The sequence below is a fragment of the Conger conger genome, chromosome 13 (assembly GCF_963514075.1).
Source record: "Conger conger chromosome 13, fConCon1.1, whole genome shotgun sequence".
Lineage (NCBI taxonomy): Eukaryota > Metazoa > Chordata > Actinopteri > Anguilliformes > Congridae > Conger > Conger conger.
Window position 1 is genome coordinate 23,592,191 of NC_083772.1, and position 52,759 is coordinate 23,644,949.

The 52,759-nt window shown below is 43.1% G+C and overlaps 2 protein-coding genes and 1 long non-coding RNA gene across 8 annotated transcripts; 1 reads left to right on the forward strand and 2 right to left on the reverse strand.

The window, feature by feature from the left end:
- Positions 1 to 14,828: 14,828 nt before the first annotated feature.
- On the reverse strand, positions 14,829 to 34,412 carry LOC133108458 (uncharacterized). 2 transcript variants are annotated; one of them, XR_009704658.1, is made up of 3 exons: positions 34,269 to 34,412; positions 32,561 to 32,637; positions 14,829 to 16,563 (listed from the first exon to the last, which is right to left on the reverse strand). It is a non-coding gene; the product is annotated as an uncharacterized LOC133108458 (long non-coding RNA). The 2 variants fall into 2 exon arrangements; XR_009704657.1 differs by lacking the exon at positions 14,829 to 16,563 and having other exon boundaries at positions 32,387 to 32,637.
- med17 (mediator complex subunit 17) lies at positions 34,054 to 42,222 on the forward strand. 3 transcript variants are annotated; one of them, XM_061217995.1, is made up of 13 exons: positions 34,054 to 34,512; positions 34,966 to 35,220; positions 35,575 to 35,738; positions 35,957 to 36,176; positions 36,283 to 36,419; positions 36,512 to 36,593; positions 36,744 to 36,896; positions 37,012 to 37,145; positions 37,389 to 37,573; positions 39,849 to 39,986; positions 40,316 to 40,433; positions 40,869 to 41,028; positions 41,607 to 42,222. In XM_061217995.1, the coding sequence occupies exons 2-13, from the start codon at positions 34,986 to 34,988 to the stop codon at positions 41,813 to 41,815; spliced, it is 1,935 nt and encodes a 644-aa protein (XP_061073979.1). In that variant the 5' UTR covers positions 34,054 to 34,512; positions 34,966 to 34,985; the 3' UTR covers positions 41,816 to 42,222. The 3 variants fall into 3 exon arrangements, with proteins under 3 accessions (XP_061073979.1, XP_061073980.1, XP_061073982.1); XM_061217996.1 differs by lacking the exon at positions 34,054 to 34,512 and adding an exon at positions 34,515 to 34,642; XM_061217998.1 differs by lacking the exon at positions 34,054 to 34,512 and adding an exon at positions 34,714 to 34,823.
- A 2-nt stretch (positions 42,223 to 42,224) lies between these two features.
- Positions 42,225 to 46,936, reverse strand: LOC133108457 (V-set and transmembrane domain-containing protein 5). 3 transcript variants are annotated; one of them, XR_009704656.1, is made up of 5 exons: positions 46,700 to 46,936; positions 44,230 to 44,556; positions 43,863 to 44,006; positions 43,472 to 43,602; positions 42,225 to 43,309 (listed from the first exon to the last, which is right to left on the reverse strand). XR_009704656.1 is itself a non-coding variant. In XM_061217999.1 (4 exons), exons 1-4 carry the CDS (start codon positions 46,776 to 46,778, stop codon positions 43,571 to 43,573), a joined length of 582 nt encoding a protein of 193 aa, XP_061073983.1. In that variant the 5' UTR covers positions 46,779 to 46,936; the 3' UTR covers positions 42,225 to 43,570. The 3 variants fall into 3 exon arrangements, 1 of the variants encoding a protein (XP_061073983.1); XR_009704655.1 differs by having other exon boundaries at positions 42,225 to 43,353; positions 46,700 to 46,935; XM_061217999.1 differs by having other exon boundaries at positions 42,225 to 43,602.
- Positions 46,937 to 52,759: the final 5,823 nt, after the last annotated feature.

A 52,759-nucleotide genomic window follows, 5' to 3' on the forward strand; every position in this document is an offset into this window, starting at 1 on the left:
TCTGGCTCATAGTGCTGTAAGGTTATGTCTCTGAAATATTTTTTGTACTTCTCGTTCATCCCCAATAATTCACCAAAATGATTACCTTTAGTTTTAAATAAGAAAATGTTCAGCCTCACTAAATATTCACATTAAAATAACCTTAGTTTACAAAAATAATTATAGCAGCATGCAACAATTTTCCATAATTTCAGACACTCAGTTCAGTTTAGCTCACAAGAAAAAAACGTATAATTACCAGATGTTAAGAATGATAAATTGTCTTCTAATGACTTTGTTTGAGCTGTGTGATTCCAAGTCATCTCACTTTGCATCTTGGAAACAGCATGACAGCCTGTCTCTGAAGCTCTGAAGTAACGTCACCTTTGAACAATCTCTATTTTGGGCATTTGAATGATTAATAAGCGGCTCATTAGGAAAAATCAAAATGAGGCCATTTGCATTTTCAGCAGGCCGTTCTGCAGGTGCATGCTGGGAAAGTGTGTGTTTGGTGACCTTTTCTGCTCGTACATAACCAAGTACACGGTTCAGGTGAAATAGAGTTATAATCAGGTGAAATTGTAATCAGCCTTTGCCATACTTTCCAACGTTATTTTCTGTCTGATTTTCGTTACGACCTGTTTTGTTTTCGACCATCGCCTTTTGGATTACCCTCTTGTTCTGTTTTGACCCGCTGTATTTGGACCCCCCTTTGGCTACACGGATTTTGATTTTAGATTCTGTTTCTGTCTGGACTGTGCTCCTCCCCTGTAGGAGCAAGCCCACACTTCTCAACCAAGAATGTTATTATATTTATTTCTTTGAAAGCCAGACTCCCTGGGTCACCAATTACCCGTTCGGCATGTTGAGTCTCCTCCAAGGTCATACTAGAACACATTCTACCCATGGCCTCAGTCAGACCTTTAGCCTTGCTCTCTTGTACTCTAAATCTAAGTCCTCTGACTTCAGACTCCTCAGTGTCCATAAACGGTCGTACATTTATCTTGAACCACACTGGCGTGTGCGAGGGGTTAACAATGCATTCCTGCCTAACCCATCTTCTGTCAATCTCTCATCAGGCGAGCCCAAGGCCGGGTCCTCGACAACTGCCGGTGTGTTTTGGACCCTTTGCCTGTATTATCGATTACTCTCTGGATTATCCTGGTTGTACTTGTCTGCCCGTGTACCGAACCATTGTCTGGACTTTCGTTTTCAAACTGGCTGATCTTTGTCATTACTGTTTGCAGGAAATCGACTCCTGCCTGCATAAAAACGAATGAAGACTATTATTTGGATTTCGTCACTTATTACTTGGTCTTGCTATTGGGTTCAGTGTTCTGGTGCCTGACAATCAGGTAAAATAGAGTTATAATCAGGTGAAGTAGGGTTATAATCAGGCAAAATAGTTATAATGAGGTGAAGTGGAGTTACCCACCAAACGGGAGCAAACATAGCTCAAAGCCTGTTGCACACCATTGGGAGGAAACCCATCGTTAACCTGGAAACCACAGCCAAACGTAGCAAAATGCCCCCTGTGAAACGTGAGACTACAGACAGCCCTGAACAGTGAGACTGAGCCTATCTGAGTCAGTCACATGACCTTGCGATGAAACACACACCCAGCTCAGTGTCCTGAGAAGCCCCGGGTGATGAGCGCTGTTAGATATAAATCACAGAGATAACGACACTGACCGGGGCAGTAGGGTATCGCTGAGCGCTGACAGCATTACGCCAGGCGCTGATAAGAGGAATAAATCGTGATGATAAAAATTAGTTGTTAAGAAGGTCTGAGTGTAGTGCTGGTCCCTTCCCGAACTGACGCCCACAGAGAATAACAGTGTAGCAAATGGGGTTATCCAGGGTAACTACTCTATTGGGCAGTTATTCTACAGGTTGATTTTATTTTCTGAATAAGTTTGTATAAGTTCGGCCTGATTTCTGCCTTTCTGAAGGCCCCCACTGCAGTACAGTTTCTCATTCTGCTGTGACCTTGCTCAAGGTCAGTGATGCATTGTGGGTATCTGCTGTGACCATGCTCGGGGTCTGTGGTGCATTGTGGGTATCTGCTATGACCATGCTCGGGGTCACTGGTGCATTGTGGGTATCTGCTGTGACCATGCTCGGGAGCTGTGGTGCATTGTGGGTATCTGCTGTGACCATGCTCAAGGTCTGTGGTGCATTGTGGGTATCTGCTGTGACCATGCTCGGGGTCAGTGATGCATCTCCCTCTACTCTCTGGAAATGCGGTCTGAGACATGGTCTGAGACATGGTCTGAGACATGGGCTTGGGTTACAGGTTGGGTTTTAACACAGCTCTTTAAGGGCAGAAACCTGGTTTGAAGGAAAGCAGCTCTTTTAGCCTTTTGAAATGGAGCGCACTGTCAGGAATGAAAGCTGAAGACAGGGGCCTATCGTGCCCTTGAAGTCTGGGAGCTCCCTCCCTGTGAGTGACAGACACGGCTTTAGGGGCACACACAAAGAGAACAAATTACTTACATGTCACAGAGCAGAACGGCAGTGAGGATGAGAGAAATATCAACTAGATGAATCAATCTGGGGTTCAGGCTTGTGAATTCAGTGTGTTGATAATTTTGAAAGCATTCCGTCATTTTCATCATCACCATCATCATCATGTTTGTTGGCAACAGCAGCAATGGTCTGTTACAGTGACGGTAATGGGGGTAATTATGAGAGTGGGGCTGTTACAGTGATGCTAATGAGGGTAATTATGAGAGTGGGGCTGTTACAGTGATGGTAATGGGGGTAATTATGGGAGTGGGGCTGTTACAGTGACGGTAATGGGGGTAATTATGAGAGTGGGGCTACTACACGCACAGACAAATTTACTGGACCTGAAGGTTTTTTAAACAGGAAAGTGGATCTTTGCTGCGCAAATGTAAAAATGATTCAAGATGATGCCAAAACATTAGATTATTGAAGTCGACCAGAAGACCAAATATGACGGCAATATTGTAAAAAACACACACATTTTACAAGGCATACAAGGCACACAATTGTTTGTTATGTATTGGTAATTTGAATTTCAAATTCAACTGCCAGGTAAAAAACCAATGCCCAATGTATGCTTGGATAGGCTCCAGTCCCCCTGCGACCCTGTTCAGGATAAGCAGGTTAGGATAATGAATGAATGAATGAATGAATGAAGGTAAAAAATCCAACCAAACTGAAGTAGTCCGTGATGTACTTCAAGCTACAACCACCTGTTTCAAAACATAGCTTGAGCTGGTCAAACCATGTTGAGTATGGAGCTGGTCTAACTGGTCAACCTGCTACCTTTCACTAGGGGTATGGAGTGTGTGTGGAGATGCTACAGGGAATATGAGAATATTCATCTCTTTATGTACATTGGGGCAGCAGGTTTGTCAAGACCAGTATATTTGAGAAAAAAGGGTAAAATGGATTGGGGCTGGTTTGTTGCTTTAACAGTATTATTGCGCTGGTGACACATGATGAAAAGTGGTGCGTGTTAAAACTAGGGAGTTTGTATTTAAAATGGCCAACCCCGTCGAGCGTAACCACGGTGATTAAAACACTGCAGTCATGCCACAGGTTTATGCTACACTGTGGACCTGCCCGTCACGCTTTCATCGCCATGGCAACACGTGTCACCTGGGCTGGGGTTTTGCGCTAATCCCACGGTTCATTATGTAAGGGGGGGGGGGGGGGGGGACAATTAATCTTGGCTTTTTTTATGAGGAGGTGCCTCAATTATTCACATAAAATGAGCTTGGTCTGGTCTCCTTCCTTTGGTGAATTCCCATCAACTTCAGTGAAAAACAAGTTGAAAATAATAATTGCGATTTCACAGCTCCTCGGTAGATCCGATTACATGCAGAGGTCAGCGGGCGCCATCCAGCCTTTATTGTGTGATCATTAAAGTGATAGAGACACAAGCAGCTGCCCCAGCTGGGTACAAATACCAGTGCCTTCTTCTCAGTGCAGAAACAAAATGGCTGCTCTGCATCACTGGCGACATGCGCAGTGATGTCATTCTCACCAGCAGGGAGGCAAAAGCAGATGTGCGCTCAAGATGGCAAACGTTAGCTGACATTAGCTAACATTTTCAAATTTTTATCTGTTTACCACAAACAGTTTTGGTTGTTATAATACACTTTAATCCGTGTAATATTTTTTTTCTTACCTTTAAAAAGAAATCACAGCTAAGCTACGAATCATCTAGCTGGCATTGTTAGAACTAAGTTCATGTTCATTTAAAATGGTTCAACAGTTACTGTCTACTGCAAACAGAGTTCACCATAAATGTTTGCTGTCTTTTACACACCTCTGGTCTGTTGTGAGCAGCAGTGGAATATTAAAACAGGAAGTGGAGAAGCAGGCCAATGCTGAAACAGGAGATGTAACCTAGGGAGAATCTTGAGGCAGGAAGTGGAGGACAGTGAGAACCTACAGTCTATGATAAGAACTGGAGACGGCTTCCGCTTATCAGTCCCATGGATTCCAATGGGAACTGCTCAGTGGTGCATAAAGCCAGTTCATGGAGGCGGCCATGTTGGACTGTGGGGCTTTTTGGCACCAGAGCATGCAAAGGGGGTAACAAAACTTGAAGTGATGAATAGGAATGAAATTTTTTTTGTTTTATCTTCTGTGCCGCTCAGAAGAAATTGGCACTCTGGAGAGTAATTAGTTTAGTGTGAAGAAATTTTAGAATTTAAAAGTACTGTCCAAATCGGTATAATTTTCCCAGGGCACATTCATCATTCTGAATTGGGGAAATTTGCAGGTAACCACTGGTGTTTGGGAGCTTCTTGGGGGCTGTCCATCTCTGGTCCTGTGGTGGAGCATCAGGAGAATGCTGAAAGAGTAAGTAGCACTGCCACAGAGCCAGGAAATGTTAGCTCACACACAGACCAGTCCGTGCCCTGCGCAGACTGTGTAACCGGGGTGGAATACGATATCAGAGGAGACAGGTGGTCTCTCATACTCCTGCAAACAGATTGTTTTATATAAATCTAATTTTCAGCCGGCTTCATGATTTTACCGTTTCAGCCAGAGTGAACGTAATTTACCGAATGTAATGAAATATCCGTAGAACACGTGCAAGGACAGGGGCTACACCACGAGGGACCTGTTCCAGTTATCGCCTTCTCAACTGCAGCTGCAACTCAAATGTTCCCTTGTGTTAAAAACACGCCCTGGGTAGTAATTGCAGAGGATAGGCTCACAGCGTCCCACAGCAGGACGGTGAGCCTGTAAAAAGGCCAGTGGGTGTTTCACCAGAATCGAGCTGTTTCACCAGGCTGAGCAGAGTGTGCTGAACACACAGCCCTCCGCTTCCCACTGCGATAAACACGCTCTGTATTTATGTTGTGCCAGTCATCTCAGGATCTGAGAGGGAGGGGGGGCCTGCCCCACGGAGGGCCACTGCAACGGTCTCATCCCATAATGCAACAGCAATGTCACGCCAAATCACGGGGGTCAAATACAGCTAGTACATTTTCAGCTATGGGTAATTGTAGTTTTGATTGTCACCATATAAAATGCACCACATCGTAATGTAGGCCATGAATTGGACATCATGCCAAAGCTTTCTTGACAACAGTGTTGCTTTCTAATAACAGTACAGTACACATATGGGAAGAACTGCCGTGAATCAGACAGGGCTTCAGAGGTAAATATGAGACACAAATATAAACATGTTTGATGGTCTTCATGCTCAGTTCCTAACCCTAACTCTAACCCTAACCCTATATCCGATTTTTGGTTACCGAAACACCAACCCTACCTCAACCCTATCGTAACCCAACCCCAACCCCAACCAAACCCCAACCCTACCTCAACCCTACCTCAACCCTATCCTAACCCAACGCCAACCCCAACTCTCTCACACTCACGACTACTGTCTGTTCTGGCCCCACGGTGGTGGAATGAACTCCCCATTGAGGTCAGAACTGTAGAATCTCTCCCCACCTTCAAGCGCAAACTGAAGACACACCTCTTCAAGCAGCACCTCTCCCCATCCCTCCCTACCTCCCTGTGAACCTTAATTGTTGTCTTTCTGTGATTTACTTTGTGTATTTGTATTTTTAGTTAGCTATGTAAGCAGTGTTTGGATAGTTAAGTTCGGTCACTTTTGCTTTCTTGTTTGTTTGTTTATTTGTTTGTTAAAGAAAAAAAAAGAAAAAAATTCAAATAGACCCCGGTCCTTATCTTTGTTGTACAGGTAGCAGTTGAAATTGTACTTCCCTCTAGGGTCTTTCAGCGCACTTATCCCTGGTTATGGGTATGCACTTTGTTGTACGTCGCTCTGGATAAGAGCGTCTGCCAAATGCCATTAATGTAATGTAATTAATGTAATGTAATGTACTCTAACCGTACCCTAACCCTACCCCCACCCTAACCCAACCCCAACCCCAACCCCAACCTCGACCAAACCCCAACTCTACCTCAACCCCACCCTACCCCAACCCAAACCCAACCCTAACCCCACCCTCAACCCCAACCCTATCTAATGTCAAGATGACAGATGGCACAGACAGGCAGATAGACATTTAAATGATAAGAGTGGAAGAACAGTTTAAACATTTCTATAAAAATGTTTTTCAACAGGCTGGCTAACACATTTTATTCTACTGAAGGCTATGTGCTGGTACAGTGATTATATTTATATTTGAAATAAAGTTAAAGATTTCTGAACTTGGGCATGAATCTCAAATGCTGTTATTAGCTTTAAAAGGTTTTTCATTGCCACTTTCCTGTACCAAAGATTGCTTCCCTAACATTTTAAAACTCAAACAGAAGCAATACACAACTACTTTAAGACTCAGAAATTCTAAAAGCTTGGCACCCCAAAATTATGCTATTGCACTTTTATAATAGTATTTTATTTTAATGCTATGCTGTAGTTCTCACATGCCTTAAAGCCCTATAAACATTAGATTTAATAGCACTGTTGGCTGGTCTACGATCATTTTAAACTTGTTAACAGTACCAGATGGTACCAATGACATGCTGAAAACATTCAGAAACAAAAGGAAAGTTTCATTACTACATCCCCAGTGATTATAATGTCCTGTAGTCTATGACAACATTTTCCCTAGAGGGGAGAGAGCGAGAGAGAGAGAGAGAGAGAGAGTGAGAGAGAGAGAAAGAAAGAGAGAGAGAGAGAAAGAAAGCGAGAGGGAGAGAGAGAGGGGGAGAGGGAGGAAGAGAAAGAAAGAGAGGGAGAGAGACAGAGTAAGAGAGAGGGGAGAGGGAAGGAGATAAAGAAAGAGTGAGGGAGAGAGGGGGAGAGGGAGGGAGAGAGAAAGAAAGAGAAAGGGGGATAAAGAAGGAGAGATAGAGGTATGGAGATGTGGAAATGGGGGTCTGTGTTGGGACTGCTGCATGTCTCATCAATCACTGCCCACTGACAGCTCCCTGACACCGCGGCAACCAGGGGGAGGCAGTTTGATTGGCCTTCTCCACATGACTGGGCGGAGGCATCATGTGGAACCTCGTGAGGTCACCCTCTGGGACATGTCACTGGTGTCCTGTGAACAGTGTGAGCTCCCCTGACAAACCTCCCAGTTCACACTGGAGTGCTTTCTGATACTTATAACATTGTCACGACATGGCAGCAACACTGTGAAATGTTTTGGAGTCCTTTTCAATGATTGGAATGAATTAAAAACAAATAATTTTCACCAACAGTGCCCATTTAATGGCTGCTGTGCTACTAATTTGTCTTATAAAGTAAAGACCTTTACAGTATAGACTCCAACAGAAAGGGCAGAGATGTAGCTGACTAAGCTGTACTGTATATCTGGATGTTCAGATCTTTCTGATACCTCATTTAAACTCAATTAATCTAATGTAAAGCATTAAATAAATCCCACTGGATCTGGGTAGACATGGAATGAGCCAGAGCCTCTCACTTCAGTTAACGACCCCTGGAGCTAAAAACAATAAGAGCACTCCTCTGAGGGTTTCATTTGGCTTTAAAGGGTGTCTGTGAACACATTATGCAACCAAACAGAAAAAAGAAAAAAAAACTTTTCACATCTCTCTCTCATGGTGGACTGAGGTTCAGTCTGCATGGCTTACAGAAGCAGTAAAACGGAACCCAGAAATGCACGACACAGTCCTTCCAAGGTCAGGACCTGCTTGCTGTCGGTTATTCTAGTTTGTGAATTTCCAGCCAGTGTTGCTGTCTGATCCCCCAGCTCAGTGAAGGTTTCACAGGCGTAGATAATTAACAGCAGTGGCGGTGTAGGAAAGGCCATTTTTCACCTTAATGAACATTTAAGCTCAGATAAGTAAAAGCACCAAGGATATAGCAAGTCATATTTTTCATGTTAGTGATGAAAAATATTCATGTTTGACTAGGCGGCGGTGTACTGGAGTCGAACAGGTTTGGCGTTATATTGTTATGTTGTAATATTTCACTCCAACAAATGAAACAGGGCACACACACCGAATACGAACGAGGTGCCGTTACTCCATATGCTGTCGCCTTCTGACGTGTGTCAGAGTCGTCTGTGTGATAAATACAGGATACCCTGTCAATGTTCAGTGTTAAATCAACTCTTGATATGTTAAAAAGCTTTACACAGTAAAATGGGTGAGGGGTGTCCAATTACAAATGGCCCCCACCTGGTTCCTCTCAGGTTCACCAAGCTCTCTGCTCTTGTAAAATACCAATTAGTCATCTTCACAGGGGACACACATGCTCACACACACACCTACACACACCTACACACGCTCACACACACACCTACACACACCTACACACACACACTTACACACACACGCACACACACAAGCACACACACACATACAGCACTTAACACACAGTTCTATGGAGCACACACCTCTGCAACTAAACCCCCCCCCCCCCCACCTCCACCTCCCCCTCAGTGACAGGTCTCCATGGTGACACTAATAGGAAGCTGTGCAGCTGCGTGGGGCTCTGCTCATAAACGCTGAGATATTTCAGCACCACTGTGACGGATCAGACACTATACGGTTAACACTCTGGCCCAAAACACCGCTGTCTGCTGCCACGGCGACAAACGGCAAGGGACGGCACCTTTACCCAGGAACCCCTGGGTTACAGAAATGCCTTCATCAGCTGACGCCGTGACGACCAGCTAGTCTTCCTGTGGTCCAACACAACAGTATACACTACACATACAGTTCTGTGCAAATAAGTTGTCTTATTTACAAGGTATGATGTATATTTGAAATAAATGTGCAGGAAAAAAACTGTAAAAACAAGAGACGTTGGTTTTACAGAAGTTAGACGGTTGGAACTATAACTGCTGAACACACATGTATCCTTCCATCTTCCGCTGGTTGTTTGTTTACAAGTGAGTGAACGCACTTTGTGCCGGATCTAGCTCTACCTTCAGAAGGTGCACGGATCACTGCACTCAATCAGCGGAAGGATACATGAGTAAAGATACACAACTGTAAGTCGCTTTGGAAAAAAAGTATCAGCTAGATAACAAATTATTCAAATTATTATTATTATTATACACATAGACATGAAAGTTAAAAGGAGAAGAAAACCACACATTCTGGGTCGCTTCTCATCAGGAAGGCTCTGCTGAATCCCTGCTTCTCCAAACTGCCTCATCCCGCCCACAAGCCCACAGGGAGATGATTATTAATACTCCTCACAGATTCATACCGAAAAACTGACATATAACCCCCACCCCCCCACCCCCCTCACAAGAAAGAGGTGTGTGCTGTAGTCTTGATCTCACGGCAAATACACAAAATAATATTATGTGAGGGGCAAAACAGCGAAAAGGCTAAGGTTTAAGATTAAACTCAAAGTAGCTCTGAAAGGGATGAATCACTCTCCACACAAGCTGTTCAAAGAAAAACAACACGGTGAGTTTCATCCTGTACAGATCCTGGAGCGTCTGACCGCTCTCGGTTACAAAGCGCCACTGAAACCTCCTGATCTACTGGTGACGAATCCCACACTCTCTCTGTTTGTATGCAGGAGTTTGTGGTACAAATCACCCCTCTCTCTCTCTCTCGCTCTCTCTCTCTCTCTCTCTCTCACTCTTTCTCTCCTGAAGCCCACGCCTCCATCCCCAGCGGACAGGCGAGGGACCTCGGGTTGCTGGTGGAGTTCTTAGCTCTCTGTGGAGGAGCGGATTAAATTTAGGCCCTGCTACAGGCTAAACTCACTGAGACCCCCCCCCCACGCACCCCACCCCCTCAACTAACCCCCAGGTCACCCTCATGCCCTCTCCCATCCCATCATGCCCCATGTTTCATTTTTACAGTAAGTGTGTCTATACTGGATAAAAGGAACTGAATTTAATATTTTTTGTTGGGGATACAGTAGGCGCAGAGAATTACATCCCCTCTGCTGTACTGTAAATTGTTGGAAAGATGTTTTAAGATTATTTTACTGGATAATTATTCCGTTATTGAGCACCAAATTATATCAATCGAGCACAGAAAAGTAATAGAATCTAAAACAATTACCTGTTTGTCTGTACTGCAATCGATCGATGGCACGGGTGTTTCTGCAGACTTCAGCGTTCCCTAAAATCGATGGCAGTCATGCAGCGGATGATTGTACATGCAGGAAAAATGGCTTCAGCCAATATTTCATTATGACGGCTCAACGCACTACGGAGCACAATATCCTGTATGAAGTAATGGCAGGGGTTTCTATAGCTTTGCGACATGTCTGTGTTTTCATAAGCTGGTTGTGAAGAGACAGCTTTCAGCGCCCTGGTTATGGGTTTGCACTTTGCTGTACGTCGCTCTGGATAAAAGCATCTGCTAAATGACTTTAATGTAATGTAAAGTGTAATACCAAAATGGTGGCCAGATCCATGGCAGAGATCTCCTGCCTTGCCGCTCATCAAACGTAAACCCCCCAGAACTCTGCTTTTTAAACACAAACGGTGTATCACGCACACCGTTGCTCAGAAACAGGACAACACGGCAGAATTAACCTTCCAGCAGCACATCGGCTCAGAGCGGATATTTCGTCTTGGGGGGTGATGGTGGACCAGAAACAGCTTATGAGAAGGAGTGCTCATTTTACTTATTTATTTATTTGAATTGTACCAGTGAAAGTATTTAGGGAAGTGGTATCTTGGGAAGTGGTAACAGTGTGAAATTACTCATTTTTATTTCAGTCATGAGGAGTGAGATCAGCATTCTATTGGCTCATTATGTAGCCAATCAAATGGCTGGTCTCCCCAGACTAAGTGTACTTGTGCAGGTAATGGGGTTTTGAGGATCTGAGCTTCCTGTTCTGCCCTTTGCCACTAGCCACCGTCACCAGCAGGCCAGTCAGATGGCCTTTTTTAAACCACAGGGTAATCGCAGTCTTTGGGGAAAGTGTCATTTCAGTGCTCCTACATAAATGTCACCTTTTCAATTCCAGTTCATAACTGAAAAAATACATTTTCTCATCGTTTACTGTGAATTTTGTTTCCTTTATTATTATGATCCCCTCCTACACAAAAACACCTGCGTGTGCATAATTCGACCAACATTGCATATGTTTTACTTGAAGCAGTATGGAACACAAACCGAAAGCTTCAGGATGACATGAAAAGCTCAAAAAGCAAAAAATGAGATGGTTCACATACATGAATGAATCTTCCAGGCTTTTAAAGTAGAATAGAAAAATTGTATTATTTGACAAATGCAGACTAGGCATCTTGCAGAGCTGTTCAGTGTGCAGGTAACGGCCGTTTGTAAGCAGCATTCTCTGAAGCAGAACCCCTGACGTGCCCAGTTCCTCCTTTCATTTCTCAGACAGGTCTGATTTCCAAACGTGCCAGTCTGTTGGGAAGCAGCTGGTGAGGAGCGATGCATGATGCATGCTGCATTCCCCAGTGAAACAGTTATTGCTCTGAATTACCCCCCCCCCCCCCCCCAGCCAGTGAAACAGTTATTGCTCTGAATTACCCCCCCCCCCCCAGCCAGCTTAACGAGATTCTCCAGTGTCAGCTAACATATTAAGGTGAAATATTCACAAGTAATATCACAGTCTTAAGAGCTGCACTGACACAGTCATCAGTATTAAAGTATTAAAAATGTTCAGCGGTAATTGAACTCTTTTTTTCCCACCAGAGAGAACGTACTCTATGATTTAACTCTAAGCATTTTACTTGGAGCAGGTGTGTGGACCTTTGACCTGGAAAGGTTAATGAAGTGCCTGGAAGGGTTAATGAAAAGCAGGAAGCGGCTTTCAGCTGTCAGTTACAGAAGCAGCCAATTGTAACGGCACAGCCAAGTGGCCTGTCAGAAGGCCTTCAGATCTTACTCTTCGCCATCCATGAGCACGGAAACCAGAGCGGCGGACATGTTGTGAAGTCTGCAGCGTATCTTCACCTTTGCTTTGGACTCCGGGGGGTCGGGGGGGCTGTCTCACAATCATTTTATTGACTTCCCAGACGTGAGACTCGACGTGGTGCGATCCTTTAGGAGAGCGCGACACAATTTAATCTTCTGCTGCTGCGGGAGGCATACGGAAACGCAGGGCTGCAGAGAGATAAGGAGCCAGCAGGAATAAACCTGGAATACCAAGGTAGGGATGGGGTGGGGGGTGGGGGGGGGGGCGCTATCTCTGAAAATGAAAAGAACAAAACAACCAGGATCAGGAACTTCTACAGAATCTGTGAGGGTAAAGTGGGGAATATATACTTTTTTAAATTGACAAAAGATCTTTGGCCCAGAATCCATCTCTTTAGTACCACAATGTTCAGGTCAGAACATTGTAGAAAAAGCCTGTCTGGTCTAGTCTAAGCAGACTGTCAGGATTTCAGCTGGAAACCCTCCTAATCTGGCACTCGGGCCAGGTTTAAAGCTGGCTCGGGCCAGGGAAGGGGGATAGTTACAGGGTTCAGATGGTGAGAGGAGGCTCTCAGGAAAGCCCATTCTGAAGCTCCATCCCACTCTCTCACAGATACAGCCACACTGGAGGTGTATTTAAGGATCAAATTTCCCAAATGTACCCTGGAGGTACAGCAATGTTCTCTCTGAGTATGTTTGAGTATGTTTTCCAAGCAAAAAAGGTACAAATGTATTATACAGAATATTGCTGGCAAGGGGTGGAATGTCATGTGCCTATAAGGTACTGAGCCAGCCACAAGCATTTCTACCTTTTGTTCCTGTGCATGTGCACATTTTTATTTATTCTCCTGGGTTCAGTCGTTGTTATGTGTGCACAAGGTGTGATCAACGTGTGTATTTCAAATATTTTAACTCTTACATCATCCAGTGAATCTTTTCTCTGGGATTCGGGTTCTGACCACATTTACTGGACTCTGAAGAGTAAGGTGTACATGGACATAACCGGAGAATGTTGTCCTGAATATTGAATATCCAGCAATCTGCAGATATTTTACCGTTGTCTAGAATATTTCAAATACAGTATTTTCCCCAGGTCAGCTTACAAGATCAATCAGAGTCAAACCTGCTCATTTGTTGTAATCCTACATGTGCGGGCCCCATTTTACCTGCAGTCTGAAGAACAACTAGATCTGCATCTGGCCATGCACACACACAGTCACACATACACACACACACACTCACAGATACATACAGACACACAGACACACACACGCACACACATGCACAAACACACACACCCTCTCCCATCTCCAATCTCACTGGTACACTCACAGTCACACACACACACAGCTGCCACCCCCTCCCTCCCCCATCCCCAGTCCGCTTAAACGAGTAACGAGGGCCATTTTTTCATCCCAACTTCTGGCCTTAATTACTTAATTAGCCCTAACATTTAAGCGATCTGACATTATAGCTACATAGAGGATTTTACAGTGATCTCATCAACGAGTGAACCGGTGGTAGTGTATACGGCCAATTAGCTCATTTAGCCAGGGAAATTGGTGGAAATAAAAAACATTTGCACACACACTGGCCCTCCAGGACTGGAAATGCCCACCCGTCTCAGAGAATCCGGTCACTTTTGCATGCATCACTAGGTTGTGTCTGCCTTTTTAGTAAGTGAAAACTGTGTTCGCCATTTTAGTAAGAGAAAACTGACACCCCTTACTTACTTTACTGATGGGCAGTTTGTGTTCAGAGAACATCAGAACATAACCTATGACTCATGGATTCTGCAGGACACTATTTCATAAGCTCCATATAACCTCGTCATTGTGTCAATCTCCATCCTGTAAGTTTACTTCACTTTAATGTGTAATGAGAGTGGACCAGTGTGTATGCTCATTATGAAAATCACGCTCTTATGAGGCCATGCCACTTTAACCCCAGTTTGACTGAAGGTGAGAAACAGTACAGTATGTGAAGATAATGACCACTGAGCTCATTCTGTTTGGTAAAGAAAGACGCCATGAAAGGAATTTCAAACATTGACGGATGACGCATTTAGCTGCACAAAGTTTCCCTGTGACCAAATGTGATGTCAGAATCACACAGAGAAAGAAAAGAAAAACCCACTTATGAAAATGCGAAAGTGTACTAACAGAGAGCACTAATGATGAATGACTCCAGGGCTGTGCTCGATGGATAATTCCGGTCCTTTCATTGGTTTTGGACAGAGTTATTAAGCCCGACTGAAATAAAGTTCATTCTGCCATTGTTCTCAGGGAAAAGTCTGGGTTTACTCCATTGGAAGGCGTTATCCTAAATAAAGGTTGCAGAATTAATTTACCTTTCTTTTGAAAGAACTTCAGGATGCTATCTGATCACCCGGTGTTACGGAAGGACAGCACTTTATGCAAATCAACTCTTGCCTCATAAATAATCCACAGACGCACTGTCGACGTCTAGTCCAGCTTTAATTAATGTTCATAAATGAGTTATTAAACTAAAGGTCAGGTTGGCAGAGTTCCATTTGAGGGTTTTTTTTTTTTACTTAAAACTGCCATTAGGGAGATGATCTACATCCATTCCTACCAGCTCTGCTCACCACCCTAACGGGCAACCCCGAGAAGCAGGACCAATTTGGAGGTAATTCTCCTTCTTGGTTGTTTTTCTTTGCCACATTATTTTTTATTCTCTGTCACACAGAAAGTTTCAGCATGCATTTAAACTCCGCCATTCTCGGTGTGTTCAAAAAACTTTTTTTGTCAACTAAGATAATTTACACAGCATGAAAACAGCCCAAATCTGAGACTTTATTGCTGATGAATACTCACCAACACTGCTAATTTAGTTTTATGCAAGCCTTTATCGCACTTTGAGTTTGAAGCTTTGGAGGTTAATGAGACAATTTACCTCTTTAAGTTAAAATGATCTCTGTGGTGATGGAACTGAATCAAGCTTTGTCTTTTCTTTTACTTCCCTCGACGTGAGAAAAGAGAACTCCTCAGCTTGGCAAGTACCTGCGAACAAGCTCAGATCTGATCATGTTTCTTAGTCTCCTTTGTGTGTGTGTGTGGTGTGTGTCTGTGTGTGGTTTGTGTGGGTGTGTGTGTGGTGTGTGTGTTGTGGTGTGTGTTTGTTGTGGTGTGTGTGTGTTTGTGGTGTTTGTGTTGTGTGTGTATGTGGGGTGTGTGTTGTGTGTGTGTGTGTGTGTGTTGTGTGTGGCGTGCGTATGAGTGTGTGTGTGGTGTGTGTGTTCATTAGTCAGGGAACAGAAACCCAGTCTCTAAAAGAAGGCTTGTTTCAGCTTCCCATATTTCCAGGGTTCAACTGGATGATGCTGAGCTTATGATACATGGGTGGAATTTGTCGAATGAACTTATATTTTCATGTATTGTCAATGTTGAAGTCACTAGAATGTTAAATAATCACAGAATACGCATGGGCGCTGAGGTAACATGGAAAACGTCAATTCTGTGCTAACACCAAATTTTCCTGAGAATCCACGAAACATTTTAGTATTTCAGAATAGATGATACAAGGTGATGATGAAGATGAAGGTGATACAAATATCAAGCAAGTTACGGTCATTTGGCGTTGAATATTGTCTCAGAGAACCATCTGTCTTCGTATGAATGACTGTGCCAGCTTGTGCTCGTTTGGCCTTTCCCCTCCGATAGCGCCGGCTCCGGTTTTCCCTCCGCCAGCAGAATGCCGTGGGAATGCTAAGGTGGAGAAACGGCAGAAGCGTTTTGGCCGGAGCTGCCTCTTCGCTCCGAGTCTCTGCCCGGGCTGGGACACTGAAGCCATCAGCGGTAATTACCGTGCGTTCGTCAGTCCCACAGGAGAAGTTTCACTCCGTCTCTTAATTACCCCGGCCGGCTGGGCTCTCTCCGCTCAAACCAGCCCGATAAAGCACGTTCTGCAGCCTCTCCCTCCGACTGAAGCCCTGCGCCCTCCTCTGTTATATAACGTGAGAGAGTGTCTGAATGGTTATTGGCAGTGGGAAGTAATAAGAGTGTGTTTGCTATGGCTCGTATCAGAATTTTGCGTATCCATTTATTGCTGATATTGCTGCTATAATGGTCTCACTGTGCCAACAGACCACCGCTCCTGTTTAAAAGCCTTCGGCCCTGTCTGCAGGCCTTCCTCCACCTCTTCATCACCCCATGGGCCGGACAGTTCTACTGGACACCGTGGTTCTGTAAGATCAACTCTGTGCCTCCATCATGATGGATTAAACACCATTCTCTCTTTTTAATGAGGTCTAGAATGTGTTAGCTGGAGAGACAGAGAGAGAGGGGGGGATGCAAAGAGAGAGAGTTGAAACTTGGTTAAACACATTTCTACATGCAGTCACCTAGCAACAGAAAACAGTAGGTAGGCTTGCTGCGATGCTCTGTACATCAGCTGGGAATATTTTCTCAGCACTTTCTCACATCCCTACAACATTTGCTGTACTATGTGTTTTTAAAAAGAGTAACGCAAATTATGCTAAAAAAAACGAACTCAGCCACAGGTACAGACTCAAGCCTTCACTGGAACAAGGTAAGAGCCAATCAAATTGCACAGGGAAGATGCCTTGTAGCAGAAAGCATTCCTGCCAAACTCCTCCAGTGTGAAATACGACAGTCAGCAGGTTTATGAGAGCTGTGTGGAGGATGGGGAATCAGAGGCACAGTTAGTCAACTGTGCATCGTACAGTATCTCTTCAAATTACAAGGTTAAACAGGCCAATGCTCACCTTTTCCTACCACTAAAGTGTACCTCCTGCTTATCTAAAAGCTAGATAGTATCTAGCACCGTATCAAGCCTGGTCTTGAATACCCCCAGTGTTTCTGCCTCCACTACATCTTCCACACAGTGACCACTCTCTGTGTGAGAAAATACTTCCTAATGTCTGTGCGGAATTTATCCTTTGCCAATTTCCACTTATGCCCCTCTTCAGTCTACAAGGTTATAGATTTACTCCAGTTACCCACAGTTCATCAATTACCCAGTCATGGCAGGTTCGGCAGTGAACATGAGGATTTGTGCTGTATCAAATCCAATTTACAGAAAATTTTCTAGAATTATTTCATCCAGTAAGATTTGGAGAATGAATATATTGATCAATAGATCTGGAGGATGAGCACGTTTATGACGGGACTCTGTGATGGAGAATGGCAGTTCCTGGATTGGCAGTAAAGGGACGATTGAGTTGGTGGGTCTTAGGACAGATTTATCTTCACTTCCAGTCAATGGCAGCGTTATTGTGCCTGTGAGACCTGAATCTGTATTCATAAAACAACTTGTCTCGGACCAGGTTTCAGTGTAGAGCACCTGCGTGAAAATCCAGTCCTGCAGGGGGCGCTGCATGACCCCAGCAGACATTTGATCAGTCAGTAGAAATTTTGTTCTGCCCCTTTAAGCCCGCAGGCCTTGCTGAGCTAAGTGTGATCTCAGGCTGGCTGCTGTAGCCGTGGCAGCGTTAAGCTCTGTGCCTGTTTGAGGCGATAACGACACTGCATTCACTACCCAACAAAAGTGCCAGCTTAACCTGCTCTGATAATCACCACTTGCTCTGACACATTCAAATATCACCCAACAGCCATTTTACATTCCTGTGGAAGGGGTTATGATTCATTAACTGTCATACTGCGACATGCCCAGAGTTTGGCTGCTTCCATCAAGATTAGGTGGAGCATAGTGACGGGTTTGATTAACGGGCAGGGCCTCAGACTCCTGTCCTTATTTAAACACGCTGGCTGTCAGTGGCTTCAGGGGGTGACCAGTACGATAGCACTGAGAATAGACAAACACTACCGGCAGCTAGCAGGCCAGTGTATAGCAGCCATTTTTCTTTGACACAAAATGTGTTGAAAGAAATAGCAACAATAGTAACACAAAAGAGTGTGTTGGATATTAGCACATCCTTTTTGAGACTGTATGCATATAATCGTTTTTGACCGATACTAACCTATACAGACCTCAAGTCTTACTGTACATGTCAGGTACAAGAGCTTTGTCCCACCGCAAACCTGCAACCCCAGCTCAGTATCCCCTCCACAGCCGATCCTAGAGGCTACTCTAGTGATGGGTTACCATGGACAGCATGATGCATTGGCTCCAGAGAGCTGGCTGCACAACGCACGTATGCTGCCTTCAAGTTGTGTCAGAATGACTGAAATTCCCACCTGCCAACTGGGAAAAACCTTGGAGTTGGAAATATTGGAAGTTGGTGGGTTAGCTCGGAAACTGTCGGTAAAACTGCTGAAATACAGCAAGAGAAATTACTTCCATGACCAAATTACATTCCAATGAACAAAATTATAATATAATTTAATATTTGCACCAGTTTACCCCTGACCTATTCACTTGGTTTGGTCTAGCTGTTAAGGTGATGTTAGCGAGAAATTGAGGGAGCTGCTGTCAGCTAGCTCTCACAATATTTCTGACAGGAGCAGCAGATAGGCTACATGTTTATCTGGTGTCAATAATTCAAGCAGCGCATTATCCTGTTTTTCCTGTGTCAGTGTTGATGGATGCTGGCATACACCTGCTTTTGGAGGAGATCCAGTCCAGCCCAGCCCATGTGCAACGCATGAACACTGAAACACCCTGGCACTGGGACATCCTCCCATCGTTCTGCTTTCTCCCATGTGACATGAACGAAGCAACAGGATCAACATTTTCAGCTGTTTCTAGTTACTGGTTCTTTTACATCCGCTGTCAACCACAGCAGCTAGCAGACAGGCGGTATCAGACACTCAGCAGACAAGGCTTCCTGGTTCATCTCCTTCATGTGTGGTCAGAGCCGGGGGAGAGATTCCACTGCGCACACGCCTGCTTCCACTGCACACATGCCTGATTCCACTGCACACACACCTGATTCCACTGCGCACACATCTGCTTCCACTGTGCACACACCTGATTCCACTGCGCACATGCCTGATTCCACTGCGCATTTGTCTGCCTCCACTGCGCATATGTATGCATCGTCTGTGCATGTATGATGTATGTGTGATTCCCCTGCGCCACCCTCCATCTGCTGCCGCAGGTTCTCTGGAGCAGACAGCTGTCCGTCATGTCAGTCTCAGATTTGACAGTTGAGTCTGCAGTGATCCCAGCAGCCCGAGGGGTTCACTCAGAGTCTCAAAGACTCCCAGCAGACTTCCTCTGGTACACATCACACAGAGTCTCAAAGACTCCCAGCAGACTTCCTCTGGTACACATCACACAGAGTCTCAAAGACTCCCAGCAGACTTCCTCTGGTACACAGCAGAGAAACACTGCTGAAATATCATCTCTCCTATATTCAACAATATTCAATAGAAATGCCTTCGTGACATTTCCCAAAAAAAAGATCAATAGGATACAGCAGTGACATTGTCATATTTAAAATATTTAAATCATCTACACCATACCTTTTATGCCATAAGTGCACAAAATAACATCAAATTTAAATTATGCGGAAAGGCATCTCATTCAGATCGCTAGAGCTAGCGCTAGCCTGGCTAACATCCAGTGGCTGTGGTAGACTCAGAGACCGAATGGCAGTGCTATTTCTGAAGAGAGAGGTGACTGTATGTTTAACCTCCCACACTGGTCCTCTGTACCAATAGGGGCATAATTACACGGCAAAGCTAAGCAATGTAGTAAAAAAGTCAAACATTGTCAGCCCTACCGTGGCCAGATGGGACCAGTGGTGTGGGCATTACCTCATCTCATTAGGCAGAGAGGGAGGGCTGATTTAGCCCATTTCACTCCGAGAACCGAGAGGAGATTTGCTCTGCTTGGCCCATCTCTGTCTGGTGTGTTGTTTAGCCAGGAGAAAAGCAGGTTGATTATATTTCACCGCCGACCCTCCTGCAGTTCTAAACACAAAAGGCTGCTGACAGCCTCATTTTGGTAAATCGCATTAAAACCCAAACCGTCGCCCACAACCACTATCGTTCCAATTAGCCCAGCCCCACTGTGCAGTTACTTATCTAACCGGGCTGATGGACAGTAATTTAGCACTTAGAGCTTCTAATGGGCCATCGTCCATCAGCATTCTCTCTCCAGTCTAAAAGGGATAGGCCCATAATAATCCCTTAACCAGTCTGAGGGGCTACTGGGGACAGCACTTACACATATCTGTGACTGGGCTGTGCCAAAATAACTATGATACAAATTAAATACAAATAGGAGTACATCTGTTCTCAGAGAATATGAAATGTAATGTGTGATCCCACCGCAGGCTCCCCATTGGTCACTGGCCCCATGGTGCCACAATGAACCTCCAATCAGGACTGCAGAACTGGCCTGTTTATGCAGTACATATGCACACACATACACACATACACACATACACATGCATACACACACATACAAACATTACACTACATTACGTTACATCACAAAGCATTTAGCTGATGCTCTTATCCAGAGCGGCGTACAACAAAGTGCAGATTGAACACCGATATAAGTGTGAAGAGGACCCTAGAGGACAGTACGGTTCTGAGTCCTAACATGACCATACAGATACAATTGTAACCCCTGGAAGAATACATCAACTTAAACTAGCATACCACGGTGGGGAGCTAGAATACCCCGAGTACAACAATACAATATCTAATACAATACAACAATATCTATATATAAATATATATAAGTGGCATTGTAATCTATGGCATATACAAGGCTAATTATGGTGGTGATGTAGGGAGGGAAAGGTGTAGTCTGAAGAGATGAGTCTTCAGTCTGTGTTTGAAAGAGGCCAGAGACTCTGCCGTTCTGACATCCACAGGGAGGTCATTCCACCACCGTGGGGCCAGAACAGACTGCAGTCATGAGTGAGAAGTGCAGGTGTGGCGAGGGGGAGGTGCCATGCCTTCCAAAGTAGCAGAACAGAGGGGTCTTGTTGGTGTTTATGTCTTGATAAGTGATTGAATATATACAGGCGCTGATCCTTTAACTGCCTGGTACACGACACCAAAGTTTTTAATTTGATGCGAGCAATAACAGGCAGGCAGTGGAGGATCCTGAGCAGGAGGGTGACGTGAATGTCTGGGAACATTGAGTACCAGACGGGCTGCAGTGTTCTGGATTAGTTGTAGGGGTCTGATGGCAGATGCTGGAAGGCCAGCCAGCAGAGAATTGAAATAGTCCAGGCGGGACAGGACCATTGCTTGGACAAGGAGCTGAGTGGAGTAGGTGGGGAGGAAGGGACGGATTCTCTGGATGTTGTACAGGAAGAACCCGAATGCCCGGGCCACCGTAGCGATGTTCTCGGAGAAGGACAGACTGTTGTTCATCACCACTCCAAGGTTTCTTGCACTGGGGGATGAAGTCACTGTTGTATCCCCTAGTGAGATGGGGAAAAATCGGGGACACACACATACACATGCTCACACACACGCACTCACACACACACACACACACACACACTCACACATACACACACCTACACACGCATACACAAACACATGCTCACACACACACACACACACACTCTCACACACACACACATTTGGGACAAGGGTGACTCTGTAGACCATCAGAACCTGCGAAAGCAGCAGAAAAGCTGGGTGCAGCAGTGTGGTTGGTACAGTGGCTGGTGCTACATCAGTCTCCCAGCCTGTAGCTGGACACAGAGGCTGTAGAAGTCAACAGGGCTACGCATCAGTCAGACTCACCCCCTCTGGGTCACTGTGCCCCCCCTCGGACATGGGGGGAGATGGGGGGGGGGACACCCCCATCAGTCTCTCACCTTGTTCCCTGTGTGTTCTGTTCAGGCTGTTTTTATTTCACTTGGCCATTCTGAAGAAAATTCCCCCTCAGTAGATCTGATTTACCTGGCAGCAAGTGTCCAAGGGTTCTGCATTATTCAGTAAACGCTGTGCCATGCCGAGAAAAGACACATACTGCAAGACTTCATGCATGAACATACGACAAAGAAGCGGTTGGCTTCACTGCACAGGAAGTGGGCAGAAAATCAGTTACTGGTCCTCCAGTCCTCAAAGTGAATAGACCTCCTGCGTGTCAGAACATGGATTATCTATAAGTACAGGGGGCTCAAGCCAATAGATGGAGGGGTTGGTTAAGTCAATATGAGGCGCTGTAGAGAGTATAAAGGTCCCATCTGGAGAGGGAAACAGGATGCTCCAAGGTGAAGCTCTTGACAGCTTCCAGTCTTTTCTCCCAGAGAGGAGAGAGTTACATAACTACTCAACCCGAGCGCTGGGAAAGAGCAGCAATCAAACGCTGAAGTGGTATTCAATTCGACAGAATGCGGAGGACTTGTACCGTCAACTGCCATCCTGTGGTTCATGCATGTGGCAGCTAGTACGCTAAAAGTTTTATATCACCATCTGTATAACAGATTGAAATATGTGTATAAATGGAAATTGGCAAAGGACCAATTCCACCCAGATATTAGGAAGTATTTCTTATATTTCAGAGAGTGGTCACTGTGTGGAATATCTTGCCAGGACAGGTAGTAGAGGCAGAAACACTGGGGGATTTGAAGGCCAGGCTTGATACAATACTAGATACTATTTAGCTTAAAGGCAAACTAAGCTGCAGTTTTAGGCGAGTATTGCTGGGCTGAATGGCCTGTTCTCACCATTATGTTATGTTATGTGAGACCAGTACTGGTTAATGTGGCAAATATCATATAAAAAAACAAAAAATGACCATACTTTTCTGCCAGATATCAGGAAGATAAAATAATAGAATAAAATATATATTTTATATTATATATTATATATTTATATGACATATTTTGATTGAGCCTTCTTAAAAAAAAGAAGAAAAAAGAATGAATTCCCTTCATTCATATCTGAGCACAAATTTTGTCTTTACGTTTTTGCCAAATTCACACTGGAAGCAGACACGTTTTAACTGGATTTTCTGCAGCAAGAGTGAATGAGCAGCTGTTCTCAGAAGCTTCTCTCTCATCTCCAGTCCCCATAAATCCAGCAGAGACCTTTTCTCAGCTCAGACCCGTTTCTGTGAGCAGCACAAAGCCCTGTGTTTGTGTGCTGGGCTCCGTCTTCGCTTATGCAGGCTCATTTAGAGATAAGAGCTTTCCAGGTCCACAAGGACCCCACAATCTTTCACGTTTGGCAGGAAAGTTAATATTCCGCACCTGCGGCATTCCCTGTTCCATTCGGATGGATTTTCACATTTACCATCTGCTGCAGTTTCTGTTATTTCCGAAATATTGAACAGTTTTTGCAAATGTCGGTTTTTTGTTTAACGATACTGGTCTCTGTGAAGAGTAATGAGGCCATTTATACTGTAAGACCACCGTGTACCTAGTACCCAACACCATAGAGTTCAACATAACCCACCATGCCATTATAAAAACACTAGAGTTCAACATAACCCAGCACACCATTATAAAACACCATAGAGTTCAACATAACCCACCATGCCATTATAAAAACACCAGAGTTCACCATAACCCAGTATACCATTATAAAAACACTAGAGTTCAACATAACCCAGCACACCATTATAAGACACCATAGAGTTCAACATAACCCAGCATGCCATTATAAAAACACCAGAGTTCAACATAACCCAGTATACCATTATAAAAACACCATAGAGTTCAACATAACCCAGCATGCCATTATAAAAATACCATAGAGTTCAACATAACTAGCACGGAAAATATAAAACACCATAAAGTTCAACATAACTAGCACGCCATTATAAAACACCATAAAGTTCAACACAACCTACATAAAACCCAGAAGGTCCTGTTCAGAGGAAGGGAGAGAGAGGGCTGTGTCCCAATAGATACAAATTATAATTAGCTTATCTACAAAAGCTCTACAGTGCATGTAAATGGAGAGAGAGAGAGCGAGAGAGAGAGAGAGAGAGAGAGAGAGAGAGAGAGAGATTGATTACCTGGCATTAACCAATTTATAACAATGAGGTTTCTATTCCAAAGATCTTAAATCCTCTGCAGTACTGCCCAGAAACGCCAAGCCTGATGTCGGTCACCGCACCGGTTCCAAGCATCCAGATAATCAGAGGGGTACAGCGCTTATCATAATTAATGACGTTACAGTGGGCCACTCTGATATACGACCAACATGGAGCTAATCAGCATAGCCGCATCTCAGATAGACAGTGAGCTCAAATGTATTCTTAAGGGGAAGAAAGGAAACCTTATCTCAGCAAAAAGTAGCTGTAGGTGTTTCCGTAGAACGGCCACCACTAATTAAATGCATACAGCGTCCAACATCATCAGTGAGTCAATCCATGTTCCGGGATGCCTCACTCATTCAAACTGACAGTAATTCAGGGAAAATAAAAAAACAGAGATTACTCGTAGAAACGAGCTACAGGAGCTCAGCGGTGGTAAAGCAGATGGCCCCTGCATTTCTGGTATACCGCTAAATGCTACGCTAGTGCATTTCAACATAGACGGCAGCAGCGACAACGTAAAACATTCCGCAGGAACAAAATTACAATTATCGACATGCAGCTTTTCATTACTTTTAAAAAATATTGTTGTTACAAGCGCACGGTCAGATTTGTGTACCAAACACTACAACAATGATGACGTTATCTATCCTCGGCTGGCCAGCTGCATGGGACGCAGCAAAGCATTCTTGCTCATGGGTTTTTTTCCCCAATTGCGCTTCACACCAGTTGCAGGTTGCCATCGATTGGACACTGATTACACTAATGTATCCTATTTGTAATCAAGTTTATAAATTAGAATTATGCCAGTCAGATTTTTTTTCAAGGTCCAATTGTGGAAATTGTATCACTATCAAAGGGAAAACATCATGGGAGGCTGAGTTTTAGCCTCTCATGATGGTGATCTAAAAACACAAGACATTATTTATATCATATTCAGTATATTGCTATGTACATGAACCATGAAAAACATGCTTTCAATCCAGACTTCAGCGCTACATAGTACACCCCTCTATGTAATAGGGAGGAGTATACCCGAAGTATCGTTCCCGAAACATCCACTTTACGTCGCTATGCCACGGGCTGTGACTGTTTACCAAAACAAACGGAGGACACACAATTTTTCCAATTGCCAGTATATAAAGTATATCATATATAGAGACAGCGACGCCAATAGAAACCAATGGGGAAAATGAATTGGACTGAAATACAACTGGAAGAGAAATGGCCACAGAAACACAGTTTTTTCTCTGATTGGCCAACGGGCCATATCACATGAACATGGTCATGTTGTCCCTTTTGCAGATTGTAATTTGCTGTCAAACATGAGTGGAATCCAATGGGAAAATTTGCTTTTTGAGTATCACTAGGGGCCAACTTCATATCATTTGGCAAAACTAATAGCTTGAAAGCTGGCCTCTTGCACCAGACTTCACCGGATCAGAATCACACATCCTGCGGCATCACTTTATTTCTTATTCATCGGCGGTTATTGACAAAGTGTCCCGCTAAAGTCCCGAGTGCCTGGTTTTATTTTATGGCATGAGGATGCTTTGAGTTAAATCGCTCTGTGTTAGACACGTGTACGCAGTGCATCTTATAGCATGTCTCACAACGTGACCATCAAAGGCCTTTTTCTCTCAACTGCAGTCACAACAGAAAGCTGGATGCTGAAGTAATCTATGGAAATTAAACCAAGGCTCAACTAATACATTTTCCTGGCTTCAAGTTCATATAAGTCAGTATATTCCAGAAAACAATTAAAAACTTCAAGCAGGATTATTGATCTGTTTATAATATATCATGATGTAACATTGAACCAACTAAATGTAGGTGGTATCTATTGGGCTGAAAAGTAGTGAAGTCCAGTGAAAAGCTTTCGTCCAGCAGAACAGGCCTGTGGCATGAGGGGGACATGCTGATGATATTTGTAAGCTCTTTCACGGTTCAGTGGAGCGGAGCCAGCACCTATATTATTTTTTGTGATTTGAGGTTATCCTATCACCAGAACACGATCAGCTCAGGTGCTCTACTCCTCTACCCATCTCCAGGGGAGACACACAGGGCTCACTCCAATCCCTTATTTTTCTACTCTTTTTCCTTTTCTTTTCTCCTTTTCCTGCCCCTAACTCCACCCATCGGGAGAGGCTAGGAAAAGATGAAGTAGGCAAATGGAATGTCCTTGCTCCTTCAAATGTCAGTTCTAAGCCATGTGTGTGTGCGTATGCATGCATGTGTGTGTATGTGCGCTTGCGTGTGTGTGCGTGCATGTGTGTGTACACGTGTGTGTGTGTGTGTGCACGTGCATCAAGTTGTAAGGGCTGTCCCGGTCTCTCTCTGTAGATTACATTCTTTATGGAGGCCCTTATTTGTGAAGGAGAACGGAGGGCTGAACAGAAAGGAACTTCAGAGACCCGGGTTCAGCCCAGCAGAACTGCAGAATCCCTCTAGAACCAGACTCCTCTGTTCCTGTGTAGAAACAGAGGCCTTATCAGCAAACAGATTCCCAGCAGGCTGTGCTGGGTTAATGTGGACAGAGTCTCTCTCAGCAGGCTGTGCTGGGTAACTTTGGAGAGAGCCTCTCTCTCAGCAGGCTGTGCTGGGTTACTGTGGAGACAGTCTCTCTCTCAGCAGGCTGTGCTGGGTTACTGTGGAGAGTGCCTCTCTCTCAGCAAGCTGTGCTGGGTTACTGTGGAGAGAACCTCTCTCTCAGCATGCTGTGCTGGGTTACTGTGGAAAGATTGTCTCTCTCAGCAAGCTGTGCTGGGTTACTGTGGAGAGAGCCTCTCTCTCCGCAGGCTGTGCTGGGTTACTGTGGAGAGATTGTCTTGCTCAGCCTGAAACCCCATTAGCAGTCAGGCTCATTTTTTAACAAAGCTGCACTTTGGTCGTTTTCTGTGACATTTAATAAATAGGATTGGGGAATTGGGGTGTTCGATGTTGAGTCTGGAGGAAGGGAAATGAGTACATGGCTGACTTCAGAACTAAACTGGGCAACCATTGGGTTTCTTCCCACAAGAAAATGTAGACACAATCTGCTTTTTTTTTTTCTTCATCTAATGCCTCCCCATGTTATTAGGCCAAGGCAGCAATGCTTTGCGGCCGAATCAAGGACAGATGATGTAACTTTCTCCCTCACGCGCTTAGTGGAGGAGCTGCATGTGTCTCCAGCCCATGGATAGTCAATGGGTGAGGGAACAGGTAACAGGAACTTGGTCCATATTTCTCTCCAGTCTAGGACTCAAGCACAGCTGTGTGGCTCTGCCCTTTCAGCCAGGTGGCAGCCAATCATGTTCCCCAACCAAAGGGTCCTGTTAACACAACCAGGAAGTGCTGAGTGCACATAAAAAGTCCAATAAATCTCTATCAGATTTTCTTGGAGTCGAGACAAAATAGTGGCTGAATCCCATTTCTGCTTTATTTGTCCTTGAGCAATCATCTTGCACCGATGCATCTTGCATCATCTTTTATTTTGTTTTTCTTTTTGCTTCCCAGACATTAAGAGGAGTCCTGGACCTGCTAAATAAGCAAATATGTTTTCTCTGACTCACCACTTATGAAAGGCCTGCAGGCATCTGCGTTCTCTTCCTGGTTTTAGTGTCTAAAACTCACACAAACTTTGCAAAGAGCAATGATGTAGGTTTTCTTCTTAAGCCTCTAGCTCTGCCTCAAGAACACCCCAGAGCGCAATGGTCAGCTAACATTTAGCAACATTGTCTGATAATTATGCAAAGACATATGTCATGACATGACTCTAAGACAGAGGTGGGCAATGAGGGCTGTTCTTGTGTCCCTGTATGGTATGGTTTTACTGTGATCTAAGCTCAGTGAACTAGTGTTGGTGTATATGGCCAATTCGCTAATTTGGCCCAGAGTAATTGGTGGAAACAAAAGCCTGCATACACACCAGCCCTCCAGGACTGGAATTGCCCACTCTTGCTCTAAAATATGCATACTTCAACCGAAATGTATTTTTGTTTTGTACTTGAATCAGTATGGAACACAAATCAAAAGCTCCAAGATGATATGAAAAGCCAAAAAAACAGGAAAACTATGCATGTTCTTAAATGCTCATTTATAGAGTTCTACACATCCAGAAGGTGTACAACTGCTAGCACATTAGGGAGTGGATGTCACAGATGCATAGCTAAAGGTGTATGAACACCAACATGAAACTGTACTATAGACAGTTATCGACTTAGGGTATTCTAGCTGCCAACTGTGGTATGCTAGGTATTCTAGCTGCCAACTGTGGTATGATAGTTTGGAAGTTGATTGTACTCTTTAAGGGTTCTGATTATCTGTATGTTTACACTAGGACTCGGAACTGTACTGTCCTCTCAGGTCCTCTTAGCACTCATACTTGTGTTTGATTTGCACTTCATTGTACATCGCTCTGGATAAGAGCGTCTGCTAAATGCCATGTAATGTAATGTAATGTTCTATTTTATGCCCCCCCCGTATCTCTCAGGACCCACCAGTGAGCGCTAACATACAGTTTGGGAATCCCCACTCTAGCTGGCTTTGTGGGATTGACATTAACCCCAGTGGGGGATGATGGGATAGGTTCCATCTGAAGTCCTCCCAGGGAGTGCTGGAGCCCTGATCTCTTTGCCCTACCCCCTCACCTAAAAGCATACACTCACACAGCCCGCAAATTATTTTTTGCAAACACACAACACACAGTGTCTAATCACATGGGCAAAATTGTTGACAGTGAGCTGTTGTTGTTGTTGTTTTCTGTCCAGCTCTGGCTGGCAGGATAGAGTTGTGCGTGTGGATGTGTGTGTGCGTGTGGTGTATGTGTGTGTGTGTGTGTGGTGTATGTGTGTGTGCATGTGTGCGTGTGTATGTGTGTGTGTGTGGTCTATGTGTATGTGCATGTGTGTGTGTATGTGTGTGTGTGTGTGGTCTATGTGTGTGTGCATGTGCGTGTGTATGTGTGTGTGTGTGTGTGGTCTATGTGTGTGTGCATGTGCGTGTGTATGTGTGTGTGTGTGGTCTATGTGTGTGTGCATGTGCGTGTGTATGTGTGGTCTATGTGTGTGTGCATGTGTGTGTGTGTGGTCTATGTGTGTGTGCATGTGTGTGCATGTGTGTGTGTGGTCTATGTGTGTGTGCATGTGCGTGTGTATGTGTGGTCTATGTGTGTGTGCATGTGCGTGTGTATGGGTGTGTGTGTGGTCTATGTGTGTGTGCATGTGTGTGTGTATGTGTGTGTGTGTGGTCTATGTGTGTGTGCATGCGTGCGTGTGTATGTGTGTGTGTGTGGTCTATGTGTGTGTGTATGTGTGTGTGTGTGCGTGTGTGGTCTATGTGTGTGTGCATGCGTGTGTGCTATCTTCCCCACCCCCCACCCCTCCATCGGCACAGAAGCCATGCTGCCTTCACCGGGTACTGGGGGGCCTGTTTGTTTTTCTGGGTGTTATGGGGGGGGGGGGGGGGGTTGGTTTCACCCCAGAGGCTGGACAGATAGTGAGCACCTCCCTATGGACCCCTCCCCCCCCCCCCCCCCACAAAGCCCAAGGCTGCATACACTCACTGACTGAGCCACACACACACCCGAAGCCAAGCCTCACAAGCCCCAACTGAGCCCCAGTCCTCTCGTGGATCCTGTCACTACCCATGTTGCCCCATTATCGCCCGCTCTCTTGCTCTGTGGTGAGCCTGGGAGGACTGCTGCACAGAAGGAGTGACATCATGTCTGTGGGGGTGTGGGATGGCGCACGCTTTGTTTTGCTCGTAACAAGCAGAGACTGCTGAGCAGAAACACTCGTTGGGGCTATTATGGGATGCCTCCAGCCTGCCAAGCTGAATTAGGGTCAGACCGTAAGTAAGAGAGGCACTTTTAAATTTAATCTTCACCTGAAATCCCACCTGCTCACAGCCATACTGGCCTACTGAGCATGCCTGTGCTGAATAGATAGGCATTTCATTTGCAGTAGTTTGCATCGCTTTTTACTGGCAGTAATACAAATAACTGCAGCTTCTTTCAAGTAGCAGAACCCTACCCTAGCACATAACATGGTAGATAGGTGGAGAGCAAAATGAGATTAGCAAACAAAGGAGAGGGGGGAGGTCAACTTTATGTCGATGATAGTGGCATCCCTCTGCCCCCACCCTCTGTCTGCAACTGCATCTTGCAGCTAGAAGACGTTATCTTGCAAAGGGGGGCATCACATCATAGCGTCAATATGGTTAGGCTCGCACTGTAGAACCACAAGGATATGAGCAGTCTGGTCAGGCTTCAAGTACTGCGAGCTTATGAAGACAGCCAAGCTTGCAAGACCATTCATAATATAACTGCAGGACACAACCACATGCAGAGTAACTACACCTTCTTCATCATATTTTCAAATAAATGCCTAATAAATCCAGGTGGAGCTTTTGTATTACATTTGTGAAAAAGACTTGCAGGGATTTCAAAGGAAAGCATTCAGAGCACGTGTCAGGCAAACACATCATAATTCATCTTTGAAGGCAAGCTATGACATCACTGAAGACTTAAGTGAGTCGTTTTCATGTCGGTACAGCGCAGTGAAAGGAAGAAAATCTGACCAGGTAATGCTGCCACCTGGTGGAAATCTGGTTTACTACACACAAGCATGTTCCAAATCACCAAAGGGGAATAGAGTATTTTTAGTAGGCCTTCTGTTTGGACAGCACTGCATTTACATTTGATTGGAGTAGCAATGAACACACATCTACACTCTCTGCCCTCAAGAAAGGATCAGCGTATGGGTGTGAAATTACACCATCATGTGTTCATTTGGTTACAGTACATAATGACTCCATAGTGTGAAATCTGTCCTTAATTCCAAATGTATCTACTGTAATGAGTTAGAACCTTTACAGTTCATAATAATAATAATAATAATAATAATAATAATAATAATAATAATAATGTCTCACAGCAAGGAGGTCCTGGATTCGAGTCCCCGTCGGCCGGGGCCTCTCTGTGTGGAGTTTGCATGTTCTCCCCGTGTCTGCGTGGGTTTCCTCCGGATACTCCGGTTTTCTCCCACAGTCCAAAGACATGCAGGTTAGGCTAATTGGAGAGTCTAAATTGCCCATAGGTATGAGTGTATGAGTGTATGAGTGTGTGAGTGAATGGTGTGTGTGCCCTGCGATGGACTGGCGACCTGTCCAGGGTGTATTCCTGCCTTTCACCCAATGTATGCTGGGATAGGCTCCAGCCCCCCTGCGACCCTGTTCAGGATAAGCGGGTTAAGATAATGGATGGATGGATGGATGGATAATAATAATAAGAATACTACATGGCATAGTGACCCCTGTTTTTGAAGGACCTGTGCAGAATTGGCTTGGCCCTGAAGCAGGTTCAAAATATTTACACTGTCAGGCCCCTACAGTCAACAAATCCCTGAGAAGACAGAATCTCAAATCAGAAAATCCTTTCAGTCTCTTTTACTTTGTTGGACACCAAGGTCTGAATGCAGGAAAATCTTTTCCACAAAATCCATGCATTCAAACAGCTCGATCTCATAAAGGGAACAAAAAACATTTTTCACCAAAAAAAAAGAGATTTTCTTTTTTTACTTTCTGCCCATTGTTTTTCAAATCTATAACTAATTGGCAAAAATATTTTGTGGAACATACAGAATGAAAAACCACACAACTTTTTCTTCCCTTCCAAAAAATATGCAGCAACCAAATCAAATTTTATTACAGGCATACTATGCAGGATTTTTACTTTGAAAATGTAATTTTCTAAGGCATACCCATGATGCACTGGCAACCTCAGCCTTTGACCACCTGCCGTGCTCCTTTACCATGTTATTGTATAATGTGTTGGGGCCATTTCAGTCTTTTCTGTCAGTCTTTTTTCTTTTTTTCCTTTTTTTCGTGTGAGGAGAGTGAGTGTGGCTCCAGAGTCTGAGGTGGGATCAGGGGGAAGTCCAATCGGAAAACGTTCTGCTACAATCTGCTACGGCTTCTGGGTTGAACAATATGTTTCCCTTTGTAATAGGCTTTGCGAAAAACAATTGGAGGGTGGTCGTCATAGGCCTACGCTTATGGGGCTGAACGTGACCCAGCATAGCATTGAAATTGCTTTACCTCACTGGTAACGATAAACAGATAACAATAAAAACAGTAAAACATATCCTGCAGAGTATGCCTTTAATTATAAATAAGAGGCAGACACTCTCCCTGTCACCAGGGGGCGATCCTGAGCATTAAATATGAACACTGATCAGTTTAATTATTCAAATTCAATCCTTTACAATTATACTATCAGTACCGAAAGGTGTCTACCCATATTTTTTTAGCCCATTTCTTTTGTTGTCAATGTAACAGATTTAAGGCACAATCGCAGGAGACAGAGATATGAATTGCAGGAACATTAATCTCAAACCGTTTTATTCTTCTCTTGCAATCAGTGCAACTCAGGGCTTGTTGTTGTTGTGTAGAGATTCACACCCATTTTGGCTCCTGCAACAAGCAATCACATTTGATCATTAGTTTACTCTCTTATCAATAACTATCAGCGGAGCATAGCTAAGACATACGTATAGTAGGTCAATACAGAGTGCCCTCTGCAACAGCTTAAATTACACTGAGGGATGATAACCGAGCCCCCAGAAGGGAATTGGAAACTTATTCCCAAACTTTTCTGTTGACGAAGCATTAAAGCGATCAGTCATCAGCTTCTGTTTATTCGCTCCCCATATCAAATGACCGGTCACGACCAATCACGCTGTCTGCCTGAGATACTGCTAATGGGGAACCGTCTGAAAAAGCTGTATTCTGCTACGGCACAAATACTGCTCTTTAATCCTCCTACAGATCAGCGAGACAGAAACAGATTGCTGGCGTGTCTGTGATATTCTGTGATACTTCTCCTGGGTATTGACCAGTATATAAATTGTAAATATAGTACAGCAAAGTCACAAACTTCAGCTCAGCATCCTCACACTCGTTGGGCAGCCTGTGACTAATGGACTGAAAAAATGGATAGTTAACTCTTTCAAAATAACATTTCAGTTTCAGTATATGAAACGGGTGTAATTAAGGATATTTTGTGTATTTACAGAAGGTTATTATGGCTTCTGAAGCATTATTGCCAGACAAGCTGCTAATCCCCGGATACCGTCAATTGCAAAGGCAACTGCTTATATGATCAGACACTTCTAACACAAATAAAAAAAAAACAATAATTAATTCATTGTACAAAGAACCAGGCCGTTCATATTTTAACACAAGACAGTGAACTATCTGTTTAATCGTATGTATTTGTGGGTTACAGTGAGCTTATCCAAATTGCATTTGTATGTGTTGCATTGTATGTTTGTGCGTGTCTTGATTCGTTTGCTGCCTCTAACATGACTTTTGCTTTGTACACATTTTAACTTGACTGACTTCCATGCCATAGCGTTTCCGTGGTAGGAAAGGGCCACCTACCTATTCCTATTCCCCTTGTACTGGAATACTAATTAATGCTAACCAATACCGCCCCTGTTATGACCAAGGTCAGGAGTTCTTGTTTATTGGCCTTTTTTGCGATGTACTGGGTGCGGTTTAGAGTGCCGATCCTGGATCTGTCGTGGAAGGCTCTGAGGAATGTTCCACTTCCAAAACGGAAGGTTTATGTTTTAATTTATTTTATTATTTTTATTATATATTTTATTATTATTTTTATTATATATTTTTAAAGTTTATCGTCTTCTATACTCATTTCACTACGCTAAAATATATAATATATAATCATTATAAATATAATACCTTGCATACGTTTAAATATGTTATACGTTTTTATCTTCGCGCAGCAGTTCTGTACCAATAGTGGTAGCTTCCATTTGTTCGTAAATCCGGAGTGTGCGCTGTCACAACAAATTCTAGCTAGGCAGACTATGTCAGCGTCACACCGTATAATATAAATATCAATATAATATCCATTATTGTAAGCATTATATCACATTTCAAGTAGCAAGATCAAGCTTTCCTAAAAGGATATTACAGCACAGCAATTGTAAAACAGTGGGAGAATTATTTTTGACAAAACACACAAGTCGGCTACTGTTGACATTAGTACACGATTATGCCACATAATTACATGGATATACCTTGTTCAGTAGACTGTAAAATGAACATCGTTAACCTAGCTATGAGGTAGGCTACCAACAAGCTCTTTTCCAATGAACACCAGGAAAATACAAGATAAACAGGACTTCCTCAACTGCTTGGAGGGGTGTGACCATAGCGTTCAGTAGGTGTGACCCGATGTCGCCTCAATACAATTGAATCTCGCGACAGTTTCCCGACTGCGTCACTTCTTGTGAGATTTCATAAAATTTCATTGTGTTGTTGGTAAGTTAGCATGAGTGTGTTGGATGCGTTATTTTGCAAAAGTCTGTTAAATGTTGGGTTTGCATATAGACTGCTATGTTACCTAACCAGGCATAATTATTATTCGTTTTCACGAACTGGGGAAAGGAAGGTAACGTTACGGTTGTAAGCTTGCTAACTAACTTGTGATTTAAGCTGCTAGCTAGCTAACGTAGCTAATGGTTTAGCGGTAAGCGTGCTTTATTTCTCATTTTTTAATGTCAGATACAGACCCGTATTGTCGCTTTGCTCGTGACGTTGCCAACTCGTGTGATAACAGATCGGCGAATTAGGTTTGTGTGACAGCTAAGATTAGATTAATGTAGCTAACGCTACTGTTAAAAGACATTCATTTAATAAAAGCATAGATTCCCCGGGTTGATCAAATATTAACTGGCTATCCTATCTTAAGACAATTCATTTTTCACTTTACAGTTTGCGCCGTGGCTAACGTCATGTCGGGTGGTCCTGCAGTCCGGGTGAGCATCGAATCCTCCTGTGAAAAGCAGGTGCAGGAGGTATCCTTGGATGGGCAGGAGACGTACGTTCCGCCTCTCTCCATGTCCCAGAACCTAGCCAAACTTGCTCAGCGCATCGACTTTGGTCAGGGGTCGGACTCGGAGGGAGAGGGTGCAGATGGAGAGCCCAGAGAACAAGAATGGGGAAAACAGGAACCTGAAGAGGAGGAAGGTTCGGTTTTTATAAAAGCACGTTTACACTTATGAACATGATCCTTTACTGTGCGCAGGAAAGCTTTGTGCCCAAAGGAAGTCATGTAAACTAATGCCCATAACGAAACTTGTTTATGAAAATTTTATCAACCATTATGTCACTTGAAGATTTGTTTTTGTTTCTTGTGTGTTTGTCTTTGTATGACATTGCTCACAACCATGTCACCATTAGTGGGCATCATATTTAAGTTCAAGAGTTACACAAAGATTACCCAGAGATTGGGTTGGGAATGAGAATCTGGGGTTAAAATGGCATGATTTTAAGGTTTGTAAGCTTGCTGGTTCCAGGCTTTTCCCTTTTCTTCCCTTGTAGGCACAGTAAAGTTCCAGCCATCACTGTGGCCCTGGGACTCTGTGCGTAACTACCTGAGGAGTGCACTGACAGAGATGTGTGTGCTTTATGATGTTCTCAATGTCGTCAAAGAGAAGAAGTACATGGCCTTGGACCCTGTTTCACAGGACCCCACTGCTGGCAAGGTACACTGAGAAATGCTTTACTTGTCACAATACAAGGATTTTAATTTGAATGCATTATTTTGTGCAGATTGGAAAAAACACCAAATGTTTAGATGATGCACATTAATTTAGGGTAATTATTGCATCACAGTCTGAGTCTGCATCACCACCACAGGTTTGCAGAATGCATGTAATTCCCTGGAGAAAGTAAAGCTGATCTTTGCTTTTCCATGCCTCAGACCCCTCAGGTGTTTCAGCTCATCAGTAAAAGGAAATCTCTGGCAACAGCGGCACAGCTCCTCCTCAAGGGCGCTGAGAAGCTGAGCAAGTCAGTGGCTGAGAACCAGGAGAACCGGCGACAGAGGGACTTCAACTCTGAGCTTCTGCGTCTCCGGTCCCAGTGGAAGCTAAGGAAAGTGGGGGACAAGATTTTGGGGGACCTCAGCTACAGGAGTGCGGGTATGAACATGAATGCTTTTCACCTGTGTAAGGGGCATCAAATGTAAGATAAAAAAGGGGAGAGAAGGGATGCATAAGGCACCCATCTACTTTATTTTCATTTTAGGCTCCCTGTTTCCACATCACGGCACTTTTGAAGTGATTAAAAACACAGACATCGACCTAGACAAGAAGATCCCTGAAGATTACTGCCCTCTGAACGTTCAGATTCCTAGTGACCTGGAAGGATCTGCATACATCAAGGTGACAGAAGCCCTTTCTGTTTTTGCCTAAAATGGATGACCTGAACAGGTTTGAGTGTTTTGCCATGTACATTTTTACATTTCCCCCCTCAGGTTTCAATACAGAAACAAGCTCCTGATATTGGTGACCTTGGTACTGTGAACCTCTTCAGAAGACAGCCCAAGGCTAAAGCGGGTATGGACAGGTTCACTGTTGCTCTGTAAATAATACTTCAGATTTCAAACGGTAATATTGCCACCTTTATTTTAAGGATGTGTTTGGGCATAGTAGTACACAATTGACAGAATAACATGTATTGACCTCATGGGATTGACTTCTTCGTAGGAACTCAAGCCTGGCATGTGAAGCTAGAAGCTGCCCAGAACGTCCTTCTCTGCAAGGAGATATTTGCTCAGTTGTCCAGGGAAGCAGTCCAGATCAAATCCCAGATCCCACACATAGTGGTGAAGAACCAGATAATCTCCCAGCCATTTCCAGGTGTGATATGAAGCCAATCATTTTTTTTTGCCATTACCATTGCATTGTCTGAAATGTTCACATTTATCTATCAATTAGAAATTCAGGTTTGTACGTCTTCTTTCTTATGATGAAGGCCTACAGCTGTCTATATCTTTGTGTCACTCCACCACTGGAGAGAAGAAGAATCAGAAAGCTTCTCCAGAAAAACCCAAACCAGACGATCACCTGTATGTGCTGGAACACAATCTGCACCAGCTCATGAGAGAGGTATGTGTGTCAAAAAAATGTTTTGTGTGTATTTGGCACTGTACTCCCCATTTTTTTAAATTTCTAAACAGACGGTTCGCACATGCTGAAAGTGCACATTCTTTTATAGATATTGGTTTCATCATGCAGAAATTACACTTTTTATGCATCACTATGTGAAATCCAGGAATGTTGGTTTGTTGCATGCAGCAGTTGGAGCTTGAGTGCTGTAATCGCCGTGACTAATGTCGCCACATCTCCCAGTTTCATAAACAGACGCTGAGCTCCGTGGTGATGCCGCACCCTGCCAGCGCCCCTTTCGGCCACAAGCGGATGCGGCTGGCCGGACCCATGGCTTACGACAAAGCCGAAATCGCCACCCTGCAGCAGAGCGAGGGGCTGCTGGAAAAGATTATCAAGCAGGCCAAGCACATCTTCCTCAGAAGCAGGTCGGTCTGGATGGCCTTGGGGTGTCCCTGAGTGTCTGAATAATTTAAGGCTAAAGTCACTGTAGATTTCCGATCAGATTTCTGTCACGCTTATTGGATATTAAAAAGCTGTGTATATTCCAAAATCACAAACGATCTAAATCATGTCTAACTTATGTGTTGTCAAACACTGATGTGAAACTTAACACGGTTTTCACTGTAGTTCTTTTCTTTTTATCCACATGAAATTGCACCATGTTAGATTTTTTTAAGTAAGTAGTGGACATGCTGTATATATCAGTCTTGTATTAGCAGAAGTTTTTTCCTTGGCTGTTGTGAAGTAAATAAGAGATTTTAATTATCATCCTCCGTCCAAGAACAGAGCACAATTACGTTTAAGAATATACTGGGTCCGTTGCCACGGGTCGGATATGGATTTACCTGCCCCATATCCCGCTTATGGCTGTTCTGAAACGGATCAGTAAAATTCGTATTATTCTCCGTTTGCAAACGGGGCCATATTGTAAGCTTAGTGGTTGCTATAGTTTTACTTGTTTATCTGACTCCTTTTAAGATTAGAATTTAGAAGTTTGGTTGGAAACATGCGCAAACCTCGGGAGTGGTTACACTCGACTCTTACCGGCACCACCATTACTCAGTATATGCTCCCGGGATTAGCATTATTGCTGAAATCTCAGTTCGGCGGAGAACTCAGAGGCTGAGGGTCTAGCCAACACAATACATGCACTATACTGACATGATAGTTGCGAGCCCAGGTCGGCGTGCATTTAGAGGGCTCCTTAGAGTTAACTTGACAGGAACCGGCATAGAAACGCCCATGGGTTCCCTTCGCGTCAAATTACAAGAGCCATGCACCACCAATCCTTTTATGGGCCGAACTTGGCTGCCTTTCCCAGTTTGGAAACACCACTAAAGTACCAAGCCACTGATCAGTTGGTCTTTGGTCAATATTGTCCCCCTGAGTATTCAGTCGTAATTTAGGCTGAAAAAGGTACAAGATGAATTAGAGTCATGGAGATTACGCAAGTTACAAACAAAATAGTTTATTCGCAGACAGGTAGGTTATTAGCTTTAGAATATCAGTCAGTTACAAAATAGACAAATTGAAAATAGAAAATAGAGTAAATAGTCTTACCCAGCCTGCTTTGGCTACACACATATACAGAGTCTGCACAGTGTGGGAAGTCGAGTGCGATCTTCCCTGATAGGCTGTTTTCCCTTGCTTTTATGCCAAATCATACGTTTGATCCAGACGGCCGTGCCATAAATTAGCCTGGAGGGGTTGTCAAATCTGAAATTTAGACCCCCTCCCTTGGGGGTTGTCAAGTAAGGGTAAATAGAAAATTAAATGATTACCAGAGAGGACATTCCACTGTTCCAGTTTTACCTTGACTTCCTGAAACTATGGTTTATTAAACTCCATTTGGTATGTAATGTATCTCATCTGATTCCTTGATTCTACCGGATCACATCCATACCGAACAGATTATCCTAACGTCTTATTATGGTGCAGTTATCATGAAACCTCCCTCCTGAGTATTCATTTTACATGCAATTCCTGTTACTACTACATAAGACATAATGCAATACTACAAGGATCACATGGGCAATGTTTACAAGGTTTTACCGGGTCTATTGACCATCTCAACAGCAGTTTTGAAGTTTTCATCCAGGAGAGCAGTCACTGGTGTAATGACAGCAGTGCCCAAAGGAGGGCACTGTGGCATTGTCCGGAGTCTTCCCCTTGGAAGTGACCAGGTATGGGGTCACAGGAGAGGTCACAAATGTTCTGGCGCATTCTTTTCCCATGAGTTTTTAATGGTCCTTGTGGCCTAACTGCCCTTAGACCACTCATACATCTTCCCCTTATCTCCTTGGCGCCGATGGCCTGAAACTCCCCAAAGGTAGTCCATACAGTATTGTCCTCTGTTCCTTTGGCACATACCAGAAGCCCCAGCTCACAGGCTCCTCACAAATGGCAGCCCTTCTCGAGTCACACTTTGCCTCCCCCCTACACAGCTGTGATGGTACCCCCAAGAATAACCATTTTGTTTTTGATAGTCCTGTTAAATGTCTGCAAGTGATTAAGTGAATCTTACTAGAATTATTTTTTCAAATCTTTTTTTCAAAATGTTTTGCAGTTCATACTTTTATAATGTCTCATGAAGACCACAAGGGTCTTCGACAGACAATGTATGCCCCAAGTAGAAGTTGGCCTAATACATTAACAATAGGGAAAAGCCGAGAGCTGACTGTTTGCTGTGTGTTGCCGCAGGACTGCACGGACGATCGACAGTCTGGCCAGTCGCATAGAGGACCCTCAGATCCAGGCTCACTGGTCCAACATCAACGACGTGTACGAGTCCAGTGTCAAAGTGCTGATCACCTCTCAGGGCTATGAACAGATCTGCAAGTGAGTGTTGCATGGCAGCAGGTCGCAGACAAAAGAATTAAAGCTTGGTGTTGCCATTTCTGACAATATTTTTTGTTTTGTTTTGCAAGTGGCGAGTATACCAGCCTAGTTTTGGTGAAGATGTTTGCTTGTTAGGTGGAAATGACATTGAAAACAAAATATTTAGTTGTAGCCTGTGTAACAGTGTGACAGTGTTGGGTGTTTATGTTCCAAATTCAGTGGTAGTTTGGACAGTTACAATGAGTAGTTGTCAGGGATTTCTTCAGGAAAATGTGCAAAATGTTGATTTTTCTAAAGGTCCATATTCTGACTTTATTCCCTGCCCCAAGATCTATCCAGTTGCAGCTGAACATTGGTGTTGAGCAGATTCGGGTGGTGCACCGGGATGGGCGTGTCATCACCTTGTCCCACCAGGAACAGGAGCTCCAGGACTTCCTCCTCTCACAGGTCAGTGTATCTTTCTGTTTGCTCTTCAGCCTTGCCTGTGGCTCTTTCCTCACATCTCTGCAGACCCAGGATGAAATAGTATTTGTTATGACCTCCAGTATGTAAACTGCAACTTGACTGGTTGGTGGAGGCATACAACCGCAAGATGGTTATATCGCTCTAGTTTTGGATTCAAATACATTTCTGCATTTGACTAAGCTTGCCTCATATATTGGGGCAAATTAAATAATCCCAAAAGTATAAGCCCTGCCCATTTTATAGGCTCAGATGCACCAGGCAAGATCAATAGAGCACAGAAAAGTATTTGAGAATCCAAAACTAATACTATTTGAACTCTACAATGGGGCTCACAAAATTCAGTGAGTAATCCCCTGTAAAGCTTTGTGTATGAACACAGGCCTCAATCTCACCGGAGGCTGTGTCTGGGTGTTGCAGATGTCTCAGCACCAGGTCCATGCAGTGCAGCAGCTGGCCAAGGTGATGGGCTGGCATGTTCTGAGCTTCAGTAACCATGTTGGCCTGGGTTCTGTCGAGAGCATCGGGAACGCCTCTGCCATCACTGTGGCATCTCCCAATGGAGAGTACGCCATCTCAGGTACTGGTCTCCATGCGCACCACCTGCTTTAACTCCTTGCGTTTTCTTTCCTGGTCTCACTAATTGGCCACAATCGTGTATGCATGACAGTGTAATTAAAGGAGCTATGTATTATTTGAAACCCTATCTAGTGTGCACAAGGGAGAACTGCAATCCTAACCAAAAGCATGACACGGCCTCACTAGTTGCTCTCAATCAAAAATACAAGTCGGTGCCAAGTTCTCTTTTAACATGTGTATTTGTGCCTGGTGGTGGTACAGAGCTGAATGTAGTATAATGGGGAAACTGACATCCAAAATGTCAATCGGTGAATCTTAAGTTGGATAAGTAATTAATCACTTTTTTCTATTGCAATTTTATAATGTATTATAGCAGTGCATTAGCTACACAGATTGCTAGTGATGCGATTTGTTTGTGGGCTAGCCATGTGGACGCACACTAACATTAGCCACAATGGAATGGTAGCTTGACCGCTAACGCTAGAATTCTTCTAAAGCAACCTCAGGGTTGTGGTGCTTCATTTGATTATCAAGGCTTGAGACTCTTCCCCCTTCTGTACTCCCGCTCTACGGCTGCAGTGCGGAATGGGCCTGAGAGTGGTTGCAAGGTTCTGGTCCAGTTTCCTCGAAACCTGTGCAAGGAGTTGCCCAAGAGTGACGTGATCCAGGACAACAAGTGGAACCATCTGCGCGGACCTTACAAAGAGGTGCACTGGAGCAAGATGGAGGGCCGCAATTTTGTGTATAAGATGGAGCTGCTCATGGCAGCCCTCACCCCCTGCCCTTAAGCCTGCTCTGGGAGGTGGACTGAGGATTGAGGGGCGCTGCATCAGAGAAACTCACAGCAGGAATCCTGTTTCTGACACTTTCTTTGCACTTGAACAAATTCTGTTCAGTGTAAAGTGTATTGCATGTTATGAGCATTTCTTGTTAAGGATATCGCTGCCAACTGAATTTTAATTTGAGTGTGTGAATATGAGCAGATTCACTGACATGAGTCCGCCCTTATGCTGGGTCTTGTCTGTTGAAGTTATATAAGGTTCTTATATTTTCACACAAAATATTCAAATACTGCTCCATGTAAAGCTGCAAAACATACTTTCTGTTAAGAAAAAAAATGTTACTTGGGAATATCACGTATCAGCTTTAAGCAAAAGAATATATTTAGGCAATGAAAATAAATGTCTTAAATTCATATTTAGTTGCTTCAGTTATTTTATTTCTTCCATAAAATGTATGCCTTGTGGCCGAAACTGGTTACATATAGGCAATAAGTAAAAGAGCCCATTAAAGGTGAACAATAGCAAGCCATTTAATAGTTTCTCTGTACAAGCGTTACAAACGCCAGATAAAAGCTGAAGCTGGCTCAGGAATGACCTTGATGTGGTAGTAGATTTATTTGCAAAGGCAGTTTCCAAAGAATTAGGGTGTCACTTTAGTTAAAGTGAGCCCCATGACAACGGTTGGCTTTCTGGATAGGGTGGAGATAGATTTTTTTTGATTGGTTTTATCAATTAAGGTGTTCCCTCTGAAACTGCCTTCCCCTGCTAATCATGTAGCACATGGAAGGGGCAACACTGTATTCAGTCAAAAGTCAATGGATCCTGCATTTCAAACCCACTCTGCTCACTCAGAAAACACTCTTAATGTAACTTTTACACTATTAATGTAAAATAAGTGGTCTCCTGTGGCTTATGTTCTCATTTTATTTAAGCTAGCTTTATTGTAGTTCTGCACACTATAGAGTATTAAATGGATACTTTGCCTGCAGTCATGTGCATTGGTCACATGCTTCTACACAGGTGCATGTACCACCACAGTGACTCCAGAAGCAAATTTAATAGGTTCTACGAACATCCATGCAATGTCAGTTCACCTGTGCGTCTTCATAATATTAACCAGAGGTATTTTCTTAAAACATTTGAACAGGTTACACAGCACATTATCAACAAGAACATCTGTACATAATATACATACAAGTACAATGTCAAGATCTTTTAACTTCTTTGCCACACATTTTGAAGATGATGTCCCCTTTTCAGTAATTTTCCGGTCCATAGGAACATGTCCTAAGTGAATTTGATTTTACCCAATAAGAATGAGAGTGACTTTGAGACAAGTGATGGTGTTCCCAGCATGTGGATAAGGAAATACCATTCCTTTCACTCCTTTCAGCCCTACTTAAGTCCTGTAGAGATCAGGTGCGGTGCAGGTCTGACCTAGACCATGAGTCTCCTGGCAGTCAATCATCAGCTGGATCACTCTTGCATCAACTTGTTTGTCTGCCCCAAGAGTGTTAGACCAAGAGAGCCATCAGTAGAAGTTTCTTTAAACACAATATTAAAATGGTTAGATGAGTCCAGTTAAAACAGACAGGTGGTAGTTTGTGTGTTGGGTAAAGTGACTTGTTATGAATGTGAAGGGGATGGGTAAGGTCCAAGCACCTGAGGCCCTGGTATCTTGTAGGTCTTTATTCCCTGCAATTTACTGATGTTCTTTCGTACAGAAGCTTGGATTTCATTTCTGGCTTTAGTGCTCTCTGTTCAGAGAGGCTGCAGCTCCGTTTCATCATGTTCTGCAAAGAAATGTGTATGCAGGTTTACTGTATGTATATGAAATCAATATTGAATGTGTTATTTAATATTCAATATTTATTTATTCATTGACATAGGTTTAAACTATTATTTGACTATTTTTATTTTATTTAACTTATTGAGGCCTATGCACCATGGCATGCTGATTACAATAGTATAGCCCATGCACATAGAAAAGGTATGTCTTTAATGTGAGAATTTCCAGCATAGCAAAAAATATAGGTAAATGCAGCTTTGTTACCTGGCTGTTTTCTCATTTGCCTCCATGTTTTAACCCGCCTGTAAACTTTGTCCAGAAGCCACATGGATAGCATTAGGAAACCAGCAATGCCCCCCAGGACAGTGACAAAGACGGCTAAATACTGCAAGTCCTCATAGAGGACTTCTGTGGATCCCAAAATGAGGAAACATGGTGTTTAGAACAGGCATACAACATTTGCAGACATGAAGTCCTCACTGGGTTATAAGCTCATTTAGCTAATAAAGTACATCTATTTTAATCATGTACATTTTTCATGTATGCTTACTAAACACAGTTGTCTTTAATTGTGAATTTGACAAAGAATGGTAGTAGTCAATGATAGTGGTATCAGAGATGTATTTCTTACCTGTGACCTTCAATATGATGGTTGAGCCTTTGCTATGTCCAGTGGGTTCACTCACTGTTAGTATATAGACACCAGAGTCCGCCAGACGCAGGTCCAAAAGTGTTATCGATCCATTATTATGCGTTTTCAGCCTGTCCTCATAATACTCTGATATGTTGCTGTGCACTCCTGGCTGCCAGACTGCAACGTCCCGCCTGCTGCTTGAAGACATGAATGTCCACTCGATCGTCGGTGTTTCACTACATGCAATCCCCACAGAGATGAGCACATCCTCCTGCACTGACTTGATGAGACTGTATTCCGGAGCTGTTATAGTAATTGCTTGGGCTGCCAGATAGAAACATAGAGATACAAAAAATTGGTAAGGCTCATTATGTTACCTACAATTTAGAATGCATTTAATATTGATTGTGTCAAACCTCAAAAGCATTGAAGGCATGTAATAGGTATTGTACTTGTTTCAGAAGTGGAAGTACATGTTGTGCTCCTCTGAGCATTGAAGGAGCTAGGGACGAGCTAGGGTTGTAAAAACCAATGATTTACCTGTATTGGATTTCTCTGAATATTCATAAGATAATTCACTAATGTACAGCGATGTAATGGATAACTTGGCTTGCCAGGTTTTTTTGCAAGTATATCTAGCTCCTGGGGGGAGCCAGAACATTCTTTATAGGTGCCACAAGTGTCAGGCTCACACATGTTGAATGAAAGTATCATTGTGCTGAGACCAGATCAAGATCGTGGCTGTGTTCCAAGCCTATCCCTTAAGCCAGGGCTGCCTAACCCTGTTGCTGGAGATCTACCGTCCTGTAGATTTTCATTTCAGCCCTAATTTGCACTGCTGATTCTATTAAAAAAGATCTGCAGCAGTTGAATGAGGTGGGCTTTGTTAGGGTTGGAGTGAAAACCTACAGGACAGTAGATCTCCAGGAACAGAGTTTCTCCCTCCCGTAAGCTTTCAGCTGGTGATAATTCTGTCCAGGATGGTGTTTCCAAGTGAAGAATCCCTGGAAACACCATCATCTGCACTTTTATCAGAAAATTACATGACAACTATACATTGTTTCCTTTTGGCAACTATAATCACAGACTGTAGGTCCTGATTTTTAATACTTCCAGTTCACGTTGAACATTAACCCAAAGAACACTGATTAACTCATACCAAGCCTGAACACAAAAAAAATCATATTTCATATCGGACTCAAGTCCCTTCCATTTGTGGTCGTAGATCGGATACACATCATGGCACAAATATATATTACAGGAAAATAGGAAAAGTGGAAAAAAATGTTACTTGTATTCTCTAAACGTAGTGCATTTTATCCCTACACCAGTGTTAGGGATGAAACATTACTTCAGTAACGCAAACAGTAATATTAGTATACATTATGAGTAACATAATTAGTTACTGTTAATAAATGGTTGCCATAATATCTGGGAATATTATTACAGTTACTAATGCATTACTCTACCATCAGAAACGGTTTTATTTGTTTTTTCTAATTGGTCTAATTAATTTGCATGCACTGCCAGGTACGTGCCTGGAAAAAGAATCCACAAAGAACCACAAAAAATAATCATTTTCAGTCATCAAATCAGAGAAATTGCCAGTTCATTCTCCAAGTGGAAACATTCATTTCATCAATGAAAAGGCAAGAACATTATCGTAATATACAATTTCGCAAACCCCTCCAGCCAGAAACACAGCATCTAACCCCAAAAAACATTTGGAGAAGGTACAGGCAAATATTAAGCTTGAAGATGAATTGGCTGCTCAGTGAATATGTCATTAAACACAACAATTTGAATTGAAGTATTCAATTATTTTTTGAAAGTAGCTTCCCCAACACAAATCTGAATCTGAATCAGACAGTGTGTAGCATTCCAAGTTCTCATACATAGTGTCCCATCCTTATTTTGTTATTTTGTGTGTCCATTTAAAATTCTAACCTAAAATCAAGTGAACAAAAATCTTTTAAAATATCCATATGATGTTCTGATATGATTACTGTAATAAATGAATGTAAGCATGTCAACTTGCTCCAGCAAGATTTTATTCATCACATCCTATTATTGGTAAATACTGAGTGGGAACTGGTGAAGTAAGCTGGATCGACCAGTTCTTTGACTTTGTTCTGAAGTAAAAAAAGCCTGAATTTATCACCAAAACATTTAATTTCAACATGCGAGCCTCCGATAGTTCTCAGCCTCCTCTCCTGACATACTGATTGTTAGCACTGAATCTAGTGCTTAAAACTGCAGCTTCCTTTCAAAATGGTGGTTGGCTTATGACTCTCACAGAGAATAGCTTTACTTCCTTCATCTATAAACAGTCCTATATTGCTAAAAGGAGGAAATGTGTAACATTTCTTTTCACTCACACCCTCCAGAACTATCTTCAAGACTGAAAGACTGCAGTTAACAGTTGACTATTGATCGAGGCTCTGTGTTTTCACACACACTCACTTACTTAAGCAGCACAAGCCAGTGAACAGCACCGCAAGGAGAGGAATGGTCGTGTGGGTGTTCCAGTTCGTCAGAGGCCACATTAGAATCCTAGGTCCATCTAATCAATCGCATGGAATATCTACCAGGTCATTCTGTCAGGGTCCGCCGCCGTTTCCCCCTTCCCTTCCGTCCGTGGACTGATTTCGCACATGCCTTAGCCAGTGCAGGCACTGATCAGACAGGTTTTCCGGGAGATACCTGTGTAAACAGTGACACAGACTGTGGGAGAAGAGTGGGAGGGGCCCGCAAAAGGTGAACAACCTGAAACACTCAAGCACACACCCATCTGCTCCGTCAGACAGAAAGTGGCTGCTCCTTTGTTTGTCAGCCAATTACATGCTTGCTTATTTAGTCCTAAGATTTATAATATCTGACAGTGTTGCTGATATTTCTTGATAAACACATGAATTACAGCTGGAGAATGTTCCTGTGCCGCTACATGAAATGTTTTACGATGATATAATCTACAAGTGAACCAGTGTTGGTGTATATAGCCAAATCGCTTATTATGCCTGTATTTACAAAAGAAAAGTGGAATGACAAAAGCAGCTCTGCCACACCTGCAGCGGCATGCATGGCATTTTAAATGATCAGAAGAACAGTCATATTCCCATGTTGTACATCAATCAAGTAATCAGCCAATCAATCAACCAAAGAAGGCATGCAATGCGCATCATAATAACATAAAATAATAAATCAAAAGGTTAAGACGTGATCAAAATCATACAACAAAAATGAACAAATTGCTGTAAGAAACACACTAGGTGATGGCGAGGCTTTGAGCCTAGATCCTCTGGGCAATGAGGACTAAAAGCTGCTTTTCCATGTTTCAGTCCTTGTTTTTCACTAACAAACTAGAACTACAGCATTTTGAAGAGTCTGCTTGGAATATACTGTAATGGGTGCACTAAAAGGGCCGATCCGTTTCATGATTTTGTGATGATTCGAGTTTACAGAACTGTTGGAAAACTAAAATTAAGGTTATTGGTTGGAACAAAAACCAACCTCAAAGAGCAAACATTGTGACTTAGAAGCATATCAGACATGTACTCAGATGCTAGGCCAGGCAAGGACTTATAAACAAGTACTTGTACTATGATGTGACAAATCACCCCCTCCCCCAACTAATGGCCCCGTCTGTCATATTCACCATGTATATTTATGTATTTGCAAATATGTTACAATCTGCGACATATGTGTGTTTACTGTCAATGTATAAATATATGAAAAAAAAATGGTTGGCATTTATATAGCGCCTTTATCCAAAGCGCTGTACAATTGATGCTTCTCATTCACCATTTCATACACACACCAATGGCGATTGGCTGCCATGCAAGGCACCGACCAGCTCATCAGGAACATTTGGGGGTCAGGTGTCTTGCTCAGGGACACTTCGACACAGTCGAACCGGCAACCCTCCGACTGCCAGATGACTGCTTTTACTGCCTGAGCCATGTCGCCCCATATGAATAATTCATATTTACATTTGCATATCAGCTACTCCTCTCTCCATTATTCCTCCCTCATATTTTGCAGATCCAATTATGTTTGAGAATGGCCAGACCTTTTTTTTTTTTTACTCGGGTCAGCGCACATTAATCAACATTTTCAGTTTCCGCAAGCATCATATTGAAGGTCAACTGCAACTCAGTTTTGCCAGAGTTGGGTAATTTTCATCTGTAGTCCCTAACCTGCATGTGTTTAGACTGTGGGAGGAAACCGGAGTACCTGGAGGAAACCCACGCAGGGGAGAACATGCAAACTGCACACTGAAAGGCCCGGGCGGACCCAGGACCTTCTTGTTGTGAGGCAACAGTGGCACCCACTGCACCACCGTACCACCTGAGTTCTCACAGTAAAAACATGCACACACACCGCTCTGTGGTTACAAATACAAGTGGTAAGGCCTACAGGAACATGCCATGGAGCTGGATTTTTTCCCCCTAGCCAATCAGAGTCTAATACTGAGCAAATCATCTGTTCAGACCATTTTGATTATTGCAAAGACGTGTTTGTAAAATTATTGCAGTAATCTAACTCCATAACATTGTCTCTGGCCTTCCCCCATTTTCTCATCAATTTGGATTGCCTAATTGTGCACAGTGTTGCAGTCTGTGCAGCCGATGCAAGAGGGCGTAAACAAGCACACGCCCTCCTCTAAGGCTTATGATGTCGTCAGATGCTTCTTTTCACAACTCATAATCCAAGCCTGCATAGGCATGAGCCAGACAAAGCTTCATGTGTTGCTTTAACAAGCAGATCAAACACTGTCTATCCCTAGAGAGTTGCAGGTCCCAGATGACTGAGCCCTGCATAAACCCTGGTGTGATGAGACCACCAAATACACATCTCCCTGAGGTTCAACCAGTACCAGCCACATTCAACACTGGCACAGTCAGGATTTGATCTCAGGTTGTTCGGCCCATCCCTGCACTAGAATGGGGCCTTAACAGGTTAAGCCACGCAGTGAAATATATTTTCAATATCATTTCACAGTGATTATTTGTTGGAACTTTTTTGAGACCTTCAATGCATTCTTCCTTTTCCTGTTTTTCACCCATCACCACATTCAAATTGGGCTGGTCAGCGTAATTCTGGAAGAATAAAAGTTAGTCACAATCTCTTAAAGACTGATGTTAATAGATTCCATGCATGCCAACCATTACAATCATTCCTTTGCTATTAAAAGTTCTGTTGAGAAATGGGAGGATGATTTATTTTTGATTGCACATGGTCACTATGGTAACCTTGAGCTGTATATCCTGTTTGAGAAGATTGTGAGTCTGTAAATGCGGTGTTTTGTTCTGGGATTGATACTGGCGACTGGCTGTGTGTTGCAAGGACAGAATGAGTCACACTACATTTACATACCTTCATTTTTCTTCACTGACAATGTTTCACAAGGCAAGGACACTTGCTAGGTATTTAGAATTGATTCAATGAGCCAAGCACCATTGTTGCAGACCTTTGTGAAGAATGTGCAAGCCAGCCAATCACTGTCTTGCTCTTATTGTGTTCTGCCTGCGGTGGAATTTATTGGAAGTAAACAGGTTTCTCTTCTTTTTACATGTACACACGGTCCCAGTTGATCTCCACCTGTAGGTCAGTTTTCACCTGAATCCTTTCTGAATAGCTCAATGCTCAGCTATAACTTAATTCCCTGGGATCAACTGCCTCAAATGTTATTAATTTATTTGAGCCACTTTGATATGGACCAGAAGGAATGTGAAAAAATGTCAAATAAGGGGGCAGAGTCTCATTCTGTAGTTGGTTCCCACTGTAGTTGGAACATAATGTGATTCATAGGCGTGTACGTTCACATGTGCGTGTAGGTGTGAGTTGGGTTTGGTGAGTGTGTGACTCATCAATATTAAGCTATGGATATGGTGTACAATCTAAAGATTATATCTCTGGGGTGTCTGCCACATAGTGAAACATTCACATACTTTGTCTTTGTCCAAAATTCTGACTCACATGTTACAATTTTCTTTAAATAATTACAAGCTGATTTGTCCTTGCATTGAGTACTTCACTTATTTCTTGCCTAAAGCCTGTTTGCCCTTCTGGAGGATTTTTCTAAATATATTTACTGTTGACAGTTGTATTATTTATCAGCAGAAAATATGATTGTAGAATACGAAAATCTATACCCAGACTTTATTTAGATGTAAACCCATCCCACAAATATGTGGACAGCACCATCTAGTGGCTCCCTGCGATTTTATTTGGTATCCATAATTGTCAGTGAAACTCTCAGTTTACATCAGGCAAGTGGACAGAGCCTTGCATGGGGAAAACAAATCTGCTTCTTTCATCATTCTGAATAGAGACCCATTGCAGATAAATGCTATTTTAATATTTTAATTAAATATAATGACTGCAAATTGCATTCAGTCATTAACTCCTAAAGTCGAGCAAATGTATTAAATGTTGTAAGACAAAATAAACCAAACAGACATGAGTGCAGTCCTTATGTGGTTACAAAATGGACAAATGATCCAACTCAGTCACTGATATCTCTTTTATCTTATTAAATCCCATGTCAACTTCCTTTTGATCTATAACCACTTAAAGTTGACTACCTAGTTGATCATAATTTGTTTCACTTTTAATATCCCATTGCAGAAGCAGTGTTTACCATCAATCATCCTCATCTGTAATCTCTCTGCATTCATAAATCATGAGACGGCAGAGAAAAGGTTATAGAGTATAGTTGGCTCCACCACTGACACTGATTTTGCATGTTAATTCACATTTGAATTGACAGTGATTATACAAGACTTCACTGTGATGTTTAATGGTCTCCAAGCAAACTCGAATGTGGTTCTTACTTTCAAATTACAGTTCAGATTCCCCGAGCTCTGAAGTGAGCTTTCAGGATGAAAATATGTTCAAAAGTAAAAGGTGCTGAAAGGCAAGCCAACTATACGAGAATAAACTTCCTCTTGCCACATCATTTGCAACAGCAACATGCTTTACTTGAATTTAATGACTTCAAAATTCTGTTTCACTTGTGCTTTCACTTTAACAAAATAATGTACAAGTCGCACCCAAACCACACCTTAGCAGATGGATTCAGCTCATACTTCAGCATGAAAAAGAACCACAAAATGAATAGACCACACTTAACAAGGATTTTTGGTTTACTCTAGTAAAAGTCAATCTGAAATCAAACCATAAGTGAAGTGTTTGTGGCTGTTGCAATGTATGAAGCAAACACCAATGCAATAGCCCATACATGCTTCATATACTGACGATATACTGGACAGTAGTGGAGAGTAGGATAAGTTTTCACATGGGTAAGTTGTCATGCTGTACATTCCTCCAACACTAGAAGCACTACCTCAAAAATGTTTTGTGACTTCATGTTCTGAAGTCAACTTCCTTCTTATATGTTGTCAAAGTCACACTAATCCAAGGTGAGGACAGGTTTCTTATTTTTCATATTCGAAAGTAAAAAAAAGTCACTTCACAATTCATGTAGTAAACATTTTTAGGTATGAATGTTCAAAATGTAGAGGGTCTTTTGATACTTTAGCTATAGTCCTATATTAAGCTGACCTTGAGATATAGCCAACATTAGCACACATGTCAGTTTGGGGCAAGTATACAAGGAATTCAGCTAATTCTATTCACCATTCATTCATTCATTCATTCACATTCATTACAGTACATGGAAATCCTTGCAGTTAATGATGGCTGTACAACAAAATGTACATACTGCCACCTCAGAGACATCTAGAATTCCTCCATGCCATTATGTAACTATATTCACCTCACATACATGTTCAACATGCAGTTTTTGTTGCACAATAAAAAATGGTCTCATTCATCTCTGCATATGCATCTTGCAGGGGCATATAACGTATGTTAAATGTGATATAGAGACATAGAGGCAGTTCTTACTTTAAAGAGATCATTGTACTGATTTCAAAGTTCTTGTACTTCTAACCAAATTACAAAATGAGTGAATACAAATGTTCTATGTGCAAATGGTGAAAATGTTGCCAAGCCAGAGGAGAGGTTTACTGAGGAAATATGAGCACAATCTCTCATGACATCTGCTGGAGATTGTACAACATTACGCCTGCCTGCCGCCTCTTTGAACTATTCATTTTTGAAAGGCTTGAAAGGATCTTTATGGAGTTGGTGGAAGGACAAGCTTGAGCTGTTTTTGATATCATAAAACGGTACTTAATTTCTTGGCCTTGCTTGCGAGAGCAAGACATGCCATAGATGCCATGGTGCCTGACTTCTGACATTAAACTTTCTTCAGCAACCTCACCTTGGAAGCAGAGTTTGTCTGTTCCTCACCCAGTTTTAACCCTCCTACACAGCTGTTTCTGTTTCAGTTAATGATTGTGTTTCAACCCACATATTAAACTGATGATCATTAGCTCCTATTTGGAACAATTGGTTAATCACACACCTGCCGACTATATGCCGACAAAATCCCTGACTTTGTGCAAGTGTACCAAGAAGAATTGATGCTGGTTTGAAGGCAAAGGGTGGTCACACCAAA

Bases quoted from the DNA above. Each gene is read 5' to 3' on its own strand.
- med17 (XM_061217995.1), top strand. From the start codon at position 34,986: ATGTCGGGTGGTCCTGCAGTCCGGGTGAGCATCGAATCCTCCTGTGAA. The intron at 36,594-36,743 runs GTATGGACAGGT...ACTTCTTCGTAG, and splicing joins ACAGCCCAAGGCTAAAGCGG to GAACTCAAGCCTGGCATGTG. The intron at 37,146-37,388 runs GTATGTGTGTCA...CACATCTCCCAG, and splicing joins TGCACCAGCTCATGAGAGAG to TTTCATAAACAGACGCTGAG.
- LOC133108457 (XM_061217999.1), bottom strand. From the start codon at position 46,778: ATGTGGCCTCTGACGAACTGGAACACCCACACGACCATTCCTCTCCTT. The intron at 44,557-46,699 runs GTAAGTGAGTGT...TCTATCTGGCAG, and splicing joins CACTGGCTTGTGCTGCTTAA to CCCAAGCAATTACTATAACA. The intron at 44,007-44,229 runs GTAAGAAATACA...TGGGATCCACAG, and splicing joins CATCATATTGAAGGTCACAG to AAGTCCTCTATGAGGACTTG.